At 43.9% G+C, this 72,089-nt stretch overlaps 1 protein-coding gene across 1 annotated transcript; it reads right to left on the bottom strand.

Annotated features, from left to right (window-relative positions):
- Window positions 1-12,395: 12,395 nt before the first annotated feature.
- Window positions 12,396-65,849, bottom strand: ADAMTS15 (ADAM metallopeptidase with thrombospondin type 1 motif 15). Its single transcript, XM_066607012.1, has 8 exons — window positions 64,287-65,849; window positions 28,182-28,314; window positions 25,141-25,308; window positions 22,557-22,840; window positions 19,838-20,015; window positions 17,781-17,956; window positions 16,727-16,902; window positions 12,396-16,114 (listed from the first exon to the last, which is right to left on the bottom strand). The coding sequence occupies exons 1-8, from the start codon at window positions 65,247-65,249 to the stop codon at window positions 15,373-15,375; spliced, it is 2,820 nt and encodes a 939-aa protein (XP_066463109.1). The 5' UTR covers window positions 65,250-65,849; the 3' UTR covers window positions 12,396-15,372.
- Between the last annotated feature and the right edge of the window lie 6,240 nt (window positions 65,850-72,089).

Genomic DNA, 72,089 nt, shown 5'->3' with positions numbered 1-72,089 from the left:
TAGGATGAATACACATGCCACAACCAACAAGGACAACTGGACAGGATAAGAAGACACACAGAGCCTAAATCACACCATACAGCAGCCAATACACAAATACTAGTAGCAGATGTTAATGCTATAAATGCCAAGTATTTGTTGACATTTTGGCCAAAATATGGAAGCTAGCGGGCCACGTCACGGCTCCTGGCTATGCCGCTAGTTCCTACACTAACCAGGAGTCCAGCAACATAACCAAACAAAACCACAAGACACAAACTTTTCTTTCAGCCACCACACATAGAACCTGCTCACACCACACACAGAGAGAGAATGAGAACAGAGAAAGAACCTGACCACACCCACACCTGGGAAGACAGCTTTATGTGTACTGACATAGAGTGATTGGCTGACTGGAGACACACACGCCCAGCCAGCACAATCCCCCACACCTGAGCAAGAAAGCTCCAGAAAACCTGTAGTAAAACAGATCTCAGGAGACAGACGTGACACACAAGCCCTTTAAGTGGTATGTGTGCCTGCCAGAGTCTGGGCAGATGCCAGCGCAGGGCATCTGCTGATGGGAAGAGGAGGAAGTGTGATGTGGCCACCAGGAGAGACAAGCTGGCAGCCACGGCCACAAGCTGTTACACATCTGTAAGAGTGGTTTTACACCTGGGTCTTGGGTTCTAGCTTTCTGCTCCATTCAGAGAGTAATTAACGGGGAATCCCTGTGATAAACAGCTCCATCTTAAGACGGAACCGAACAACGGCATTAAAAGGACCCCATTAACTATAACAGGGTCAGTCGCTTTCCGCTCGGCTGCCCGGCTTTTAGCCAGAAGAAAAAAAGTTGCATACAGTGCTTTTTCTTCTGGCATTTTCTGCCGCATCAGCAACAAGTTTTCAGCGCAGATGTGAAACCACCCTTAGTGCACCACAGGCATTGTAAGGCCAAGTCCATACAGGAACATTGAGTGCTGATAAAAGACCCCCAACTATGGCAAAACCCTCCAGAAGATCAGGTCCACATTTTGCTTTGTACTGCAGTTTTTGTGTTAAGTGTACATCAGATTGGTGAATAAAGTGATACAAGGCTGCCATGCCTGCTAGTGATTGGCTGTCACCATCAGCATTTTGTTTACAGTAATGTAATGAAATGTGTAGCGATGGTTCCAGGCTCATGAGCTGTGTTCTGACTCACACTCACATGGATCCGATCATAGGAGGTTTTGCTGATTCTCTTGATGTCCTCTGATCCGTGGCCCGGCCCCTGCACACTCAGCACTTACTATAAGTTATGAGGGAATCATCCTCCTTCTCTCATGTGACTGTAAACCAGATACATTGTAGCCCCAGGTTCACAAGATGAGGGCTGTTCCCAGTTCATCTGTTCTTTTACCTTAGGGCAGGGGCAGATTGGGAAATCAAAGTTTGTTGGTGGGCCAAAACCATCAGCAAGTGGGGCAAATACAAGTAGGCAGGAGTTAGCAAATTGCCTGGCACATCCATGATGATGTTAGGAGGTGAGAAGCCTATGCACAGTAAATTTATTATGAAGCACAGAACACATTAGAACTAGAGGTGTACATTAAGGTGCCGCCTATTTCTAACCCGTTAAGCCTCCATGATGTAAATGAACATCATAGACTGGCTTGTCTTCAGCTTTTATGACAGACAATTATGTCATATGCCCTGCGCCCACATGATCCCTGTGCTGACTGACAGCCGAGCTCTCGCTGTAGTGGCAAGGATAGGAGAGACTCTGATCCCTGTCATTTAACTCCCTAGATGCCACAGTTAATTGCGACCTTGGTATCTAGGTGATTAGACAGAGGAAGGGAGCTCCTTTGTCCCCATTGGCTCCAAAAAAATGCAATTGCAGGATGCCGATGGGCAACCATGGCAACCAGACGTGTAGGATGAGCCTTCAGCACAGCCTAAAAGATTCCTTTGCAGATTTAGTCTTCACATGGATAATTCTCTGCTAAACATCACGCTGTGGGTCTAAAGAAAAAAAGGAATAAATGTTAATAAAGCTTATTTATAAACTTTACACAGTATTTTGTAGAAGTGAAGAAAAATAATCTGCACGCAGTATCACTGTAATCATCATGGCCCATATAATTACCTCCATACTGTCTCTGAACAAAACCCACTGTTAGGTGGTGCTGCTGGGATCGGTTGTTCTTTGGGTTTCCAGTAGCACTCCTTCACAGGTGTGGTATGATTGAACTGACCAGGTGTTCTCTAGCCAGCCAATCACCACAGGTCTGATACATAAGTGCCATTTAGACACAACGATTATCACTCAAAATTGGCTAAATATCAGTTTGAGCGATAATCGTGTCCAAACACGGGGCCATCGTGTAGTTTTCGTTAACGATTCGCTCATCATTGTCTTTCAACTAGGAGAGCACAGCAGAAGTATGCAGAAGACAGCACTCCAGCTGTCTTCTGTATACCCTGCTCGGAGTGCTCAGCGGGATACCAGCTGAACGCTCTGAGAACACAGCAGCTGTATACAGAAGACAGCACTCCAGCTGCGTTCTGCATACCCTGCTCAGAGCGCTCAGCTGTATACCAGCTGAGCGCTCTGAGAACACAGCAGCTATATACAGAAAACAGCACTCCCACTGTCTTCTGTATACAGTGGGAGCCTTCATTTACACACTAATAAGCTATTAAGTAGCTAATTAGCTTATGCAAAGTGAACACTCAAAACTATCACTCAAAATGCCATTCGATCGAATTTTGAGCGATCATATTGCCGTGTAAATGCACACGATTATTGCTCAAAAGATTGCCTTAGGTTTGATTTTGAGCGATAATCATTGTGTCTAAATGGGCCTAAATAAATAACATCCCTCTGGCTAGAGGGAGCTGGCTTCCTCATTCCTCCTAGTGTTTGCATTCATGCATGTTGTTCTATAGGTGTGAACAGTGATGTATGGTGTGTGTATGCACAGGGTGCCAGACATGTAGTGTGATCAGTCCTGTTCTGTCTTGGATGCATTCCAGGATGTATTGGTGTGAACTATGTCCTGAATTGTTTACCATCTTTGGGCGAGCTAGGTCCTTAGGTCCCAGCATGGGACCGCCCCTATTGGGACGATCACCCCGCATGCAAGTAGGTGTCATGTGAAAGTTGTCTTCTCAGAATAGGGACCCGCGAGACAATGAGAACCCTTGAAGTGGGCTCGCACGCTTAAGTGACTTGGCCAATTTAAAAACTAATGCCTCGTACTTTTATAGCTATTACATCTGGCTATGCGTGCAGGCATGTATGGTGAGCATTTTGGTTGTCAGTTCTGTCCTTATGTTGTGTCTGCCGGTGAGTCCAGTTCGCAGTTCACTGTCCCTTGGTGTTCCGTGTCTGTGTTTGTGTAGTATCACAGGTTACGCAGCCAGCACGTCCCATGCGGACATGACACCCACCATACTAAGACCACCATTACGAGTGTTAACACTGTATAAGAAGCAAATAATCACCCCCTACGCCCCCACCCCACACATACAGTGATCATATAACTGTATTGACTAGATGTCTTCTGAGACTGCAGCTGTTCACTTTCCCTTTTTCTCTATCGGGCCCAGACTGTCATGATGACTTCTCCCAGTCAAAACTTGTGCAATGTTCCACGGAACGTACCGTATTCTAGGTGGCAGGAAGGCCTATTCCATGTCATGTGATGGCAACACTCCAATCTGGGCTCTAGTACACGGGCAGCGATTAAATAGTTGAGCTGATTCCAGCAATATTTGAGAAATCTAGGAGTGTGTAGATTTACTTATTTTTCAGTTGAGAAAGTGACAGAATTGACAGTTCATCTACAAGGCTTTTGTCAATAGTACACGTTGATGCAGCACTAGGCAGATAATGGAACACAATATAAAATACTGTAATACTGGTTTTGATTTAGGGACTGACTTAAACGCTCTCGTTTCTTTACTTAGAACTGGAACTTGTTAGACAATTTCCCCTTAGTATTCTGTTTTACGATTTGGTCTGAGTTGGGTGAAGTGTAGCTGAAATAACGTAGTAAGTGACTGTGTGGCTGATCCTGGCTTTGAATTCACCGGATAGTGATGAATCAGTGTTTGTAGAAGGGCGACCTCGGAAAGGCTCTGACTCCCTCTGCAGCAGGATGATAAGGGAACGAGTTTTCACCATGTTCAACCTTGACAGGAAAGTGTTGAATTTCTGACTCGGTTTCTGCACATGTACCTTCTCACTTTCCACACGCTGACTGCAGCTACTCCTCTCTGATGTCTGGCAGAGTCTGCCTAACTGCTCACTGACTCCTCCTTTTATCTCTTCTGTTCAGTCTCCTGCACTTTCAGGACTTCTCCCACTCTTGCATAGGGACTAGTGTGTTTGTTTCCCCACCCTTGGAACTCTGCTCCAGTGAAATTAAACCTGACTTTCAGCCAATAGAGCTGCAGCTAACATCTGGCTAAGGAGAGGGGGAGAAACAAGGTCTCTCCTACAGACGGCACCTTCTATGCCCATGGATGACACATAGACAGGTGAGACAGTACAAGTGTGTATGTGAATGTTCTGTAGGACCCGCAGGGCCACTACACTTGTCTCTGCAGAATTTGAGACAGACATCTTTGATTCCTCCACTTTCCAGGGATCTAGCTTCATTTTCCAAACTTCTATAGAATCTCTCCATCCATCGTGCACCAGATAGTAGTAATGCCATTTGAGGTGACCAACACAGTAATAGTATCCCTCTTTTTGTGCTCCCTGTAGGCCCCACATAGTGAGTGCCACTTTTCATGTCCCACGCACATTAAAATTGCCCTCACTCAATAATAATGCTTCTCTTATGCCCCCACTCAGTAATAATGCTCCAAATTGGCTCCAACTGAGTGTTCTATATAAGCCACCACACTGTAACAATACTCCTCTTATGTCCCCACTCAGTAATTATGCCCCATATAGGCTTCCATTCAGTAACAATCTCCATCAGAGGCTCCCACCCAGTAATAATACCCTTCAGACTTCTCCACCAAGTAATAATGCCCCATATAGGCCCTCACCCAGTAGTACCGCTCTATATAATAATGCCCCATTTAGGCCCATCACTCAGTAATAATGCCCCTCACAGGTTCACATTCAGTAACAATGCCCTACATATGCCTTACTCAGTAATCATACTCCACATAGCCACCCCTTCCTCTCAATAACGATGCACCTTGTAGGCTCCAGTGCATGTCACATGATCGCTCAACCCGGAGCTCACTGGACTGCAGAGACCAAGAATAGAAGGATCATCATGCACAGGTAAGTATAACTTTTTGTTTTTGACATTTCACCAAAATCTTCCTCCCCAGGACAAACCAGTCTACCAGAAATTTTACCATTAGGTTGAATGACCAGTCCACTCTTGCCTTTGGGTGATCTTCAGGTGTCTAATCTGCAAAATAGAAAACACCAAAGAAAATGCAACCTCTTCTTAGAAACCGAACACAAAGGTCAAAAAAGCCCGAAGTGTAGAGTTCTCAGAAGAAAAGAATTAGAGTTATGAGACCTGAATGACTGGAGAACCAAGCTATAGCATTCAGGGACTATGAAGATCAGCAGCTTAATATCAGAGGTGACACATCACCAGGAACTGGAGCTCTAAACCACTGGATAAGGTGCCACACTATGCCACTAAACAACTGAGCTGGGGATCAAACCATAGGACACCAGGATCCAGAGCAACAAACCACACAACACCAGGGTCAGGTGCAGCAAGCCACAGGACAGCTGTGTGAGAGTTGTTGTTAGCCATTTAGTCATTCACTGCCCTAAAGGTGAGCTGCCTCCATGTTTTTCGGTTTTGCACTGCTTCTTTCAGTTGTGTAATATCCATGCCAGTATCAGCTTTGACAGTATCATGTCCTTTGGAGCCAGGTCTTCTTTTGCCACTGATCTGTCCAAGTATTAGAGATTTTTCTAACGATTCTGCTCGTATTACATGGCCAAAATACATGTAAGAGTAGGAAACCACAGGAAAGCTGTTACACTGCTCACATGAATTGTGAATGCTAAAGTCTGAAGATCACTTGGCACTAGCTAGACTGAGATGTGAAGTCTAAGGATCTCTGTGGTCTTCACTCTAGTCACATGCAAGAAAGGATGGACTTGGCTACAGAGGATTTCCCAGGTTTCAGTTCCCAGAATAGTTATCAGCTGGTAGTGGTGATGCAGATGAGCAACAGGAAAAAATAAGCTACTAATCAGAGGTCATCACCAGAGAATCAGTTTGAAAAGTCCATATATATTATTCAAAGGTCAAACCACAGGACAGCGAAGATCAGAGCACCAAACCATAGGATACGAGAGACCGAGCACCAACCAAAGGACAGCAGAGACAGGAGCAGCAAAGTCAAAGGACAGGAGATTTGAGATAAGACCACAAAACCACAGGACAGCAGAGACAAGAGCAGCCAAGTCAAAGGACAGGAGACATGAAATAAGACCACTAAAGCACAGGACAACAGAGACCCGACGACTAAACCACAGGACAACAGCAACAGGACCACCAAACCGCTCGCCACCAGGGACGGACTGCAGCATTAAACCACTTCATAACTGCTGAAGAGGCAAAGGAAACTACAAACAAGGGCACGACCCGACATCAGAGGCAGAAAGACCAAACTATAGGAATTAGGGCAATTAACAACTGGATGCCAAAGGTTTGGGCTTAAAATCATTCTTTGGACTTTGTGTGAATAAATGTGTCTGTGACTGAGGGCTCTAAAGATCGGGATCATCTGGATAGCATAATAGTATTAATCATAAACTAAGCATTGGACAAACAACCGACCACCTGGATATGGTTATATTTAAGGGGAGGGCATGGTCCTGGATTCTGGAACTTGTCAGTCCATTACCTAATAACCTAAACTTCTACTCATGTGCTGCACGTGATAAAGTAGGTAGACCAGCCTTTAATTTAGCAGCATATCAGTTGTATGAGGTATTCTGCGAATTATCTGCTTTCTCTCCACCAGATGTGACCTCGTTCACACTGAAATCTTCATAGTCACTTGTATGATCGATAATCCCATCAGACAAAGTGAATGTGACACCATCTGCCAGATACTCCAGAGATATGAGATCTGTGGCCCTCACTGCCATACTGTGTGTGACCCAGGATATCTCACCTCATAACTGGTTCTTTTCTAGTAAAAATTGTAAATGACCCAGAAGCAGCAAGTCCAATGACTGCACTATGATTAATAGCAGAACATTTTGCAGAGCACAACACGGATTACAAAAAACTCAACACCACATGACTAGTCATAGTCTTATACATAGGGAGCAGGTTTACAATAGATATATTCTTGTACATACGTAGGTGGTGCTATTATAATAGCTACAGTACATTCTTTAAGACTGGGGAGAGTATTATAGTAGTTAAATTCTTGTACATAGGGGGCAGTATTATAGTAGTTATATTCTTGTATATAGGGGAGAGCATTATACCGCAGTAGTTATATTCTTGTACATAATGGGGCAGTATTATAGTAGTTATATTCTTGTACATAGTAGGCAGTATTATAGTAGTTATATTCTTGTACATAGGGGGCAGTATTATAGTAGTTATATTCTTGTACATAAGGGGGTAGTATTTTAGTAATTATATTCTTGTATATAGGGGACAGTATAATAGTAGTTATATTCTTGTACATAGGAGGCAGTATTATAGTAGTTATATTCTTGTACATAGGGGGCAGTATTATAGTAGTTATATTCTTGTACATAAGGGGGTAGTATTTTAGTAATTATATTCTTGTATATAGGGGACAGTATAATAGTAGTTATATTCTTGTACATAGGAGGCAGTATTATAGTAGTTATATTCTTGTACATAGGGGGCAGTATTATAGTAGTTATATTCTTGTACATAGGAGCAGTATTATACTAGGCATATTCTTGTACATAGGGGGCAGTATTATAGTAGTTATATTCTTGTACATAGGGGCAGTATTATAATAGTTATATTCTTGTACATAGGGGGCAGTATTATAGTAGTTATATTCTTGTACATAGGAGGTAGTATTATAGTAGTTATATTCTTGTATATAGGAGGTAGTATTATAGTAGTTATAGTCTTGTATATAGGGGGCAGTATTATAGTAGTTATATTCTTGTACATAGGAAGACAGTATTATAGTAGTTATATTCTTGTACATAGGGGGGCAGTATTATAGTAGTTATATTCTTGTACATAGGAGGACAGTATTATAGTAGTTATATTCTTGCACATAGGGGGCAGTATTATAGTAGTTATATTCTTGTATATAGGAGGTAGTATTATAGTAGTTATAGTCTTGTATATAGGGGGCAGTATTATAGTAGTTATATTCTTGTACATAGGAGGACAGTATTATAGTAGTTATATTCTTGTACATAGGGGAGGCAATATTATAGTAGTTATGTTCTTGTACATAGGAGGACAGTATTATAGTAGTTATATTCTTGCACATAGGGGGGCAGTATTATAGTAGTTATATTCTTGTACATAGGAGGCAGTATTATAGTAGTTATATTCTTGTACATAGGAGGCAGTATTATAGTAGTTATATTCTTATACATAGGAGGCAGTATTATAGTAGTTATATTCTTGTACATAGGAGGCAGTATTATAGTAGTTATATTCTTGTACATAAGAGGACAGTATTATAGTAGTTATATTCTTGTACATAGGGGGGGGCAGTATTATAGTAGTTATAGTCTTGTACATAGGAGGTAGTATTATAGCAGTTATATTCTTGTATATAGGAGGTAGTATTATAGTAGTTATAGTCTTGTATATAGGGGCAGTATTATAGTAGTTATGTTCTTGTACATAGGAGGACAGTATTATAGTAGTTATATTCTTGTACATAGGGGGGGCAGTATTATAGTAGTTATATTCTTGTACATAGGAGGACAGCATTATAGTAGTTATATTCTTGCACATAGGGGGGGGCAGTATTATAGTAGTTATATTCTTGTACATAGGAGGCAGTATTATAGTAGTTATATTCTTGTACATAGGAGGCAGTATTATAGTAGTTATATTCTTGTACATAGGAGGCAGTATTATAGTAGTTATATTCTTGTACATAGGAGGCAGTATTATAGTAGTTATATTCTTGTACATAAGAGGGTAGTATTCTAGTAGTTATATTCTTGTATATAGGGGACAGTATAATAGTAGTTATATTCTTGTACATAGGAGGTAGTATTATAGTAGTTATATTCTTGTACATAGGGGGCAGTATTATAGTAGTTATATTCTTGTATATTGGGGACAGTATAATAGCAGTTATATTCTTGTACATAGGAGGCAGTATTATAGTAGTTATATTCTTGTACATAGGGGGCAGTATTGTAGTACTTATATTCTTGTACATAGAAGCAGTATTTTGTCGTCATATTCTTGTACATAGGAGACAGTATTATAGTAGTTATATCCTTGTACATAGGAAGCACTATTATAGTAGTTATATTCTTGTACATAGGAGACAGTATTATAGTAGTTATATTCTTGTACATAGGAGGCAGTATTATATTAGTTATATTCTTGTACATAGGAGGACAGCATTATAGTAGTTATATTCTTGTAATTAGGAGGACAGTATTATAGCAGTTATATTATTGTACATAGGGGGCAGTGTTGTTGTAGTTATATTCTTGTACATAGGAGCAGTATTATAGTAGTTATAGTCTCAAATATATTTGGCAGTATTATAGAAGGTATATTCTTGTACATATGAAGCATTATGATAGTAGCTATAATGTGTGCATAAGTAGCAGTATTATACTAGTTCTATTCTTGTACATCGGGTGCAGCATTATAGAAGTTATATTCTTTTACATAGGGGGCAGTATTATAGTAGTTATTTTATTGTACATAGGAGGCAGTATTATAGTAGTTATATTCTTGTACATATGAAGCAGTATGATAGTAGCTATAATGTGTGCATATGTGGCAATATTATAGTAGTTCCATCCCTGTACATAGCTGTCAGAATTGCAGGTTTCCTATTATTGTCTACAAGTGAGGATAGCCATGTGCTTGTGAGCTCCTTTAGTACGCCTGAAGCTGATAAACGGTTGGTACTGACCCACCTGCTTACACACCTCAGTACAGGTGACTGTTCTCCAGCGTCACAGGATTGGTGACCTCTAAGGAATACTATCAACATAAGGTACACAGGACCAGAGGAGAACATTCCCTATAGAATCTACACTGGGCAAGTTCTGCTAAAAGTGTTTATGCAGTTTAAGGCATCTTACAGGAGATTTATCTGAAGGGCAGTGCTCAAGTGTTTGCAGCCAAGACAGACTGGAGGACTGGACTCTCCTTTTAGTCCTTTGGACTGAAAATACAATACAGGGTAGGAATTTTCTCTTGCGATATGGACCATTGAGTTGAGAGAGTCCTGGAGATCTGATGCTGAACTTTATACTGTACAGTATACTACTGTACATTGTAGAGTTCTTACTGTCTAAGGTCAGTAGAAAGGGTGAAGTCTGCTGCAGATCAGCACCAAAATCCACTTCAAAATCCACACCAATGGTGAAGATATGGGCACAGTTTTTGGCATGGATTTTGGTGCAGATTTTCAGCTGCAGAAAATTGCACCCTTTTCGCTACATGCAAATATACAGTATCCTTATGCTGATCTCACTTCTCTCGGGATCTTCTCTTGTTGCTAAACTTCCACATAAGATCAGTTGTGTCTAATGTATTGTTATGCTGCATTATTTCACATTGGTGCGTCTTATTCTCTTATCCTGTGTGATTTAGATTAGGAACTGCTGGAAGAAAGACAAACTGATTCCATCTAATGGATAAAGTTTTGTTCTGCGGAGGTTTCATGGAGAAGTTCACAGGACCTGCAGGCATACCACTATGTGAGGGTTATGTATGGCGGCAGAAGAAGAACGTTTGAGACTGGACCATCAGAGGTTTTGAAACAACATTTCCTGGATGGAGCAGGGCCATGAGGTCCAAAAGTTACCATTAACGCAAAAAAAGGAGGGCCACATGCGCACTATGCTCGCCACTATGGAACGTAGTTGCACATGAGACGGTTTTTCTTTTCTTATTGGACTTTTAAAATAAATAAATGAATCTTGTTATTTGTATAGCTTCAACATATTCCGCTGTGCTTTCAAGTAATTTATTTATTACCCCCCACCAAGCTTACCGACCTCGGAAGGATGGAAGGCTGAGTCAAACTTGAGACGGCTACCTGAACTAAGTGGAGATTAAACCCGCAACCTTCAGGTCGTGAGCGAGAGCTTAGGACTGTATTTCTGCTGCCTTAGAGTTAAATGTGCTGCTTTAATTAATTTGCGGACGCCCATGCTTTCCAATGGGTGGATTGATTTGCTGATCTCTTGTGTGGATTCCGCAAATTTAACACGCCCGTAAACATTGGGCCAAACTCAGCATCAGTACAAGACTAGTAACATGTGTAAACAATATGTACACCAGCAAAACAGTGAGTGCAGCTCATTTTATTTGTTATTACAATAAGTTCTGTGGATTTTATTCTGCTCTCCTGGATTCCAGCCCATTCGCCTACATTCACAGTAAACAGGCAGTTCATAGATGAATGACTGCCTGTTTACACAGGCTGATTCATCCTTCAAAGTAATTTATCGTTCATCTTTCATTTCAGTTCAGTCATTTCGCTTGGACGTTGAGGGTCCGTAGCGCCGATCTGTAATGACCACGACCGAGAGCATTGTTCGATTCAGTGTAGATGTTGGAGGAGGTACCATTGCCTATCTGTTGCACCCACGAGCACCATGGACGACCAGGAGGCCTCCGCCATCCGGCAGGAGGTTGTCTCTCGATCTTCATAGCAAATAAGTCATTTGATGCCTGCATTTACACTGGACGATATACCGGCCCGTGTTAAAGGGTCCTTAAGGACTGACCAGATAATTATTACAGTCTTTATATTAGAGAATGGTGAAATAATCAGTTGGCGTATGCGCGACCATGCTTGCCCCTACAGAGCGTAGTTGTGCATGAATCAAGTTTTTTTTCCTCAAACTTTTGAAACTTCGCGCTAGTGCATGTGAGTTTGAAAAAATAAAGCATGAAAACACGCGATAATCCTGATAGTGAGAATAAAACTACTGTAATCAATGGCTTTGTTTCATCCCATTATGCAGTCATGAGTATCATGGCCGCATAACAGTACATAACCACATCCATCCCTATTACTGGATGTAACTTAGAATCAGTACAGGGCAATGTATGTAGGTATTGACTGTTTATGAAGATTTAGTCTGCATTTGACCTGTATATGGAATCAGAGGTGTCAGATGCTTTGTTCTCTGTGTATAAGGAACATTCTTGCATGTATTGCCATCAGTCATTGACAGTTAAGAAAAGTAACAGTCGTCAGCTATGTAATTGTTTATTCTTAATCACTCATGCCTATACAGAGTATACACAGTATACAGATTTTTGCAGCCGCTACTTTGGCTTGTCTTCTGCTTTATCAAAAATATTGTAAAATAAATGTACAAAAACAAACATATAATACAGAACAGAGATCTCCCATGTGGGAATAATCACCCCTGATCATCAGTACATCTTAATAATCAGTCCTTTAGGGCACGTGATAGGTGGTGAGATCACCCGTGTCAGTGATACCACCTCCGGAGAGTAATTGATATGAACAGTTTTGTCCAACCTGGTTTTCTAGATAATCACCAGAGCCTCTACATCAGGGGGCTTTTAGATGGAGCAATCTGTTGGGCATATGTGCTTCTGCAAAGGAACCATCATTGCTAGTGAACGGAGGTTGAGCTGGTCGGGGATCATTCCAGCCCATCCGCCTACATTTCACAGTAAACAGGCAGTTCATAGATGGACTGCCTGTTTACACGGGCCGATTCATCCTTCTGTTTTTATGCAGCATAAACTGAATAACAAACTAATTTCTTGTTCATTATTCAGTCGATGCCTGCATTTACACTGAACGATATATTGACCTGTGTAAAAAAGGTCCTTAGGGACTGACAAGATAATTATCACAGTCTTTATAATGGAGAATGTGAGATAATCATTAGATCCTCTATTAAAGAATGACCTGATAATTACCAACCTCTAGATTTGGGACTGACCAAATAATCACCAGAGCCTCTATATCAGGCTGACCTTTTGCCGCACAGAGACTTCTACATGATTATTCTGGTCTTATAGAACAATTGCAGTGCCTGTAATTTGTTCATAAGAACATCTTAGGAAGAGCACCTAGAAGGTACGAGGAAACCTTTAGGCCATGCATGCTCCTCTGGGAAATTTATGCAAATGTAAGATGGAACAATGTCTCTACAGCACCACCTATTGGAAGGCAGCATTCTTGCAAGTCAATGTCAGACCTTTTAACAAGCCTTGTAACCATGACTGTGAATATAAGCCAAAGTCAGAGTCTTCTCCAGAAGGAAAAGATAAACCATATACAAATAGACTGTTTCAGGGTTTTTGCCCCTCTTCAGTGTGCAATAGGCTGGCTGATAGCCTATGATGTGCATCGGGAGGGGTAAAGTTTCTCTTTCGGTAGAGCACCATAAACAAATTACTGATAATGATAATCCCCACCTTTGCAATTTGGCTCCTGTTGGCTCCCATGAAACTAGAGTACTCAGGATGGACAACACAGTCTTAGCACCTGTTAAACAGAGCACCTCAATGTCAGAAAGACTTAGGGTAAGGCTACGGCACAGCTGGGTTGTGGCCGAGATGCAGCCAACAACTAGCTGTTACTTGTTAATGGCTGCAGTAGATGTTGTTTTAGGCAAAACCTGCAGCCATTAACAACTGACAACTAGTGAAAACCTAATTCATTAGCATGGACCCTCACTACTGGAAGGGTTGCCAGGCGCATCACTACCAAAACCCAGCCATGCGGCGACCGCTACATGTGGTCGTACCCTAAAAATCATTGCACAATTTGCAGTACTTGTAATTTCAATGAATGAACCGTGTCAGTGATGCGGGCTTATTGCTGCAGAATATGAATGACAAGGCATTTCAAGGTAGGAATTTACCAGTCTCTAAAGCCCCTCCCCCTCTCCATCATCCCGTACAGGTGATACATAGAGGTAGATTTATCTGGAGGTTTGTTAACCCCGTATTCGCCCTGTTGTTCACTACCACTGACGTGGATCTGGAGTCGTAAAGCACAATGCCATTCATGTACAACAGTCTTGAAGAACTTGGTTGAACTCAATTGTGCAATTTTAGTCCATGTGTGAAGGTCTCACAGTGACGAGAGATCCCCGGCATTCCCCTTGTGTAACATGTCACTACTTTTGAGGGCTTCCTGCTATTTCCTCCTTCCCCCTCTGCTTGAAGACCATTAACGTTTTGACCATGTATGACCCAACATTCAATGGGCAAACAAAGTAAATAGCTGCACTGGGCCTTACCCATCTACATAACTCTCCTTCATATAAAAGTGGACACTGCTGTGACAGTCACGTCTCTAAGAGATTCTGCTGCTGTTGCCAAATGCATACATAGAGAAGACCAAAAATAAAAAGTAACCTTTATCTTGATGCTGTTTACCCAATAACCATACCCGGTCCTGCAACAGATTCAGTTCTAGTTCAGCTTTTTGTAGCAGAAAGTTGGCGATGACCCTTGGGTTGGTTTCCCCCTTCCTTATGTGTTAATGTTGTAGTGGCTAGAGAAGAAGGGAATGTAGGACAGGATCACACAAGCCATGATGGCTGCACCTGAAGAACAGACCTGTAAGGGACTTACCCCCATGAGTGAAGGATATCAGGAACGGAAGAGGATGGGTTGCTCTACTCACAAACACATGTGCTGCCTCTATCGTATGGACACCCTTGTCTCTCACTACCTTCTTGGACTTCACTTTTGTATCCACTGATCTCACTTCTTGAGGAAGGAGAAGAACATGGTGAAATGCCATGGTTTTACGTTTAAGGCTGTCTGAGATATATGGCTGCCTCCTTTTCAAGCACTTGTTCAGATTCTAGATACTGAACGGTAAATACATAGAGACGTGACTGACCATACAGTGACAAAACTTCTTCACAAACTCATTCATTGACTCCACAACAAGCGTTGTAAGTTGGAAGCCAACGGTGGCGAGTATTCTAGGATTATCCAGAAACACAATAAACACAAGACGCAGCTAAAAAAAAAAGTGCAAAGCGTTAACCTTCAAATATCTGCAACGTTCTTCCATCTGACATCACAATGTAAAAGTAGTCCCTTTGGTCATGAAGCGTGGGTCACCGCCACCTGGGTCCTGAGCTTAGCACATCACCGAAACTTCTGCGCTGTGCATGGCTCTACATTTCTCAGAGTTATTTGCCTGCTCTTTGCTCACTTCTTTGGGCTAGCACAGGCGCAGGATACAAAAGTCTAGTTCCTGAGGTTTTCGTTTCAATGTGCAGTGCTCTCTTGGTAAGGTTACTCCACCTCCAGCACTGCACCGCAATTGGCGTCTTTTAAATCCCCGGCCGCAGGTCTTTGAGCACATTGTCCATTCTCCAGCCTCCCATACTGGACATGGGTCACCACAGGTCCTTATTTCAGACGGGCGGAGAGAAGCTGGGCAATCTGATGCCAACTGTTCCCAAGGGTCACGGCATTCTACTATTCGAGTCTGTTGGCCATCACCACAAGAGACTGAGCATAACCCCCAACTACCTGCGTTCCACTGAGACTGGGGTCTAGGTCGGGGAGGTGGAGGTGCAAGAGCAGCAAGACTATTGCTTATTATTTGTACAGTTTTACTATCTTTCTTTTCCCTTGGGATGTAGAACGAATATCTCAGCCGTGGAGGTGTCATCTTCCCAACACACAAAACCTCTATAGTCAGCGATTCCTGAATCACGCCGACAGCTTGTAAGGCTTCGACTGCCGTACCGGTACCTGTGTACTTCAGGAGGCTCCCACGTACTAGGATGTCCTTCTCTACTGCAGACACAATGTAATTCCCATTCAGCAGGTAACGACCTTGTCCATTTTTCACTGCAAGGTAATTATCGTCATTGATGAGTCCTTTATACCCGCGTTGTCTCACATCTACGTTACTGGCACCGGCAGGAACCGTGACCACAAAATTATAGCCGTGTCTATAGAGAAAAGAGAATAAATGCATTAGAGAGAACAAGCCCATGCTGTGAAATACACAATTATGAGAAATACAAAAAGTGAAAAGAACTACAGACATGGATGGCAAGAAAATACAAAATAAATAGATCCTTGACCAAATCATCCAAGAAGTTGTGGAACACAACATTTAACCAGTGAGACGTGAGCACTGCAGCCAACCACCGGCTTACATCGTATATGCCTATTGGCTGTACATCAATGCTGCTGCAGCAAGACCCACAGCAGCAAAGCACTGCTATAACTGCAGTGTCAGGGGGTGAGGTGATTATACCTTGTTTTATGTTTTTACGTCAGGATTAGCAAATTGGAATCTTTTTACATATCGACTCCCCACATATGTCCAACAACATCTACAACAACACTATATAGCCCCTGGAGCCCAAATAGGAGGTGCGGAATAGGGATATGTGAACAGCACACTGTGAGATGGGGATGGGATGTTGGTGTAGCTCATTTTGGTTTTGCTATGGTGCTCTCCCGTCACATTGCACACCCCTGAGAAATACTATGCAGGTGCCGGAGATGCAGCCGCATGGAGATTATAACATCTGTGCACATCTCTGGATACTCACATGGGTTTAGTAAAAAGACCGGATATCTTCTTGCAACTTTTATTGTCTCCACCACATACTCTGCATTTATCGAATTTCTTCTTGGACCCCAGCTGGCCATCACATCCAGCTTTGATGCACTTGCCTTGCACACAGACAGAGGTGGAGTCGGGGGCACACGGGGTCCCATCGACGACCTGTGTGGTGGATGAATCATAGTGTTATAAACTCATCCAAGATCCTAATGTGGTTACATTGTAGCTGGCAGCTCTGTGTGCCACGAGACGCAGGCAAATAAATGATACATCTGTAGAGGATGCCAAAAATATGCAAAATATTTATGTAAAATACGGTACATTGAGAGAAGAGTGGGCACGGGAACAATGTGCTAATATGACGGAGTGTTCCTTCGACACAGGAGCATCCCTTTTGTGAGCCACATGTCTGACCTAACCTGGTCTGATATAGGGGTACAGTATATAGAGATAGTGTTCCCTGGATATTGGGTGACAGACTAGTTGGCATTGTTCATGTACAGCACTGGCTTCTGGGTTTACACCTAACCAGGACAATATGGGCACGGAGTTTGGCTATAAAGAAGAACATTGAAACTTGTTGCCTTTGGCATGTGTTGCGTGGCTGCAATAAGGACATTAAACTGTAAGCTCCTCTGCTCATTCTTTCTCTGTAAGCTACTCAATAGTTAGAAGCATCGAGAGCGCTCATGCGTTGCCATTAAATCTGCCAGATTCCTGCCCTGAGCCTGTAGGACTCCTGGAGCTTCTGACCATAATGCAACAACCGTTTGGCAGGTGCTCATCTGTATTAAACTAACCATATAAGGGAAGAATATTGGGAGGTCCAGTCCTGATGGATTTTCTGGATGCCTTGAAGGGGAATTAAGACGAGAAAATACTTTGCGGCTCCCCAAACATCAGGGACAAGACCCTCCATGGGCAGCTACTATCAAGGGTGACATTTCCCACTGCTCTACTACTTCCCCCAGTGTTGTATGGACATTACTAATTCGCCATGCACCCAGTGCTGTACCGAGGTCATCTTCATCTGCACTAACCTTTGGTGCCAGCACATAGAAGTAGCCAGTGCCGTTGGCTCTGCAGATCAGCTTGCATTTATCCCTTGGTGACACTCCGGAGTATTTGGGGACCCACCCCACTGTGGATGTCAGGCGATTTGTGCTTTGATTGAAGCCGTTGAAAGCCTCGCACTGCTCTTCACGGAAGCTTTTACCTGCGACACAGAATATATCCATGTTTCCAGCCAATCAAATATTACACAGGGCTGACGGAGCAAAAATCACTGGGTTGTTTCAGTTTCACTGTTAATTGCTCATTATTCACGCAGCCAAAGATCGAAGGGTGAACAATATTCGTTCATTCATTTCATGCAAGTATGAAAATTATCGTTGGCTTGTTTGCTAATCGTTCAGTTTAAATACCGATCATTCAATCATTCTCATTCACAAACACAGTAAATGTGAACAACTGAACGATTTGCTAATGAATGAAGTATCTGCCTGTATAAGCAGGCTGCATGAGCGAGCTCTGACATAAATCACTCAATGTAAAAGTATCCGAAGACCTCATATCCATGAGAGGGTCAGATCCCGTGTGGGGAATCCCGCACAGAATCCAGCCCTGCCGGCGGCCAATGAGCCCTATTTACCTGCTTTATTCCAATGTCGGTGTCCACGCAGGTCTCTTCATATCTTGATTCGCTGTACTGCGCATGTCCACGGCTGACCGTCGGACATGCACAGTGCAGTTTTTTTTAAATCTCCTGCTTTCCCACGGATCAGTGGCACGTGTGCAGTGTTAGCTTGTGGGTGTGCTGTGGATTGGACGGCTTCCATTGACTTCAATAGAAGCCGTCTGTGCGGGACCCGTAGTGAAATGGAGCATGCTGCGATATGTTTTCCGGACCAAAAGATCCACAAAACATTCACAGGCTTTAATTCCAGAGCGGACGCCAATGCTTCCCTATGGGCGGCTTGATCTGCAGATCTCCCACGGGATTCCACAAACCAGATCCGCCCGTGGACATGAGGCCTAAGAGCGGCCATATTAACAACTACGCTCTCTGCTACAAACCGTCGTCGTGCATTACTGGGGTTTCTTTCTATGGCCGCTCAAACTTCGCGCCACAGCGCAGGAGTTTGAAAAAAACTGCACGAAGATAGTATTAACCTATGTGTGGGAAATATAGGGCAAGTCAGGGGCGTAACTATAGAGGGTGCAGGGGATGCGGTTGCACCCGGGCCCAGGAGCCTTATGGGAACCATAAGGCCTCTCTTCTCCATATAGGGAGCCCAGTACTATGAATAAAGCATTATAGTTGGGGGCCCCGTTCCAGGTTTTGCATTGGGGCCCAGGAGCTTCAAGTTACGCCTCTGGGGCAAGTCATATCTTTTCACGCCCGTACTATTAATGGGCGAGAGTATGAAAATGAAACCATTGTGTTGTCTTCGTCCCATTATGCAGCCGTGATTATCACAGCCATAATGGGACAAAATCATGCTCACCTGTTTAAGCCCTAGACACTACATGCTGCTCTGATTGGCCAGTTCTGCGCACATGGGCAGCGCTGTCCAATCAAAACAACGTGCAGTATCTTAGACTACAGATGCAACTAATGGACAGTGTACAACAGGTAGTCAGAGTAGCGGTGCGGCTATCTTGTTTGCCCAGGACCGGAGGGTCATTTTGATATTCATAGTGCTGTATACCAGTATTATCACTCACCAGTACTGGGATAGACATGCAAGTAAGGGTGTATGCGTTTTTGCACACGCCTCAGCGCAACATATTTATGCCACGTACAGGGCTTTTTGCACGCGTATCAACGTATTTTACTGTACTTTTTGTGCGTACAGGGAATGTTCATTTGTGTGCAGCCGACGAACAGTCAAATTTAAATAGCTATTTAGCCTAATGAGTTCCAGATATGTTCTTTTTTCACGGATTGACGCAGCATATTGCACTTCCATTTGTGCACCCCCCATAGACATGCATGTAACATGCACAATGCTGTATACTAGTGTGATCACTCCCCAGTATTAGGACAGACATGCATGTATTGTACACGATGCGGTATACTAGTGTGATCACTCACCATTGTCGGGGCAGGGGTTGAGAGTACATGATCTGTATTTCACGCGTAGACCCTCACAATACTGTCCTCCATGGGACGGCTCTGGGTTGTTGCACTCTCGTTTGGCCAGCTGCACCCCCCCACCACAGGTCCGGGAGCAGTGCCCATATGGGCTCCACTTGCCCCATGATCCATCCACCTTGGGAGAGAGAAAGAAAACCATGTAAAAGATGAAACAATGAAATTCATGTTCCTATTGCATCCTATATACATACATAACGCTCTGTGCCCACTTCCAGTGCAATGCTAATGTATGCTCTATAAATTATCAGCACCATGTTGTTTCCTATATATTATCAGCACCATGCTATGTGTGGTATATACTACCTGTGCCATGCTACTGTGTATGTGGTATTAATTACCAGTGCTATGCCATGTTATAAGTCGTATATACTACCGGTAGCACAGAAGGACTGGTATTTAATGTTGGCAATATATCACATTATTAGAATTATACAGGATTTCCGTAGCAAATCTCTGGGAATGAGCTGCAGGATCGTACCCAGGTATGTACCTGAGGTTGCCAAGGTACAGAACATGCTGATCCAAGATGTGATGAAACCTGTACATGGAGCTCTGCCCATACACGGGGCTCTATATACCATATCAGGAAGAGATCTGTGCTGTATGCGCTACAATATCTGTTCTGGGGTATCTATCCTGCATGTCTGCTTACAGTGTCTCTATTCAGTATCAGTCCGTCTATACTAGGGCTTATTCACACTTCCGTTTTTTCCTGTGTGCAGTCCTCATTTGCAACAAGCTGCTCACAAATAGCATAACTACTGACTTCAATTGGTCATTTCAGACATGCAATATTTTTCAAGGACCCATTGTTGGGCTTACGGCATGAAAATCACGGCTGCATAATGGGACGAAGCAAAAGTATTGATTTCAATGGCTTAGTTTTCACTAGTGGGAGTCTCTATGTGTTGGAGAACACAGGTCACTCTGCTCTACCCTTCCATTACATGATCTCAGTATCCAGCACTTTGTATGTGCACCCTGACACGCATGTAACGCAGCATGAGCACGGCAGCAGTGAACATGTTTGATGTAATAGGTAGGTAGGATGAGTGTCATGGAAGTTACACAACTCTAATCATCTTCATGACCCTTGGAGCAAACACTAACAGATGTGTAGGTGCAACGTCATAACTTTTAGGGTACTTTCACACTGCATCTTCACTTTACGTTTACCACATGCGCTGGGAAAGCTTCTCGTGCATTACGTAAACTGAACCATAGACCTGATGGAGGCTAACTTCTCCTCCGGTCAGGTGGCTTCTATCAGTTTCCTTTTTTATTGCATGCAATAGACTGCACTACTGTATGCAGGGGCATCCAGTAAAAAACATATACCAGGCAGTTTACGTTTTTTACAACTGTAGCCTATGAGAGACAGATGCCACTAAGTGACAAGTGTTAAACACATATCTGCAAGGTGTTCGTCAGAAATCCTCACGCCAGAAATCTCGGACATACAGAAAATATTCCCAACCAATGTTAATCATCTGATGTTTGTGGGGCAACTGTGTGGTCCTCATTGCCTCCAGCTGGGATAAACAAGGATCGGATAGCTTTTTTGCCCATTCGTTTCTTTTTTTTTTACCCCAAGATTAGCAGCTGTTTTTGTCTCTCCTATATAGAAATAATAAACCGAAATAACAAGAGGGGCGATATCTCAGCATGTACTGATTACTGTGTGCAGGTGCCTCTCCAGACAAGAGATTACTATGATGCATGCAGTCAAGACACGGTGGAAAAGTCACATTTATCTCCATGCTATTTTCTGCAGGACGTTCTCACAGTATATCACTCAGTTTGACCAGAGTTGGCACAGTTTATACCTTGCTGTATCCAACCTTATCAATCAGAATGTCACCAGGAGAACACAACGCTCATGGTTTTAATTGGAAACAGTGTAGCATAGTCTCCTGACCAAGGGAGTTACAAGGACAGAATGAGAGCTGCGACCTCCGAATGTAACAGCCTGCTTGCCACATTACTAAAGGAAAGTATAAGTTATGCAATACATATGCACATTGTACTGTATATGGCCTCCTCATGGGTAATAGGTAGTCATGATCGAACTTTTTAAAAGTTCGGTTCAATAAATTCACCAAATTTTGACAAAAAGTTTGGTACGAATTAGTTCAAACCAAACCAGAATTTCACAAAAATCGCTAAAACAGGTGTATAACACTGTTTAAGAGCCATAAAAGCCCTGTATAACAGTCTTTGGTCACCTAGGAGTCTATTTTAGTGCTTTTCAGCTGTTTTTAAAGCTAAGTTAATAGAGAAAAAAATAATAACAAAACAAAATTGAAGATAAAGGAAAAATAATAAGAAGGGATAAGAAGTAAAATGAAGAAGGAAAATAAAGGAGAAGAAGAACAAAAAGAAATAAGGAAAATTATGGGAAATGAAGGAAAAAGTAGGAAAAAGAAAAGGAAGAGGAAGAAGAAGGAAAAGGAGGAGAAAGAAAAAAATAAATTTTCCTTCTCCTTTTCCCTTATTTTTATTTGCCTGCTTTTTAAAAGAAGGTGGGAAAAGAAGAAGAATTTTAGTGGGTTCGGCCAAGGCGAACTTTTTGCAAAATTCATCCCAAAACAGGGCTGTACTGTTTCGGTTTGCTCAACACTAATGTGCTGGTGCTCTTTTGTATGTCATGCCTCACCTTGTATCGCTTGCTGCTGTGTTTTTCTACACATGCTCCATTCAGACAGAATTTCCCCTCACCACAGCTGGTACCATCCGCCCAAGGAAAATGTCGAGTTTGGCACACCAGCTGCCCTCGGGCTCTCCCGGTACACCACAGCTTGGTGCAGTACTGCATATAAGGACATGGTTTGGATCCTAGACCAAAGGCGAGCTCGCACTGCCGGTTTAGGCTGTAGCTGGCCCCCGGTAGCTCATCAGGCAATGATATTGGCTTTGCTGGCTCATCCAGGAGACACTCACCTAAAAGAATGAAGGAAGGAGCAAGAAGAAGAATGTAATGTATGGAATTTTAATTGTGCAATAAAGAACAAAAATGCTACGTGTATGGCTCACAAATGACATTCCTCATGTTCAGTATAAAGATGCCCAATACCTAGTGTTGAGCATTTTAGCCAAATACAAATATATTCACTCTATGATTCATAAGTAGCAGGATTATAGAGCGGGTATATCATACTCGGGCAGAGTTTATTGCTTTTATCACTTGCAGTATCAGTTACTACTACTCTGACTTCTTTTCCTTCCATACCCACTAGAGATGAGCGAGCATGCTCGGATAAGGCAGTTACTCGAGCAAGCATCGCTCTTCTCGAGTAACTGCATTCTCGTCCAAGCAGGCTCGCGGGGGCGACGGGGGGGAGAGTGAAAGAGATCTCTCTCTCTCCCCCCCCCCCCCCCCCCCTGCTACTGCCTTACTCGAGCGTGCTCGCTCATCTCTAATACCCACCAATGAAGCAGCGCCAATAGCAGCGCAATGTACTGATATATTTCACTAGTCAGTGATCTGAACTTTCTGATTTACATTATAAGGAGAATAAGTGCTTCTACCCCTATAAGGTAGGACAATGGCTTCCAAATCTGGTAACACATTATTTGTACATATGTACATTATATTATAATTGCAAACACAGCAATTACTTTCCTAATAGCTGCACAAGGACATCTGGCATGGCTAAATAAATCATGGAAGGGATAATGGATTGATCTCACCTTGACATCTCATGAACCCTAAAATGTAAGCGCAAACACCCCAGGGTCCTGTCCCCTCCGCTGCCGCCTCCCCGTCAGTGCATAAATTCAGATCTTGTGTTAAGTTTACAAATGCAACTGGATGCCAAGAATAAACTGTTTAAAGAGGCGTTAGAGCTGAGCCAGAGAAGGGACTAAACCGTTCAGCTGTGGAAATCATTACAGACTGGACCCAGCTGTCAGTGTACTCCTCACTTCTCCGCCACGCTCCTCAGCTGGACAGCTGTATGTATACTGCTATTACTGGAAATATGCTGCACCATTAAGTCCAGGCTACACGGGCCTCAGCCAAATCAGGCATCATCAGATCAGCCTGCATTTGTCATGGCTGCACCCCAACAATTCTGCATGGAGTTCCTCCCTTCAGAATGGAGTGCTATACACAATTATATATAACAGAGCTAAGGCCTCGTACAAACTTCTCTATAGTAATGGACGGCTTTGAGTAGAAACATCTTTTTGACAGCTGCTTTTGCCCTATACATGTGTTTTTGTATTACTAAATGACTAGAAACAGTGTATTAACACAAAGGATTTCCTATCCTGGGACCCCATGAAAATGTGTAAGGGCTCCTGGTAGCCTATGTAACATGATGGTTTAATGGCTGCTGTGCAATAGCCGAAGACTGACAAGGATGCCCCTAGTGACCCCGTATCATCGCCAACAATGCCTCGCATGGGCCTAGGAAAGGCATCATGGACCTTGGACAAATGTCAGAAGGTTCTCTGGAGTGACGAGTTCCTTTACTGCTGAACCATATGAAAGGCTGGGTCTTTATCTGGCATAAACAGCATGAAGCCATACCCTATGGACCATTGGAGTTGAACAGGCCAGTGGTGGCAGTTCCATGATCTGGAGAGTGTTTTCCTAGCATTGCCTAGGATTGTTAGTCATTATACCACAATCCTTGAATGGTGAACACTACAGGGACCTGTTAGCTAAACATCAGCACCCATATCTTCAGGAAGTTTTCCTCAATCATAGTGCCATCTCGAACAGGACTACGCTTTGTGTAATGGAGCTCGGATCATTATGGAGTGGTTGGAGGAACACAAGGAATTCCACACTGCCTTGGACTCAAACTCACCAGACTGAAACACCATTGAACATGTTTAGGATATGCTAGAAAGGCCTGTGAGATCTGCTCCTACTTAACCTTAAAATGTGCACCAACCAACTGATGGAGCTACTGCAACACACATGGGTTGAGTTGAGTATGCAAGACATTTGCCACCTTGTGTAATCTGTTCCCTGATGTCTGAAAGACAAAATGGTGGGCTAACCCATTACTGAGTAGGTGTTCCTATTGTAGTGAGGTTATTATGTTTGCTTTTTCATTTTATGGATGATACAGTGCAGAAGACCTGGGAGTGGAGTAGAACCACCCTTCCTTAGGTGAGTTGGGTGAGCACACTAGGTACAGTGAAATCGTGAATCCTGGTCCTGGGGCTTAGAATAGTGTCCAGCCAGTGCTGGATTACTTATTTATGAAGGTCTATGTAATCCTCACCATGACCGTTGTCCAGGAAATCAGTAATGATGGCAGCACTGCACCCAGACCATGGATTGACTCGGTCGATCTGTATCAGCGTTGGCGACATCATGTGGTTCTCCTTTAGCTTCCCGAACACTTCCTCGCAGGCCTTGACGTTGTCATGTGGCATGTTGAATACGTGACCTACGGCAGAGGAGAATGCAGTTAGAGAAGGAGACAGTGAGAGCTTTACTGCTGTCTAATTTACAACACTGGAAATCTGACAAGATGGAATATTGAGCAATTGTAATTTATTTCCTGCATCCCGGGGATATTTTGTTTCTTAGACTGAACAACCATCTGTAATGAATTTTGATGAGGAGGGATCCAAATCTCTGGAAGGTAGGAGGAATTCTTTACATTATTAGTAAATAAAAGAATGAGCAACCATTTAGCCTCTGCTATACCCGGCTGCCTAAGCCAATCACCCTGCAGCATGGAGTATGGGGATAAATCCAAAAACACAGAAGAAACTCACTCAAGCAATGGCAGAATATACAAACAGTGCAGGAGTCAGCACTGAATCCATAACATCTTGCCAATCACGGAGCCATATAATAACCCAATCAGGTCACATGTACCATGGAGGAATATTTTTTAGCTATTCTTGCTTCACGACAGTAGGAACTAAAGGCCATTTTGGCTCTTCTAGAGACTGTCACTTCCCTTGGCTCCTGAAGGACTAATATGTCAATGTTACAATACTGGGCAAAAAAGTATTAACCAGTTATACTGTGTTTCCCCCAAAATAAGACACTGTCTTATATTAATTTTGTGTCTAATTTTTGCGGGTGTCTTAATACACACCTAGCAGGTGCCGTTCGGGTCCCACTCACTGGTCTCGGTCACTCCGGCAGTCTTCTGTGTAGTCCTCAGCACTGAGAGAGCATTTTCTTCCTGGTAACGGGGCTTGAATACCCCATTTCCAGCAAGAGATTGCGGTGATTGGTTCAGGAACACTACCTTAGCCAATCAGAGCCGGCGCTCGATGAACCAATCACAGCCATTCATTGAATGACATCATTGAATGAAATACCTAACCTCCCCCATATAAAATCATAATACCTCTTATTCTTGGTTCATGTAAGGAGTCTACAGTTTAGCACCTAATTTATAAACTATGACTACTATTATCCTGCTGATGAAATAGGTAGTCATAGCCACACCTCCTGGGATACCCAGCAACATACTGTAGCATTTAAGGCTGAAAAAGATGTATGTCCATCCAGTTCAGCCTATTATTCTATTATCCTACATTGATCAAGAGGAAGGCAAAAAAATCCCAATGAGGTATAAGCCAATTTTCCTCATTTTAGGGAAGCAAAATCCTTCCCGACTCCAAGTCTGGCAATCAGAATGATCCCTGGGTCAACAACCCTTTGCAAGTAATCTAGTGAGTATAACTTGTAAAATTGTTTCACTCAGGAAGGCGGAACCCTATGTTTTGCCTTGTAAACTAAGAATCATACACCAGGGGCTTGACTGGACCCCATGGCAGGACCACATAATCTGTAGTGCAGGCCCACTGTGCACAACCATACAGCACATGGCCTTCTATCAGATGTTCTGTGAATGAGAGACAGGAAGAACAATCACTGCTCTTATGGATCCTCCAGGGACTGGTAGCCAAATGCTAAGATCACGCAGTTATACTGACCTCTATGGCCACCATGGTTGTGCTGCACTGCTCTGTAATGAGCAATATTAGATATTTGATGGAGAGCTCAATGACATATTTTCTTTGGCTTTTACAGAGATTTACACATTTCAATGATGTGTTTACAAAGGTTAAATTCCTGCATATCAGGATCCAAGTACTAAAAGGAGGCACGACGGCTGCAGACGAAGAAACATGGAGGTGTCTCTGTATTTGTGAGGTGTTACAGAGTTTCTTCACTGTGTTAAAATACAAAACCTTCAGCTACAAATCCGTGTTATTTGCTATTTTCCATGTGCTCATTTTTATGTGTGTCAGACATGGTCGCATCACTCCAAAAGCTGCGGATAATGGCAGGAAGGCTCTACTTACACCACAAATGCATAAATGATGGCATTGCCGTATTCAGGTGTGAAATACATTCGCCATAAAGAATAATGGGACTCTACATTATTTTCTTTGTGCTTTTATTTTGTGCCGGAAGACTGATGCAATTAACATTTATTATACACAAGCCAACTGAATGCATAGCTATTCGCCCCATTCAAGTCATTATGTAGTAGAGGCACCTTATGTGGATATAACATTTGTACTTGTGGACGCTGCCATTTGTTTCCAGCCTTCTTTGCAAAACTGTTGCAGATCTGTCAAGAAAGCAGCTATCTCGAAAACCAGACAGACATTCTCAATGGGATTCTGAGCACTATCCATCCATAACAATTGAATACAAAATAACCAAGTGCATAATTATTCACCCACGCTATTATGTCATACGCAAGTCGGCTCTGGCTTTAGCAGTGACGTAATCCATGCGCTTCTACTAAACAGCGAGAGCAACAATAGTCATTTTTTACTAGGGGCTGAATATTTTATTTTTAGGCTCTGTACACTCTGTGCTGGAGACAGGATCATTGATTTACAGTCACAGTTTCCAGAATTCTTATGGTCCAGACTGAGATTAAACTGCATTGACCCTGTTACAAGTTTTAGACTTGAGCAGTGAAGTATAAACATTCAGGAAAATGTCCTCCCTAACTGTATCATTTACTGGAAATAATACTACGAACCTCGCCCATCAGGGGGAGGTACTGATCAGGAGCCAAACTACCATGTCAGCTGCTGCGGAACCTCTTATGAGGGGATCACAGAGCGTCTGACTACTTTTCGGCAGCAGATGACATTTACTCCTTGTTCATAATCCACAGGATTCTCAGCAAAATCCTAAAGCAGAGCCTTGAATTTCTGCCAAGGTTCTACTCATTGTACAACCCAACTGCATCCATGGTGAAGAAAAAGCACAACTATGTACCTGTTCCTGTGCCCTCCCCTGTCTACGGTACCTTGTTTCTGGAAGACTTACCAAGCTCATGAGCCGTAGTGAAGGCTGAAGGAAGCCCGTCATCCTCTATCACTGAGCAGCTGCGCTTAGGATCACACATGGTACCCACGTCTGCCATTCCCAGAGTGTCACAGGTGGAGGCGCCACACAGGTCCTGCAAGAAGGTAAAGAAATGAAAATGTTGCTGAGTCTGCACACTCTGATACCAGAGATCAGAAACACATCCACTACTTCTCTCACTCCAGCTCTGTATTGAAGAAGGCCACTTTATTTAATGTTCCTGCTAAAGGTCCATTTATACGCAATGATTATAGCTCAAAATTCATTAAAACGATGGCAAATTGTTGCGTGTAAATGCACTATTAGTCTGAACGATGATTTTTAGGTGAGCTTAAAAACCATCGTTCAGACTGCACACTGTGTTCTCCACGGGAGCAGGAGATAATATTGTATTCTCTCTGCAGCCCGTGCCAGAACAATGAAGCTAGTTGCAGAGCTCAGACCTCCTTCTGAGTTTTGGAAGCAGCTCTGGGAGGCTCATTTACACGCAAATGAAGACGATCCCTAAAACTTTCAATTGTTTGAAAGATTATCTTTGCGTGTAAATGGGCCACAAGAATGTGTTTTTTTACTCTAACTTTACTGTTGTGGATTAACAGAACGTGAGCTGTACGTTGATTGGCTGACGGGATGGGGAAAAAAACATTTCCCAGACTCTGGTGCGATTTTGCAGTTTTTGCAGAGAGCCTTGTGAAGAGTGAGCTTACCCAATGATGCTGGAGAGCTAGGTTTTCCTATACTAGAGAGAAAGAGAGCACAACTCGGATTCTTGTAATGCCGCTTTTATGACTTGTTATTTGTATAGTGCCAACTTATTACACCCCAGTAAGCTGGGTACTCATTTTACCGACCTTGGAAAGATGGAAGACTGAGTCAACCTTGAGCCGGCTAACTGTACTATGCAGGGATTGAACCTGCAACCTTCAGGTCATGAATGAGAGCTTAGGACTGCATACTGCTGTCTTACTCTGTGCCACACGAGGCGCCACATGAGTGGCAGAGGGAGGTATGCCGATCATCCAAGAAAATATCAGCTGCAATTTTTGACTGCAAGCGACGAGCCATCCCTGGGAAAGAGAGCACCAGCAAGAGCAGATAGGCCAACATCCAATATCTGTCTGTTTCAGTAGTGCAGTCTCCCCAAAGGTACTGTGCTATTATTTTTTTTCAGGGGCAGTGACTAAATATTTCAGGTAGGGGATTAAGTCATTTGGTTAACCAAAGTTCCTGCAAGACTAATGATTAGTTGTTGGGCCAACAAAACATTCAGATTCCTGCAACCAGCGAGAATCTGAACAATTGTGGTTCAGTGTGAAAGCATGCACAGGCTGTACGACTAACAATTATTTGTTTGTCATTCAGTTCACGCAGGCCTATAAACCGAACGGTCCCGTGTAAACAGGCAGCTGTTCATCTATGAACGACTACCTGTATACTGTGAATGGAGGCGGGCGGGCAGAAACAATCCCCGGCCCGCTCTGTATCCATTCACTGAGCAAGGCACAGAAACTATCATTGCTGGGAGGACCTGTCGGGCATCTGCGCCAGAGAAGTCATCCCATGTCAAAGGACTCTTAGTTGATTTAAAAAAGAATTCTATTTTCAACCAGCATCTGTGGAGCTATTTACCCCTGGCCAGGGCAAACCATTGATTGACTGTGATAATTCTACACTGCATGCAGAATATTAAGAGCGCCCTATTCATAGGATATGGATTGAGTTATAGGGTTAAAGGGGTTGTCCAGGGTTAACACAACAGCTGCTTTCTTCCGAAAACAGTGCCACCTTTAGGTTGTGTCTGGTATTGCAGCTCAGCTCCCATTCACTTCAATGGAGCTGAGCTGTAATACCACACACAACCTTATAGACAAGGGTGGCACTGTGTTTGGAAGAAAGCAGTCATGTTTTTCTAAACCCAAACAACCCTTTTAATTGAACAATACTAAACTGTTTGCAACGTATCCAGTTCATACTTTTGTATGTTTATGCCAAATTATTCTTTATCGTACATTCAGTAAACTATTGCTTGAACTGATGTAAAGCCTCTCCATCACCGGCGTCATATTCCGCACCTGCAACCTGTTTCATGTGTGCCCAGTACTCTACATCACAAGTCTATCACTGACCACTACAGTCGTGTTACTTGCACCCTGTCATGTATGTCATGTTAGAGACATCTTCTTCCAGCGTCTCTGCCTATGACACAACATAATGGTGTTTGTCTGCAGCTCGCTATGGAATTATACACTTTATGCCAGGTTAATTGTTTGAATTCCTTTTTTCCTTGGCAGAATCTCTGTTATTTGTGGCCAGAGTCCAGTTTTGAGAAGAGAATCTATTAAAGAGCATGTCTGAGCCTTGCCTACGGGGAGCTGCCACATTCTAGCTCCATAATGTTAACTCAAAATCTGGGCTCAGTTACCAGATGCAAAGCAGCAGTAAGACCACGTTCCCACATACAGGTACTGACTACTGGCTGAGACCTATAGCCATATCATCTTGTCAACCTTATCAGCAAGATCACATTAACATTGGCTGCCACAGCTGGGTGCGGTCTCAGCCGCAAACTGGTATTTGTACATGGGAACGCAGTCTGAATGGTTGCCCCTTTGCCCATTAGTAAATGCTGACCATTTGGAAGAACAGTAAATGCTGACCACTTGTAACAATAGTAAATGCTGACAACCTGGACCAATAGTCAATGCTGACCACCTGGACCAATAGGCAATGCTCACCACCGGGACCAATAGTCCATGCTGACCACCTGGACCAATAGGCAATGCTGACCACCGGGACCAATAGTCAATGCTGACCACCTGGACCAATAGTCAATGCTGACCACCGGGACCAATAGTCAATGCTGACCACCTGGAACAATAGTAAATGCGGACCACCTTAACCATATAGTAAATGCTGACCATTTGGAAGAACAGTAAATGCTGATCACCTGTAACAATAGTAAATGCTGATAACCTGGACCAAAAGTAAACATGGACCACTTGGACCAAAAGTTAATGCTGACCACTTGTACCAATAGTCAATGCTGACCACCGAGATCAATAGTCACTGCTGACCACCAGGACCAATAGTCAGTGCTGACCACCTGGACCAATAGTGAATGCTGACCACCTGGACGAATAGTAAATGCTGACCACCTGGACCAATAGTCAATGCTGAGCACCTGGACCAATAGTCACTGCTGACCACCTGGACCAATAGTAAATGCTGATCTCCTAGAACAATAGTTAATGCTGATCACTTGGAAGAACAGTAAATGCTGACCACCTGGACCAATAGTAAATGCTGACCGCCTGTAACAATAGCAAATGCTGACCACTTGGAAGAACAGTCATTGCTGATCACCTGGACCCATAGTCAATGCTGACCAGCTGTGACAATAGCAAATGCTGACCACCTGGACCAACACTTAATGAAGATCAACAGAAACAGCTATACCAGGATATTAGAAGGATTAGTTTATTGTCTTACTAGACGTCCCCTCCTCATTCATAATATTTAGTGGTAATTCACACAGCTATTTTATTCCTGAGTTCTGTCCGAGTTTTTAGCTGAGTAAACTTGGACAGAACTTGGACTCATTATAATAAATGGGGCTTTTCAGACATGTGATTTTTTTTCCACTGACCAATGGTCCATGTAACAAAAAAAATACAGCTTGTCCTATCCTGGTCCAGTTCATGGATGAGAGTGGGATAGGCAATGTCCACTCTCCCACACATTGGACAGCACATAGACCGCGAGTCAATGTTCTGTCCGATGTTGTAGTAGATAACCAACAGCATTAAAATGGGAAAAATACCCTCTCAAGGGGAGGCTTTGGGGCTGCACAGTCACGAACAGAAGATGGACCACTATCTTCCTAGATGCAATGTGATATCCAGATATAGTGACAGCAGCTCAAATCCAGGTGCAATAAAAGAATTTTCTTTATTCCATCAGTAAAATCTGCAACGTTTCGGCCATTGCAATGGCCTTTCTCAAGCATGATATCTGGATATCACAATGTTCTGTCCGATTTGAGCTGTGCCCAGAATCCCAGATGCAACTCACACTCAGCCGTCTGAATACGGCCTTAGGTTTGCAATGTCCCGTTAGATAAATGTCATATCAGAAGCCATTTACTCATCTTGCGCTGATCCTTAGCTACTATACTTCATGCATTACACACCAGTCTCATTCAGAGCTGTACTCACAACTCTGCAGTTTACAAACTATACTGAAAGCTGCAGTGCTGCAACCTAAAAATTAGCAGGTAACCACTAGGGGCGCTATTACTCCTCACATGGTGCAGAAATTTCCGCAATGTTTTTCGAAAAATGCTGAGGATCCTCAATCTACACCATACCTATTTATGCTGCAGATTTCTTTGGCGGACTTCAATCCTTGAAATACAAGGATTGAATTCCGCATCTGTTCTGCATTTAGGTGTGTATTTGGCCACTCCATAATTGCTGCGGGTTTTCTGTTACGGAATTCCCTGCAGAAATCTTACCATGCGAGAAAACAGTCTAAAACATGATGGAACAGCAGAATTGGGGTTTTAGCTCTGGATACGAGTAAAGTTTTAACCAAAACCTAACAACAGAATGGTGAATGCAGCTCTGGATGTGTCTGGAGTATAAATCATCATGTGATGGCAGAACTATGAGCACAAGGTAAGTACAGTAAATGATTTAACAAGTGTTGATGGAAGTAAAAGGGGCTGTCCCATAAGACAGATTTGTTTCTTCACTTTTCCTTAAGTTCCTGTCTTGTCTGTGTTTAACTCTTTTATCACACAATTTCCTAATTCTCTTCCCTTTAGTGGCAGCCCCCAGGCAGTATAATCTACCTGCACTCTCCCCACCCTTTCAATATATATAACCGTCCTCTGGCTGACCTTCCCAACTTGCTCTACCGCACCCGTCACCCATCTACAGGTAACACATTCCTGCGTGGCAGCAAGTCCTGGCACTCCCCCCCCCCCCCCCCCCCTCCGTGTATACAGGATAGGACATGGCCAACTCTCCCACCTACATGAGCCGAGCGCCATTGTTTTATACCAGAGGCTGTTCTGCTGTGCAGCACAAGGAGGGGGATTATTAAGGTATATGGACTTTTATTGAACATGCAGGAATATGAGGGCAAATAAATGGAAGCATTAAAAAAAACGGGAAGATAGATCCTTGAATCTACTATTGTAATCCAGGACCACCGCTGCACCATTGAAAGTCTTCAGTTTTGCCTGGAACTTTGTGTGTGTGTCCTGATAAATGCATCGCTGTTTGAAATATTCCTGCCATATGTAAATGATGCAGAGCATCTTCGATGTAGAGCATGGGAATATTTCACACTTTACACAACAAGTCTACATTCCCCAACAATGGATCCCCCAGATCCCACGCTAGGGGATCACACACTACATCCCACAGGCCAAATTGGCTCAGATCAAACACGAATTTGTGTATTACTGTATACTTGGCCTATTATATTATACGGATTCATGAACTGCCGAGCTACAGTAACTGCACTCCTTTTACTGTGTAATGGAGGATGCAACAAGCTGTATCAAGAGAAAGGTGGCATCATTGTTTGATAGCTCATGAATGAGTGTGCCTTATCTCTGCTGATTTGCATATGGCACAGAATAACTTTGGGACCTAGCATTGGAAGGGATTAATTCTTCATCTCCTGATGGCCAGTGAAGCACGGGTGAGATGGTGGTGACAAGTTCCCTTTAAAGGGGTTGTGTGGTTTCAATGTAAAAACCTTTATTGGCTGGGCATGGGTTAAAATAAAAAAATAACACATGCTCACCCATCGGGAACAGCTAACCTGCTCCCTTTGCTCCACCCTATCCTCCACCGCTGAAGTCAGGTGACCGCTGTGGCAAATCAGAGGCCAACGCTTCACTATTCGAGCTCCTACTATCAGTGCTTACATCCTGGGTGCCATGATGCCAGGAGTTCACTGTGGCCACTTGACTTCTGGCAGTAGAGGACAGGTACAGGGCAGTGGGAGCCAGTTAGCTGTTCCCCTAGAGGGCAAAGACAGGTTAGTATGAGTTATTTTTTTTATTTTAACTCATGCCCAATCCATAAAAGTTTTTATATTGAAACCCCACAACCCCTTTAACCCATTAAGTGGCGGGTTTCCTACCACCCTGTCGTGCCCACCAGGGCAGGTTTTTAAAATGGTCTAATCATTGAATTTCAACTAATTTTGCAGTTGCGTCTCAAGAGCCATAACTTTTTCATTTTTCCATTGACATGGCCATATGAGGGCTTGTTTTTTGTGGGACAAGTTGTGATTTTTTAAACAGGGGGGGAGGAAAAAAGAAATGGGGAAAAAAGAAACAAAGGGGCCATGTCATTAAGGGGTTAAATAATGCATTAACTTCCTTCTCTGGGTCATTACGACGCATGGATACCACATGTGTGATTGTATTTTTTAAAGGGAGACAAGTGTTTTTATAATTTTTTTTTATAATTTTTTTACTTTTTTTTTTTTTGTACCTTTAGGCGACTTCCACAGGGACCCATCAGGACCCCTGATCACATTCCGGGGGTCCAATGGTGACAGCCCTTTACATGCTGCAGTGACAGCCCTTTACATGCTGCAGTCACATAGACTGCAGCATGTAAAGGGTTAACACAGCAGAGATCAGAGGTTTTCTCTGATCTCTGCTGTAAGAGCTGGTACCTAGCTGTCCTCTCACAGCCAAGCACCAAGCTCTCCCTGCCACAGAGACCATCGGCTTGCTTCTGACAAGCCGATGGTCTCTATGGCAACCTGTAAACAAAGCAGGAGATTGCCGGCATATCGGCAAAAACTTCTGCTGGTTTTTCAAAGCCCTTGCTTTGTTCTCTGTGGGACTGTGCAGGCAGAGCACACTGTCACAGCTTGTGGCATTGTGCTCTGCAGCTCCCATAGTGATACATAGCCCGGAAATCTTCCGGGCTATATCGCTATGAGCAGTGGAGCTCGTCCCGGAAAATTTCCGGGCGTGCCACTCAAGGGGTTAATCAGTACCTTTGCAGTACATTTACCAAAACCTTTCTGTCTGTACTGAAAAGCAATATATGATACAATTCTTCTCAGTAGAATATGGGTGCATACCCTCTGACAGGATTACCAGGGGTAACCTCCTCATTGATGTCAACAGACACTTAATACATTTCTCAGTGAAGAAGATAATAAATACACCCTAAAGTTCTTAGCCATCTTAGATGTTAAGCCATCTGGACCTGGCGATTATTTCCAGGCTATGTGGTTTCATATGTGTGTTAGAACCTCTGATCGGGACTTCTGTTGCAGATCCACTACAAAATACTGAAAGAAAAAGGGCCTCTTTCTTGATCATCTTTCCAAAATATCCAAGGAAGAGTCTACTACTCCTTAGTTCAGTTTTAGCCAGGAAAGCTCATAACATTCTGAAAAGACTCTCTTCTCCAAGAGATGTGAGCAGAAGGATCTGACACCTTTCATGCTCCCTGTTCTGGACCTTTTTAGGGGCGCTGTACTATCAACCAACTTTACTACTCACTGACATTTTACAGTTTCTATTAGTGTTAGGTGAGTGGTACAGTACTTACCGTAATCCCTCTCAAAAGATAAAAATGCTTGTCTACTATACTAACTCTTTATAAGCAAATATTTCACTCTGGAGATATTCTCGTGGTTTCCTCCAGCTGAGACACGATGCTTGAGTTTCTTATTTAGGCCCTAATAATGGCGGTACCTGTTCAGGCTTCTGAGACTTAAAAGCTGATGGAAGAATTTCACACATCAGGCCTGGCTTGGACCCAATGCAGTCCTCCTCAGAGCCTCCTGGCCATTTTAATCACAAATGTGGCTCATGACCCTAAGTGAAACTAAACTCCCAGGCCCTCTGCAGCCCCCAATCTTTCTTGCTGAGGTCACCTTAAAGGGGTTGTCTCGCGGCAGCAAGTGGGGTCATACACTTCTGTATGGCCATATTAATGCACTTTGTAATGTACATCGTGCATTAATTATGAGCCATACAGAAGTTATTCACTTACCTGCTCTGTTGCTAGCGTCCCCGTCGCCATGGATCCGTCTAAATTCGCTGTCTTCTGGCGTTTTTAGACACGCTTGCGCAGTCCGGTCTTCTGCCTGGTGAATGCCGCCACTCGTGTCGGAGAGCTGGTCCCACGTCGTCATCGTAGCTCCGCCCCATCACGTGTGCCGATTCCAGCCAATCAGGAGGCTGGAATCGGCAATGGACCACACAGAGCCCACCGTGCACCATGGGAGAAGACCCGCGGTGCATCGTGGGTGAAGATCCCAGCGGCCATCTTGGAGAAGGAAGAAAGAAGTCGTCGCAGAGCGGGGATTCGGGTAAGTAATATATATATATATATATATATATATACATTTTTTTTTTTTTACCCATCCCTTGGGTTTGTCTCACGCCGAACGGGGGGCCTATTGAAAAAAAAAAAAAAAACATTTCGGCGCGAGACAACCCCTTTAATCTCTGCTTTCCTTTGGTAGTACCCAGTGTAATGGCCCGAAGCTGTAGTGTGTGTGTGTGTGTGTGTACGGATGGCTGCTGTGAGTTCTGTCTGTGTATCCCTTTAACTGCGTGAGTGACATGGTTGAGAGTAGTTGAAAGGCGGAGTTTTAGGGGAAAAGAGTTGAGAAAATGTAGTCGGAGGAGGTGATGTGCCTGTGCTAAGCTGAGCGAGGAGTAACGGTCCTCCTGCCAGGAAAAGAGAAGGAAAGTCATCTAAGAAGGCTGAGAATAAGAGCAAGAAACTTGAGGAAATGCTGCTAATAAGTTGGGAGTGCATAACTCACAGACGGTCTATCAGATAACTGGGACTGTGCATTACCCCAGCTTTTCTCTTGCAGTTCTCAGGTTTTTGCTGGCAGCACTCAGTTTTACTCATGCAGTCCTGGAAGGACCACTATAGTCTATGCTAAGAGGTCTTTGCTGGAAGCCTCTTTGTTACAAGCTTTGCAGCTTCTCTGGGCTCCTATAGGTTTGGGGAGAATAAAAGCTACATTGTTGTAACTCCTACTGAAATGTCTCATCCCTGAGTCTTCCAGTGTGCAGGTGAATTGTTGCTTTTTCCTGGCCACCGTTGGCCTGGATTAGAAAACAAATGTTTCGGATTCTCTCACTTTACTCTTGCCCAGAGAACCTCTCTGACGTGTAGAGAGCAGACCCCAAGTAAATGGCTTTCTCCCAGGGAGATCATGAGCAGACTGTGCAGTGATCAACACCCTAAGTTGATTAAAGCTTGATTACCAGAGCTGCACTCAGTATTCTACTACTGGAGTCATTGTGTACATACATGCTATTACTTATCCTGTACTAATCCCGAATTATAGTCTGCATTATACTCCAGAGCTGCACTCATTATTCGGTCACTGTCACACTCTTCTGCTGAATAGGACTTCTGCTCCTCTAATGTCCCCTGCATATTCCTGGTACATGGCGGAGCTGCTCTCCAATAGGGTGTCCTCAGCCGCGAGGGATAGGGCAGGCCCCTGTCATCTTGTTTACACGTCTATGATGAAAATAATCTCATTTTCCTGCAGTAAACTGTCATTATGCTGTCAGCACAATGGGATAATAACATCCTAACTCAGTCTGCTTCGTTTCCTTTCTGGTAGCTTTTTAGAGGTTGCACGTCTCAGTAATAGGTGAGGACACAAATATGATTTATCACCGGGAAGGTGAAGGAAGCAGAATTATGGTCCTTGAAGGACATGATCAGCTGCCTGTCAATGCCGTCGTTTACCTGGGTGACAGGTTCATTTAAAAAAGATCAATGTCACTGGATGTTTTATGGACTGCAATGATGTGTGCATTAGGGCTCTCACACAAATGTGTTCAGATTTCCATTGTTTGCCTCTGGCATAGGAAATAAATAATGGAAGAGTTGGATCCGACACATACAAAAAGCACACAAAGGCTCCCATTGAGTATAATGGGATCCTTCTAGAGATGAGCGAGCATGCTCGGTAAGGTCAGGTACTCAAGCGAGCCTCGCTTATCTCGAGTAACTGCCTTCTCCTCCGTGCTCGAGGAGAGAGATCTCTCTCCCCCACGCTACCCCCTGCCGCTCAACCCCGCCGCCTCCCCCCCCCGAGCACTCTCAGAGGCGAAGGCAGTTACTCGAGATGAGCGAGGCTCGCTCGAGTAACTGACCTTACCGAGCATGCTCGCTCATCTCTTGATCCTTCACATTTCTGTAATTTTACTGGGCAAACTAGAATAGCATTTTGTACCGGATCTCCAAATGGAGCCTCTGAAACAGATGTGAACAAGCCTTACATGACAGACTTTGTTGTGGCCAAGTGTCAGATAGGGGCATATTATGCCCTTCCTAGGAGAGGTTGTCTTCTGCTGGATCTCTGGTGTACAGTTGTAACAAGAGCCTTATATTGTGTCAAGACCTGGATCCATCTGGGGCTCCTCTGGATCTGGGCTCCAAGTAAGGATGGGTCGACTCTTGGGCCATACTGCTCCAGTATGGCCTAGGGTGGAATAGCAAGTAACAGATGGGGGCTTCATTCCTGCTATGCATGCTCTATACTCTGCACATAACCCCTAACCCCTACTTACATACAGTACTGTGCAAAAGTTTTAGGCAGGTGTGGAAAAAATGCTGAAAGTAAGAAAGCTTTCAAAAATAGGCAGCGTCTGACTCAGAATTTTTTTCTCCAGCACAACAATGACCCCAAAATACAGCCAATGTCATTAAGAACTATTTTCAGCATAAAGAAAAACAGGGTGTCCTGGAAGCGATAATATGGTCCCTACAGAGCCCTAATCTCATCATCATTCAGTCTGTCTGGGATAACAGAGAGACAGAGGGATTTGAGCAAACCTACATCCACAGATTTGTGGTTAATTCTCCGAAATCTTTGAATTAAACTCTCTGCCGAGTTCCTTCGAAATCTGTGTGCAAGTGTACCTAAAAGAACTGATGCTATTTTGGAGGCAAAGGGCGGTCACACCAAATATTGATGTGATTTAGATTTCTTTTGTTCATTAACTTTGCATTCAAGCTTGCATTTATTTTCCTGAAAACTTAATTTGACATCTCTAGAAGTTAAATTAAAGGAAACTCACCTGAAAAAAAGAGAATATCTAACCATTTTAAAACGAACAACTTGTTGGACCCTAAACAGCACACCTTTACTGAGGGCAGATCATGTCACACTAATCTCATTGACTTCTCTAGGTCACAAACGTGGTGGATGAAGGTGATGCTGTGGATATCACCTATCTGGATTTCAGTAAAGTCTTTGATAAGAGTTCCACATAAAGAGCTCATAAATAAGTTATTGAGAATTGGATTTAAGCCTTTGATAGTCAGTGGATTCACAGTTGGATAAAAGACAGATATAAGAGTGTTATTACCATCGTTTTCTGACCAGGGATGAGTTACAAGTGGTAACCACAAGGGTTAAGTGATATAGAAGTTGAGGTCTGTCTGTTTGCTAATGATGACATAAAAGTATGCAATAGGGTTGATACTCCTGGTGGTGTCTGTAACATGGAAAATGATTTAGCGTTACTGGATAAATGCTAAAAATAATGGAAACGGTAGTTCAATGTTTCCAAATGTAAAGTAAAGCACTTGGGAAGAAGAAATCCTCAGACTGAGTATTGTATCGGCTGTTCTGTGCTATCCAGGACCTCAGAAGGGAAGGATTTAGTGAGTCTTACAGCTTCAAAATGAGTCAATAGCGCAATCAGGCAGCAAAGAACGTAAGTAGGATGCTCGGCTGTATAGCTAGAAGTATTACCAGTAGAAAGAGGGAGATTGTGATCCCACTGTATAGAACTCTGGTCAGACCACATCTGGAATACTGTATTCAGTTCTGAAAACTTCATCTACATTGATAAGACAGAACAAGTCCAAAGATGGGCTACAAAAATGGTGGAAAGTCTAAAGAAGTCACCTTAAAATCAATATTCAAGTGAAAATTGCACGATGTCCACGTTAACATGTAACGATTATAGCTAATTAGCTAATTAGCTTATAGCTAATTTTCAGTCGTTTGAACGAATTTTGAGTGATAATCATTACATTTATATGTCTCAATGTGACATAATTGCCAGCAATAGTGTCATTCATCATGTACACAATGCAGCCTATTCTGAAAAGTCATCTACGTTTTAAACAAAGTCGTGCTGCTCTTTCCAGCTACAATAGACGACGGGTGCTTCAGTGCTAGAATAAGGGCGGTGGTGAAACATTCTGTTTCTGCCCCTGGGTGAGGCCCAGATAAAAAGTATCTGGATGAAGTCTGGATGATTAAGAGAGGTATCGTCACCGCTTAATAGGACTATGGACAGTTCATATACAGATGTCTGATCGCTCAATGTTGAACATGCTTAGCAGTTTGAGTTTCCAGAATTCCAGGAATTACTGTAATAAATGGGATGTCAGCACTAAATCACAACCAAGTGACTGGATGTTGGGAGTAGTTCTGAAACCAGGGAAAGTTCATCATTGTTGGGTCTTATCAGAAAACGGATGAGGCTACGCTCCAATGTTATTTCAAATACAGCCAAGTCCGGAAGACAGTGGAGTCTACTGGTTGAGGCGGTGGCAGCGATCGCGCTTGTGTTAGAAGGGTGTCATTAGAATTCTACAAGTTTATCTACGTCATATAAATGGCCTCTCAGGAGGGCTACAAATTTGTGGACTTGTTACAATGTATCAGTGACAGTAAAAGCTATCAGGCCAGAGTAGAGGGCAGGAGACAGATCAGCACTTTTGTGTTTCATTCACAACAACAAGTCATTAGTAGATTGAGCAGGGCAAGGTCAGGATGGGGTGGCAACTAGAGATGAGTGAGCACGCTCGTTTAAGGCTGATTGATGATCCAACTGCTGGGAACCCAAGTATTGACACATTTACAGGTGTAAGAAAAGGCAAATGAACCCTTTGGAATCAACTGGATTTATGCAGTGATTACTAATAAAAAGTGGTCTGATTGCTATCCAAACACAATCTAACTAAACTAATAATACACAAATAATTGTAGTGTATATGTCTTTTATTCAGCACATTAAGTACACATTCAAAGTGCACTGAAAAAGTAAGTGAACCTCTGTGTTTATGACATCTATAAAAGCTAATTGACAAAAGGTATGAAATGAGATGAGAAGTGAGGATTTTACTGATGTTTTATCCATTATTTAAAGGCACACAATGCCTGGTTACTGATAAATCTGCTCTTCTAAAGAATGATTGGTTAAAGGGGTTGTCTGAGATAAAAAAAAAGTTTTTTTACAGAAACGATTTTTCTAGGGTGTAACCATAATAAAGAGACCATAGAGCTTATACTCACCGCTCCCTGCTCGTTCCTCGCTAGCAGCTCTAGGTCGCCCTCCCAGAAACAGGCTGGTGCAGCCAATGGTAAAGTTTAGTGACAATTGCTGAGCTCTGTCATTGGCTGCAGCAGCCTATTTCTGGGACATCATAGGCAGACTGTAGTCAGCAAATATGTCAGCAGGCAGACCCAGAGCCTCCAGTGGGAAATGAGCAGGGAGTGGTAACTATGATTTTTTTAATTATGTTTACACCCTAAGGGACCCCTTTTTAAAAAATTTAATGTCAGACAACCCCTTTAATTTGAACCATGTCTCTATGGAAACAACTTTTGTAAGACTTCAGAAAATGTACGATAGAGATGCCATGTTGTGCTCCTGGGACCTGTGGTTCTGTTGGGTTTCCAGAGCACACTGCTGCAGGTATGGTTGATTTAGCTGATGGATGGTGTGGAGTTCTCCAGCCAGCCAATCATCACCAGTCTGTGCACATATCTACCAGCTCCTCTTACTAGACGGTGCAGGTATTTTATACCTTTTCATCTTCTAACTTACCTGGGTGTTAGGATGAATGCTGTGCAGATCTTTGTTCTGCGTGTCTTGTTCTCTCAGTCTCCTCCGTGGTCTGCATGCATGCTTTTTAGTTTGGTTTCTGTCTGTATTTCTCTTGTCTGAATTCTGATGTTCTTTTTTGGTGTATGTCTGAACTATGTCCAATTTCTGTTCCACCTATCCGTTGGTTGTCAGGCTCCCGATTCATGTTTGTTTGTCCTACCCATTGGTTGGTGGACTGTCTCCCAAGCCTTGTCCTGCCCCCTTCGTCCATTGGTAGGTGGACGCTAGGGTCTTGTTTTTTCTGTCTGTAGGTGTGCAAACGCCTTGTGTGAACTAGGTCCTAGTTGTTGGTTTGCTGCCTTGCTTGTATTTGCTCTGTTCTTGCCAGTTCCCATCTACGGCAAGCCAGGCCCCTAGGTTCCTGCATGGTGTTGTCCCCTTTGGCACGATCACCCTGCCTGTTGGCAGGACTCTTGGGCTTAAGTTGTCTTGTTAGAGTAAGGACTCATGAAACAACGAGGACCCCTGGCACGGGCTTGTGAGCTTTCGTCCTTAGGCCATGCACTAACTAATATCTCAGATTTATTAGCTGTTCCATCTGCTTATGCATGTTGGTATTATGTGTGTTTTGGAGTTTATCAGTCGTTGTTTGTATGTCTGCTCTTAAGTCTCGTTTACTGTTGAGCTTGTATGCACATTCTGGTTTATGTTTCCGTGTCCGTTCGTGTGCATACCCCTTCTAGTTTCCCTCCAAAACTTACTTGACAAGAGCTATATGAAGCTGGAAATAGCTACAAAAGGATTACTAAAGACCTGTGTGTACATCAATCCATGATTATCAAAATTATATACAAATGGAGAAAATTTAGCACTTTTGTTACTCTCCCTAGAAGCAGGCATCCTATTAAAATCATTACAAATGCACAACAGGTAATCTTGTAAGAGATGAAAAAGAACACAAGGGTAAGAAGAGCCAAAGACTTACAGAAGACTCTACAAACTGCAAAAACCTCTGTTCATGTATCCACTATTAGAGAAACATGGAACAAGAATGGTGTTCATAAAAGGTTGTAACGAAGGAAGAAACTACTGTCCAAAAACATTGTGGCCCATCTCCACTTTGCGTCATACCACCTGGATGCTACACAATGCTTCTGGTGAAATGTTTTATGGCAGGTGAGACAAAAGTTGGATTTTTTTTTTTTTACACAAATACACAATGCTATGCTCAGAGGAAAAAGAACCCTGCACACCAACACCAAAACCTCATCCCAAATGTGAAGTATGGTAGAGGGTAGCCAAAGTTTGGGGACTACTTTGCTACCTTATGGTTTGGGTGCCTCGCGATCAATGAGGAAACAATGAATTCTAAAGTGTGTCAAAAAGATTTTGCCAAGATTATACCAAGACCGCAGTCTATGACCTCAGACTGAAGAGATGTGGCACAAAGCACACACGTTGACCTTAACCCTGTCAAGATACTATGGCATTACCTTAAAAGGTCTGTGCAAGCAAGGCATCCCAGAAATATTGATGAACTAAAACATAATTGCTGGAAGGAATGGTTCAAAGGTTCTCCTCAACATTGTGTAAATATTATTTACAGCTGGATGAAAAACTTGGTGGAGGTGATTACTGCTAAAGGGGATCTACTGGTTATTAAATGCAATGGTTCATTGCTTTTTCTTCTTTCACTGTGGATGCTTTCCCGATGTGTTCAATAAAAGGCAAGAAGAGTACAACTGTTTGTGTGTTATTAGTTTTGTTGTATTTCTATAATTGAGGCCGCCTGCAGACGGGCGGGTGGAATCCGGCGGCGAGAATTCTCGCTGCGGGACCCGACCCGAGCACCTGCAGGGACCAGCGCGTACTCACCCTTGCCCGCCGGCTCCGGCTGTTTGATGTGCCGGGCAGCCGACGCACGCGCAGACCGGAGCCGGCGGCAGGTGAGTGACATTTCTGTGCGGGGCTCTGCGAGCTCCGCACAAAAATAAAGCATGCCGCGATTTGTTTGCCGCATGATATTTCGCGCGGCCAAATCGCCGCTGTCTGCGTAGGATTGCATTTGTTAACGCAATCCTATGCAGGCTTCCAGCAGCGGAAATTCCACGGGAAATCCCGCCGCAGAATTTCCGCTCGTGTGCAGGGGGCCTAAGACTTAGATAACAATCATACTACATTTTTAGTAATCAATGCAGAAAGCTAGATGGTTCCAAAAGCTTCACATACTTTCCTTTCAGCTATAACTGAACGTACTCTGATGTGACATAACACTTTATAGGAATTAGCATTGTTTGAAAAAAAAAAAAAAATTTAAGAGTCTGCAGGCTCTTCATTGAAGTCATTGATCGGGTCACATTGGTCAGACCCCCAAACAATCGCTCATTATCTGATTGATAAACCATCAATGCTTATTGTAGTAAATCCCTTTAAGACATGCAGGCTGGCTGTCCCTCACTGACAGCAGGAAGCCAGGAAAGAGCTTTGTCCAGGGTGGTCCGACCACATCAAGCTGTTTACGCAGGAATGATTTTAGCATAAAAGCAGAATTCTGGACGCTCCCTCATCTATATTTACTGGCTGATTCATACAGATGAGGCCGCAGCATTTCAGTGAAGCCATGTCCAGCAAATGACCACCCTCTAGGTGCCATCCCTTTGTCTGTAGGACATATATGAGAGATGCAGTAACTATATAGATATATTAGTATCCTAAACAGCGCCCATGCATCTCCAATCTGTAAAGGGTTAAAATGCTATTCACTCCAGTACTCTTGGGAGGAGTGTCAGAATGAGGGGGGCTGCTTGTGACTCTTGACTAACTTGAGGGGCTCTTGTATGAAGTTGAAGGTGGGCAGGTTGCGGCATTGTTCACTGTCACTCAGCGCCCATCAGGTCTGTCAGCACTTCTTCTCCATCTCATCATCTGCCGCAGCTTTTCCTACAGGTTCTGCAGCTTTCATTGGGCAGGATGTTTGTAGAAGCACGTTTTACATTGTAGAAATTAAACTCCCATAATTATAAGATAGGGTTTCCTTCCATGCCATTACATGACGGTACAACAATGTCTTACTGATAAAAGCTGCATTCGAACTCAGATGGAATTTGCAGGCTTCAATAAGTCGGCTGGATGTGGTCCCTCTAGCTGTTATTCGCCTGTGTCAAAGGGTGCCCTGGCTCCGGTTGTATCAACCTCAATGTTAGCAAACATGTAGGGAGCAGCAATAAGTGCCAGGCCCTTCTGTTCCTCTGCAGCAACGAGACCCCATTAGGGTTTTTTGCTATAGGATCCCTCTTTCTCTATGAACACTCGCATCCCAGGTGAGATGGCATATGTGCATTATTAACATTGCACCCTCTCTCCTACAGCTCAGCCTGGCACCATCAGTTTTCCCTGTAGGTCTGCTATTCATGAACCAGGAAGCTCAGGATGAACATAGTTCTATATGTTCCCTCTAGATTCATGTATTGAAAAGTAAGCCTTGAAATCAGGGCCCATGTCATTGGGACATGTACAGATAGAGCCATCCGGACAAACGTTGACATACTATTCTGCTCTCAATCTACACGCCTTGTTAACGTGCTCAGCTGTAACACGCCGCCCGCTTCTTGACCCCTTCTTCTCAGCGTCCAACTGACCCTATGACACAACACTCAGCACCAATCTTTGATGTGCAGAAATGAAAGAGACAAATCCTATTGTAACTGTAATAAGCCCAAACATCCAATTTGCAAGTCTCCCGTCGTCCCCAACAGAGCAGCCATCATAAAGATCTTCTGTCCATGATGACAGGACGATGGCTAGGTGCCCAAAACCTGCCTTGGCACACTGACTTCGATGAGGGCTAGTACCAGGTCCTTGGGTAGCGGGTGACAAGACTTTGAGGGCTGAGCTATGGAACATCCTAAACTTATACGACAGAATTAGTGGCATGAAATGGAGGAGTTCTTAGAATAATGTTGGCATCCATCATGTTTTCCCAGCAAAGACCTCACCGTCCGTTACCTCATAGAGTGAGGCATCATTGGCTGCCAGTTATAAAAAGCAACTCAAGTGGCTGGAAAGAGTCGTAAAATAGCAGCGCGGATCACGCCATTATGTGTCACCGCCTCCGGCATGCATTCGGCTCCCTCCTCCACACAATACTCAACTATCCATAGTGTTCTTTATGGAGAAATCAAGACACTTGCACCACGGAGAGGACAGTGTCACAACAGATCACTCAGTAAGTCTGCTGGTGCATTGTACCAGCTTAGAGCAGGGGGGTCAATTTAATTTTCACCTAGGGCCACATCAGCCATAGTGGCACCAGTAGTAATAGTAACACCCACAGTGGCCCCAGTAGTAATAGCGACCTCCATAGTGGCACCAGTAGTAATAGTAACACCCACAGTGTCCCCAGTAGTAATAGCGACCTCCATAGTGGCCCAAGTAGTAATAGTGACCCCCATACTGGTGCCAGTAGTAAGTGACCCCCATAGTAGTCCGAGTAGTTATAGCAATCCACTATTGGCCTCTGACAGAGCAGAAGTCCCTATAGGCATGAGCCTTGGGAAAGGGAGACTCTCTGGGTGGGGGGGGGGGGGGGGGTTGCACAATATATTTCTATAGAATGTGTTTATAATAGAAGAGTGTTAACCCCTAAAGAGCAACTGCATATTATATTACACAAGCTGTGTTTGGGTATAGTCGGACCCATCTTCGCAAAGAGTTATTGTTCTGTTGGTACTGCTGTTACTTCACATTGCACATAAAGTTTTATTCTTCCTAGGACCTAATTAACCATAACTAGCAACAATTTATTCAGAAAGTAAAAATTTGGTTGCTTAAATCGTCCTTATTCGATTTTCACTTTTTTTGCCTTCTTGTATAAATAGTGTATATGTTGATTATTCTAATTAACCATACTCTAATACTGCATCGTATTCTGAATTCTGTGTCGCTGCAAGACCACCTGTGAACTATATTCAAATCTAACGTATCGGACTGCAAGGAACCTGAGGATAAGGTGCATGGAGAAGAGGTTTCATCACACTGCAGAGATGCTGTACTGTCCTTCAAACAACCCCCAAGTTCTGATTAGGGGGGCACAAAGTAATCATGCCACAATCTATCACTTGACCCATAAGGCCACAAGTGCCAATCCAATTCTCACGATTTCCCCAGACTTATTTTGGGGCCCCAAGGAATGAGGGTCTTATGTTTAGAAGTTTGTTCTTCCTGCCCACAGTGACAGTTTCAGCCATTGAATCTATAGGGGTCCATCAGACCAGGCTATGTGAATGAGTAGTAGTGGGGGGCACAGCACACATGTAGAAGGGTCATTGCTGGATTTATCCTCCAGTGCACATTCACTGTTTATAACAGTAATCTGGCCTCTTATGTTTTGGCTGCCACATTTAATCCTGGATGTATGTCATGACACTTTATGACAAGGTGAAAACCCAACCAGCTGTATGATGAGGAGTCGGGGGGTACTGAGCAGCCTAGTAACTGACAGCGCAGAGACGGGGTGAAAACTGCATCAAGATAATGAGACGAGGAATCATTTTTGTGCAATGGTAGCTGGCAGGAAGAACAACCATTCTTCAACCATAGTTCTATCTGTTTCTGGGAATACTGTGTGACAACAAATTTGACAGATATTACCGAGATACATGAATCACAAATCCATCTACTATGCAGCAGCGTACCCTTCTCACCATTACTGCACATCTAGGTAGTTTTGCTTTTTCGGGATAAACTGGGTGACACAGCGCTTCAGGACAGAACAAGTTGGAGTCGTCCTATAGGTTTACGGGTTCAGGGCCACCAAAGTACATCAAAAGGTTCGTCATTCCCAGTACAGTTCAATGGACACCTAAAGCCTTGTAAGTGAGGTCGGACCTTGGAAAAAACCATATGTGTGCACACCAATAGGGACTATACAGACCTAATAGACACCATACTTTATTCAGTTGCACTCAAGTAAACTCGTTGGTTCGTGCACATACTGAAAGTATAAGGACATTTCCGGGGCTGAGACAACGTTTTGCAGGACCTCTTCTTTAGATGTATACTTCCATCCATTGCAAACAAGCTTTCAGACACTTAATTTGTTAACTTGGACTGAGTGCGGTAAACCACTATTGAGAATTGTTACTGTGATAGCACTTTGGGAAGAAAACGTTCAAATTAGGTACTTTTGCTGGTTACTAATTGTACCTAATCATATTTCATTGCCGTTAATAGTTGTAATAAACATTTATATTTTTGCAAGTCCGGTGTCCGACTTGTATCCTGATACTTGTGTTGGGCACTACCTCTCATGACATCTACACACACACTCAAACGGCTGGCATGACACTTGCACAGGCAGAACTGGCACCTTTCTGCCAGGCGGCAGGATCATCATGGTGCTCTTACGCAGATTCCTAACATTCCTGATTCACAGTGATCCTGCCGCCTGCAGCTATTTGAAGAACACAATCACTTGTTTTCTTTCCCATAAGTCTGACAAAAGTCTCTGACTAACACTCATTGTACAGAGAGAAGGGAGAGCGCAGGAAGCTCCTGGACAAGGTGCAGACTCCAATCAAAAGATTCACTACTGCCCCATGCTCAGACTCTGTAATGGAACTGCAAGGTCCTGACAGCAAACAAAATCTATAGGCACCTGCACCAACTAACAAATTACAGAGGACAATTTCCTCTGCAAGATGGTAGATCTGTGCCTGTGACATACAGTACGCAATCAACAGAAGACTTCAATGTAGATCAAATACTTACCATTATACAGATTAAGGGCCCATTTACACAGAAAGATGATCGCTTAAAAATCGTCCAAATGGCAGTTTGAGTGACAGTTTTGAGCGACCACTTTGCATAAGCTCTTAAGTAGCTAATTAGCTACTTAAGAGTTTATTAGCATGTAAATGAAGGCGGCCACTGTATGCAGAAGACAGCGGGAGTGCTGTCACCTGCATACAGCTGCTTTGTTCTCGCAGCTACCAGCTGGTATCCCGCTAAGCTGATAGCTCCGAAAAGAGCAGGAGCACTGACAGCTGCTTTGTTCTCGGAGCTATCGCTGAGAGCTCCGATGGGAATACCAGCTGAAAGAATAGTATCAACTTTATCCCGTGCTGATAAGAGTCATCAGTGACTTTTAACTCGCTAAAAGTTAGCAATGAATGAATAGTGCACGAAAAGTGTACAATGGGCGTGCATTTAGACACAACGATTATCGCTCAAAAGGTGGCTTTTGAGCAATAATCATTGTGTCTAAATGGGCCTTAAGAGAAGTGGTACTATACAGTATCCGCATATGCAGATTAAGACTAGGCACGGTTTCTAACATGCAGCATGAAGAACAGAAGTAGTACTGTGCGGGGCAGAGATCAGCTGATTACCTGCAAGTCCCGAGCAGGAGACTTGCACCAATACACTATTGATGACCTATCCTGGGACTAAAAATTAAATATTAAAAAAAATGTAAAAAGGGGCAAAAAAAACTTTTTCCAGTAGTCTCATGAAAAAAATAAGAAAAAAAAAATTTGGTATCACTGTGTCCTCAAAAGTCCAAAATATTAAAATATCACATTATGAATCCCACAGTGAACACGGCCAGAAAAAAATACATATGCAGTACCAAAGTTGCACTTTTTGAGATTCAAAAGTCACATGTACCCCCAAAATGGTAGTAATAAAAACTACAGGTCATCTCGCAAAAAACAAGTCCTCACTCATCCCGATCATTCTACATATATATAAATTTGTTATCACCGTAATCGTGCTAACCAGCAGAATAAAGATCTGCACTCATTCTGCACTCAATACCCCATAGTGACAAAATGAAAACAGAATGTTAGAATTCTCACAACTCACAATTCATATCAGAGGCAAAACTAAAGGCCCATTTAGACCCAATGATTCTCATTCAAAAAATCGCTCAAAGCCGTCTTTTGAGCGAGAATCATTGGGTCTAAACGCACGGACATCATGCAGTTTTCTTTAACAAGTCGTTCAGTGTTGTCTTTTATCAAGCTGAGAGAGAACGATGAGCCTAAACAGTGCTACGCGCTGAGATCTCAGCGGGATACCACTGATACTATTGTTTCAGATAGTATCCCGCTCGAAGAACACAGCAGGAGTATGAAGAAGACAAGCGGTCCAGCTGTGTTCTGCATACCCCACTCAGAGCACTGAGCTGTATACCAGCTGAACGTTGCGAGAAGACAACAGCTGTCTACAGAAGACAAGTGGCCCTGCTTGTCTTCTGCATACCCCGCTCAGAGCGCTCAGCTGTATACCAGCTGTGCACTCCGTGAACACAGCAGGAGTATGAAGAAGACAAGCAGTCCAGCTGTGTTTTGCATACCCCACTCAGAGCACTCAGCTGTATACCAGCTGAACGTTGCGAGAAGACAACAGCTGTCTACAGAAGACAAGTGGCCCTGCTTGTCTTCTGCATACCCCGCTCAGAGCGCTCAGCTGTATACCAGCTGTGCACTCCGTGAACACAGCAGGAGTATGAAGAAGACAAGCAGTCCAGCTGTGTTTTGCATACCCCACTCAGAGCACTCAGCTGTATACCAGCTGAACGCTGCGAGAAGACAACAGCTTTATGCAGAAGATAGCGGCCCCTCTTGTCTTCTGCATACAGCGTGAGCCTTCATTTACACACTTACGCAAAGTGAATGCTCAAAACTGTCACTCAAACTGTCATTTGAGCGAATTTTTAGCAATCATCTTGTGATGTGTTGTGTCTTAATGGGCCTTAAACAATGAGCAGGAAAGAACTGCCTGTAGAGCTCAGAGACAGGACTGTGTGGTGACACAGATCTGCAGAATGCTATAAAAAGTTTCTGCTGCGCTGATAGTTCCCAAGAGCACAGCGGCCTCCATGATTATTACATGGAAGAGGTTTGGAACTACCAGAACTCTTCTAGCGCTGGCCGACCCACTAAGCTAAGTAAATCGGGGGGGGGGGGAGAAAGTCCATGGTAAGAGAGGTGACCAAGAACCCAATGGTCACTCTGGCTGGACTCCAAAGATCCTGTGTGCAGAAGGGAGAAACTTCCATAAGGTCAACCATCAGTGCAGCACTCCACCAATCTAGGCTATATGGCAGAGTGACTAGAAAGAAGCCTCCTCAGTAAAAGATGCATAAAAGCCCACATAAAGTTTGCCAAAAAGCACCTAAAGGACTCTAAGGCCGCTCTCCCACAAGCGCTAGGCAAAGCGCTGCAATTTCAATCATGGAGTTTTCTGCGATTTTACTTACATTTTCGGCCGCTTCTGCAGCTAACAGTGGGATTTAGCGCACCCCACCATTGTGATGAGTGATGAGGTTTGCCAAACGTGGAAAAACAGAGCAGACTAGGCTCAAAAATTGCAGCATTAGAAAGCGCAGCATTCAAGCATGTCTGCAAGGCCCCATTGAAACAATGGGAGTGTTATACTGCGATTACCACGATGTTCAAAATGCCGTGGTAATCACGATTAAAAGCGCTTGTGTGAGAGTGACCTACGACCACGAGGAAAAAAGATTTCTTGGTTTGAGGAAACCAAGATTAAACTTTTTGGTTTCAGTTCTAAGTGTTATCTCTGGAGGATTATGTCTGCGTTTAGACACAGCGATTATCGCTCAAAGCGTAAGCAACTCGAGTAACTAAACTTATATCCAGCAATGCACGACATCAGTCCCTCCTTCACAAACATATATTTATATTTGTGTGCACTGCCATTAGTGGTTGGCACAGTGACTGGCATGGCAGGGTGCTAAAACGGAGTATCTATTGTTTCACCTGCCTGACTGATCCTGCACTTGAGAGAAGGCCAAGAACATGTACAGCTACTCAATGCTGCACCACGATCTAGGTGCCGTCATGTCTAAGCGCATTTACCTGGTCTAACCCCTCATCATGATCCCCACTCAGTACAGAGGTTTTATGATAGCAGGCTACAAAGGACAGGACTCTTAATAGGATAGTTGGTTGTATTCCCACTGTAATTCCAGCTCTGCACCATTCTCTGATCAGTGGCATGTCGGCACAACAATCATACATGTAATAACAGGAGAGATGCTATAATTGGATATGCCCTGTAATGCACAGATGTGGCAATCACCCTCTTGCACAGTAGAAAACTAGCTCTACTGTGCCAGTAAACGCCTGCATTGTAAGTCCATGAGGAGTGCTGAGCAAACTTTATAAAAGTTCGGTTGGGCTGCTTCAATGAATTTCGGCAAAAAGTTCAGTTTGGTCCTAATTAGTTCGAACTGAACAGAAACTTCACCAATACCCCTGAAACTGGTGTATAACACTGTCTAAGGCCTCATGTTCACAGGGAAAATCAGGCCCCCATGGAGAATCCGTAGCGTGTCCCTCCTGCCCCGCGGACATGAGGGCTGAAAATAACAATTACTCACCTCTCCGCACGCTCTGGATCTTCCTTTCTTCGCAGCTTGATCTTCTCTCCGTCGCGGTCAGATCTTCTTTCTTCGGCCCGGCAGATGTGTTTGGCACGCCGGCTGCGTGCCGTGCACATGCGCCGGGCACATCCACCAGCCCGAAGAAAGAAGATCCGGCCACGACGGAGAGAAGATCAAGCCGCGAAGAAGGGAAGATCCAGAGCTTCCGGAGCAGATGAATTTATTCTGATTTTAGATTTCCCGCAGATCCGGACGGCTTCCATATGCCGTAATAGAAGCCTGCGGGAGCCGTCCGCGCGGGAGACACGCACCTAAATGGAGCATGTCCATTTTTTTTCATGCTCCAGATTTTTTTTTATTCACTTTTATTGACCATCCGCGGGTATTTATCTACCCGCTGGTGCTCAATGCATCCCTATGGGATGCGGATCCGCGTGCGGGTGATCTGCTGCGGATTATAATTGTTATTTTGCCCGTGGACATGAGGCCTAAGGCCTCCTTCTCACAACCATATGCCTTTTTACGCTCAGCTGACTGTGGCTAAATATCTAATAAATGAAGAATAGCAGTGATTACGTCCTGATCTAAATTAGCGTTTTTTTCATCAATTCTTCATGGTGGCTGGGGTGTATCGGCGGAAAAAAATATGCAGCTGCGCAGAAATCCCTTGGTCAGCAGTAATCTTCAGAATGACTGCTAATGCTTAAATAGAGCCATCTGTCTTCCTTTCCCTGCAATGGACACAGATAAATGCCTTACTCCTCCCTTTTTTTCAGCTTCCATAGAAGTCTATGGGAGCTTTCAGCGTATGTTAGCAAAAGATATGGCAACACCTATCTTTTCACGTACTGCATAAAGTCATTCGCCGTTTTTGGTCGCTGACGTGCTAAAAATCACTCATCTGAATGAATACATTGCAAACATATTTAACGCGGCTACAATAGCTGCGTACCTTCGTATGAATAGGGCCGAAGAGGCGTAAAAGCCCTGTATGCCACTTTTAGGTCCCCTAGCAGTGTATCTAAATACGTTTTAGCTGTTTTTAAGGCAAAGTTAATGAAAAAAATTAAAAAGGAAAAAGTTTTCCTTTTTTTTCCCTTCTTATTTTTTCATCTTTTTCCTTCTCTTTTTTCCATCTTCATTTTCCCTCTTCTTCTTTTTCCTTCTTCTTTTAGCAGATTCAGCTGAGTTGAACCACTTGAGGTTCGGGTTCATGCCAAACCAAACTTAGCAAAGTTTGACCCAAAATAGGTTTGATTGTTTTGGTCTACTCAACACTATGCCCAGCTGCAGCTACTGCAGAGATTCAAGAAGAGGGTGTCTTGACTAGATAAAACCCTGCAGGCACTACAGTGGTAGTGCGTCTGTGACTGTTTCCTGTATAAAAGACCCATACATTCAGAACAGAAAACACTGGTGCCTTGGGTTAAGAGTTTAATTCATTCCGTGGCTGAGTTCTTAACCCAAAACACTTGTAAGTCAAATCAATTTTCCCCATTGAAATTAATAGAAAATCCATTAATCCGTTCCGTATCATGAAGCTCTCCCACTGATTTCAATGGGGATGGCGTTGCCCCATTGAAAGCAATAGGACGCCGACACCCCTGCAGTGATTTTTGGGGAAGGGCTTTAAATATAAGCTATATATAGCTGTAGTAAAATAATTAAAAAAATATATACTCACCTGTCTGCCGGGGCTCAGGCGCGTCTAGCCGCCGCTTGTTCTCCCAGCACTGCTCTGAAGCTTTTCAGCAGGCGGGGATTAAAAATGCATGAAAAACAAGTGGTGGCTAGACACACCTGAGCCCCGGTGGACAGGTGAGTATATATTTTTTACTACAGCTGGGGAACATTTTCAGGGAAGCCCTTCCCCGAAAATCACTGCAGGGGTTGCCGGCAGGCCATTGCTTTCAATGAAGCTACCGGCAGCAGCAGCGGCCCCATTGAGAGCAAGGCTCTTAACCCAAGTTTTTGCTCTTAAATCAGAGCAAAAATTCGGGAGAGAGCCTGCTCGCAAGTCAGGTTTCACTGTATTTCTACTTTCTGGTGATTTTTTTTGTGGTAAATTGCCAATTCTCAGGACAACGACATCACATCCCACAATAGAAAATGGACTCAAGTTCAGTAGTGTTTGGGAAATGCTCATTGTCCTGGAATCCGTATATTCCTGGAGAATGTAACATGATAAAAACTTGTTGTTCTAAGGAGCAGATAAACAAATGTCTAACCCCATAGAAGCAGCGTGCGAGATGTGGCCGGGTCAGTGGACAGTGTTATCAATGCTATATGGGCTTAGGATGGCACCACTGAAGATAGAACTGTCCCTGCCACATACAGGGTGATTCAAAGAGAATGGTGCAGAAACATTTTAATCTAATTTATTAATACATCAATTGACATACAGAGGAGAGAATGACATAAAAAGATAGAAGAGCTTTTCAAGTTTTAAATGCACCTCCCAGACGTTTGATGTGGATGACATTGGTGACACAGAAGATGTCAAGTCAATAGTCCAGTTCTGCCCAGATGCATCCCTGCACATCCTCGATTATCGATTCTACTGCAGACGAGATATGTTGTTTTAGGTTATCTATTGTTCCTCACATCAAATCCATCTGCTCCAATCACCCTTTTTCTTAGCTGACATTTTACTTTTGCAAGACACTAGGCTGCCAGATTTGGCAGCCATGTATGTAAGGCAAAACAGGAGTGGAAGTAGAAGATGTTCTATTGGTTGTTTGCAGCTAAGCCGTATAGCAGGGTGGAACTCCATTATCAGACTGCGTAAGTTGAATACAGATGAGTGATTAAATTAGAAATGGGAAGATGCCTGGTCTTAGGCGTTCTCATAAAGGGACAACAGCTCTGACTCATTAACTTCTCCTGACCCCAAACCAAATGGGACTGTAAAGCTTTCTATATAAGGATTTGGAGATGTCATTATGATAGGCACACACCTTTGATCTTTGAGAGGAACTTCAGGAACCACTGCTCGCCTGACCCCTGCAGAAACTGTAAAGGCCCATTTACACTGAAAGATAATTGCTCAAAAATTGCTCAAATGACAGTTTCATTGACAGTTTTGAGCGATCATCTTTGCATAACTCTAAGTAGCTAATTAAAGAATACTATCAGCCCCGCCCACTGAGAAAATCAGTGTGCGGCGCTGATAACAATCATCGGTGATTTCTAGCTTGCTAGAACCATCGGCGTTTATTGGCCAAAACATAGTTACAGAATTATGTTTTGGCTGAGCGTATACGCGCCGGACGCATATATGTTTTATTTTTCATGCTGCCGGCATATTTACACGCCGTTTATTTGCCTGTGTGAACAGCTGTATTGGAAACCAATGCTTCACAAAGGTACCGTATATGCGCCTGGGCGTGAAAATGCGGTGTATATACGCTCATGGGAATAAAGTCTTAAGATGACAGTGGATTGTAAGATTGTAACAAGATACAGGTGGATAGTATAGGATCATTAAAAAGATCCAGATCAGGGATCTTGGAGACAGTCAAATTCTTCTACTCACATCTCTTGGGGAGGAAGGAACTAAATTGTAACAAGACTGTTCGTAAGCTAGGAGATCCCCCTTCTTAAAGTTTTGGCGGGGACTGTTATAATAGAGAAAGTAAGACTGGTGATCAATGGGCTTCAGCTCAAGAAGTCACAAGGTCTGGATGGCTTAACTTAACTTTTACAAGACCTTTATCCCATCAGGCCACTCTCACACATGCAAACAGAGAACGTCATTTAAAATCGCAGCATTCTACAGCGATTTCGAGCACCATTTTTAAAAGCATGTCATAGCGTGTTTGACAAGGCTTTTTAACACACCTTATCATCGTGATGGGGTGCGTTAAAAAAAACACTAAAACGTGCAAAAACAGAACAGACAGCACTTGAAATTCGCAGCGTTCGAACGCAGATCCACAAGGCCCCATTGAAATCAATGGGAGCATTGTACTGCGATTAGTGCGGCGCTGCCTACGGCCGTCTGAGCCAGCCTTATGGTTATTATTCGCTCGTTTTGATATTTCTTTCTGTTGGTTTATTTTTCCTCTTTAGGCCGTTTTCACGTGGCCAAGAAACCTGCGCAAGATTTGTGCATTGCAAGACGCACGAATATGAACCCCATTCTTTTGAATGGAGTCATATTCACGAGCCATGTTTTCCCACGCCTGATCACAGTGCGGGAAAAGAAGAAATCGCTGCATGCTCTATCTTTTCGTGTTCCTCATAACTAGAGATGAGTGAGCGTACTCGCTAAGGGCGCATTCAGACGACCATATAGTGGCTGGGTTTTCACGCCCAGCCGATATAGGGCATCTCTCTCTGCAGGGGGAGGAGGCTGGAAGAGCCGGGAGCAGTGCTCTGAGCTCCCCCCCCCCCCCCCTCTCTGCCTCCTCTCCACCCCCCCTGCACTATTTTCAATGAGGAGAGGCAGGACGGGGCAGCACTAATTCCCAGAACTTAGCCCCGCCCCTGTTCCACCTCCTCTCATTGCAAATAGTGCAGAGGGGCAGAGAGGGGGTGGAGAGGAGGCAGAGAGGGGGCGGGAGCTCAGAGCACTGCTCCCGGCTCTTCCAGCCTCCTCCCCCTGCAGAGAGAGACGCCGTATATAGGCTAGCCATGAAAACCCAGCCACTATATGGTCGTCTGAATGCGCCCTAAGGCAAATAACTCGAGCAAGTATTGCCATTTTCGAGTATATGCCCGCTCGCCCAAAAGATTCGGGGGCCAGCGGGGGTGAGCGGTGAGTTGCGGGAGTGAGCATGGGAGAGAGGGAGGGAGAGAGAGAGAAAATGGCAATACTCGCTCGAATAATTTGCCTTAGCGTGTACGCTCGCTCATCTCTACTCGTAACGCGTCATCCATTGTATTTAATGGGACCTGTAATGCAACGTATTGCTTTTGAATGTAGTGCGATGCAAGGTATCCCATTGAAATCATTCAGGATTAGTACAGAATAAGTGAAGCAATGTATATACTCACAGACTCAATGAATAATGAATGGAGCTGTACAGTTTAAGGCTGCACTCCCACGAACGTATATCGGCTCGGATTTCACGCCGAGCCGATATACGTCGTCCTAATCTGCAGGGGGGGGGGAGGATGGAAGAGCCAGGAGCAGGAACTGAGCTCCCGCCCCCGCCCCGCCCCGTCCCGCCTCTCCCCATTGCAAATAGTGCAGAGGGGCGGAGAGGAGGCAGAGAGGGGGCGGAAGCTCAGTTCCTGCTCCTGGCTCTTCCATCCCCCCCCCCCCGCAGATGAGGAGGACGTATATTGGCTCGGCGTGAAAACCAAGCCGATATACGTTCGTGTGAATGCGCCCTAATACAGGCTGTAATTTAGTCACTGAATGGAGATTAATTCCGGATAAAAACTGTGAATTAGTGATTAATACTTGAATACACACTGGTAATGTTTCCTTTTCCGTACAGAATATGAACAATTACAGGAGTGGCCACCTAACTTGGTGATAGCATATTGTCTGGGTTTCAAATAGTAGGAAACCCCCATTTCATCTCATTATCTTGGAACCTAATAGGTGAAATGAGATTATCCACACCAGTCAATTCAGAACTACTTGCTCTGAGCTGAACATTTCCCTTTAGGACATTGTTGCAATCATAGACCTCAGCTAGACACCTGCATTGCTGCACACAGGACATTACTGAATGCCTGTTGATAAACACTACAACAGGAGCCACAAGAATGAGCAGTCAATAAAACATCACATCCGATACATTGTTGCAGATTTCAATCAGTTTAGACTAAATAGTAAATTATCACCATGGCTTCAATATAACAAGAATTACAAAGTCCAGCAGTGCACGTGGCTTCCACCTACTAATGATTGCTGGCGTATGGAAATCTCAGGGAAGCAGGAGGACTGCAAAATAAGCTGCTCTCTGTAAGGAGAATGTAAAGAAAGAGAGGAAATGAGCTGACTTGTCCTTATTCCTCAGTGCAAAGATTTATCTGGACAGGAGGGCAAACAAGGACAAGAGAAAAGAAAGGTAACAAGAACTACGCTGCCTGAACTCCTTGAACTCTGGAACTGTTCTCTGGGAAACATTACATCCAGCAGGACGCAGATGATAGGGCTGGAGGCGAGGCACCCAGATTTAATCCAGTATTTAAGGCTGGACTCCGCCAGCTGTGAGAAACCATCACAGCCAATGCTACTTTTTAATGAAAAATCCATTATATTGTAGATGTTTTGATCCTCTGGTATTTGGAATTTTACAGCTGTTCTGAGAGATACACAATAACTGCTATTTCACTGGAACACATTTAAGGTTGATCATTGTGGTTTTGCACCCCCAGCCACCCCTGGGAATCACAGCCACAGATGTGACAGATAATCACAGGAGTTTGTTAAATATCACATATCACCTAATAATGTTGATTCACTTTCTTCTGTGTTTTCCTGTGATGAATGGAAGAACAAACCCTTCTGGTGTGGTACAACTAGTTAAAATTACCGATCCTGAAATATTCTGCATCGGAACACAGTCAAACTGCTGGGAATGTAACACAGTCAAACTTGTGGGAATGTAACCTAAATCTTTATGGTCGAAGATGGCTTTAGCAAATTGCAGCAAAGAACTGTGAAAATGTCAACCCAAATTTCCAAAACCAGCTGAACTGGAACGGCTCCTCAAGTGGAGCACCCAACTAGAAAAGGGTGACCCCACTCTGGGAGAGAAGCCAAGAACCATTCCAAGGTGTACCGGAGACACCTAGCACTAAATATTAATCCACTGAATTCTAACAGAACTACTGCCCTCTGAGTACGATAGCACAGAACACACTGGCATAACGTGATGGCCAGGGTACACAGGACGTATAACCAGCATCCCTTGCATCAAGGGGCTGGTTTAAATACCCTCACATTGAAACTAATTGGTCAACTTCGCTGAAAGACAACCCAGCCAGCCTATCACTGCTTTAACAAGAAAAGGTTATTCCCTTGGTGTCCAGTGGAGAATGACACTGCGCATATGCTACCCGATGCATCATATTGCTAACGTAGTGACATCACCCTGGACTTGTACCAGCAATCGTTTGGCGCCATGACAAAACCACGGTGACGTCTGACACACATGCAATAGATAGGAGATGGCTAAGGGGATATAATGCTACATATAGTAACACTTTACATGCGACTGAGGCTTTCTAGAACTCTGGATGTTAAGCCCTGCGGGCGTAGTACACGGTGAGTAAAACCCATTGATTTTAACGGGTTCCTCCACATAAGCATACTTTTTCACGCGATGTGCGATCGTGTGAAGCAATAAGTAGCGTGACCTACCTTGGTGTGCATTTGCGCACCATAAGAGGGCATTCACATCAATGGACGTGTGTAAATGCGCACAACATACACTGAAAATCTGCGTATATACACAAAGAATGTGATTTTATGTGTATTTTTATGCGGCTTATTTGCGTGGCCAAAATGTGCTTACGCCCATGTGGGCATTGCTCAGTGTCAGTTACCCGAGTAGGAGGACTAAATAACTCATAAGCAGGTGAGTAGTTAAAAAAATGTAATACACAAGAGGACAACTTGGGAAGATCAGTTCCTTGAGGGTTTTGATTTTTGGTGTTCACCCCATTGGACAGATGGATAATTAGAGCAGTGCTTATGGGTGAGGACGCCAGTATTCCAGCGCTGAATCAGTATTACATGCTGTGGTTACATCACAGATCTGAGGATGGCTATAAGTTGGGTCTTGTCTCTGAAGTATTGTAAAGTTCCCAGTTTCCGCACACTTGACTAGATAGCAGCAGTTTCCAGCAGAATCTACATCATATTTGGGTCCACGTTCTGATCTGACCCTTCAGTCATGAGTTTTCTGTAGCACGTTTCACCACAGGCCATTCTTATCTCGGTTTTATGAGGAGTTTATATATCTCAGGACCGGCCAAGATAAACAATTTGCTAAATCCGCGATGGAAACTTTCTCCAACATCTCAGCAAAGAACAGCCATTTTAGCGGATCCCAACGGCTCAGTCGCACGGGTGTATGTGGCCCGTGTATTTCTCATGTACATTATATGCAGTGCTAAAAGCTCATTGATTTCTATTGGGCCACTCACACCTGGGTTGCTTTCACATGTGCATTGTGCATATAAAAAAATGCAGCATGTCCTATTTTGGCGCACAATATATACCAATATGAGCTATGGGGATTTAATAAACGCAGCAAATACACATTTTACATGCAGATTTGGTGTGTTCTGCATAATACACAGACACATACTCCCACATGAGTGAGCCTTAAATCAACTAATAGCTGCAGACTTACGATGCATCTATAGGCATTAAACGACCAATCCTGTAGCTTATTCCATCAGTTGGGTTATATTTGGTCGCTGGTTGTACCCAATTTTATCTTAACTTTCCAACCTGAGAATTTCTCATTTGTAAATGTTTACTCACCGTGGAGAATACAAATGTCTGCATATTAGAGCCATCTATGAGCCTTAAAGGAGACCCATCACAGATTTTGCTGCTTTATTTTATGATCTTGCAATGTTTCTGTAGATCTCATGTTGGTGGGGAATCCCTTATAGTTACAGCACTGAGATATATACGTACCTGTCTCTGTTCTGCTTAGGGCTCTTTCCCATGAGTGTAAACATTTTTACGTGTGCCCACCGGCACTGTAAAAACGCGTGAATGGGCGCACAAATCTAACATTTCAGAGGGCACAGGCCTTGCGCATATACGCCGAGGCCTCAATGCCGTTGCCTCCCCTTCCCTCCCTGTTGCCGGCTTACCTACTCTCTCCTTCCCTCTGGCTGTTTGCAATGGAAGTGGGTGGGATGGGCACAGAGCTAAGCACCTGCCCCCTCCCCACCCCTTTTCCGCACCCCCATTCCCTCCCATTGCAAACAGCCGTAGGGGAAGAGAGAGGAGGAGAGAAGGGGGAGGGAGTTAAGTAGTCACGCTGCTAAACTCCCTCCCACCTCCCTTCTCCGGCTGCTGTCATTGGCGCCCATAGGAGTGGTCGATGTATTCTAGACACAAAGATAGTTCCATTGGAATCCAATGCATCAGATTGTAGGGTATATCGACCAGCTGTAAAAACGGCGGCCAATATACGCTTATGTGAATAAGCCATTAAGGTAGCATTGTATTTGAATCCCCAGCTCCTCCACAATTTACACATGCAATTCACATAGAATAAAAGAAATTAATTTCAATGGGTCCATTCACAAGCACGGATTTTTCCTGTGCATTTTAGTCGTGCAGCATGCTCTATTTTCCTGCGCAAAATCCCATAGAAGTCAATAAGGGATGTGCAAATGTGCGCACAATACGCTAGGGGATGTGTTTCTTTTTCCTGCACAATTACGTAGTGTTTCATACATCTGGAACTCCTTAGACTAATTAGCCATTTCAATCAGTGCATATTTTTTTGGTTCACGCAAATAAACATGCCTTGTGGGTGCAAAAAGTACAGCAAAATAAGCAGATGCACACAAAAAAGCCTTGTTCATTCCACAAATACGCAGCGCTCAGGCACGCACAAATACGCATACACTGATGTTAAGGGGGCCTAAGGCCTTTTTCACACAAGTGTTTTATGGCGGCGATTTTGCCGCGATAAAACACTGGCTGAAAATCGCAACCATCTGAAGCATCGGATTCCATTGCATTCATTCAGATGGGCGATATTGCGGCATGTAAAATCGTCTGTAAAAAAATAGCACATACGGTGCCGATTCCGGCGGTCGCGTTTATGAGGTGGAAAAGGTAGGACTTGACCTATCTTTTACCTGCAATTAGCCAATGGGAGCTGCTGGTAGCAGAGGGGGTGTAAAGGGAGTTTAGCAGAGGTGAACTATTTCCCCCCGGGATTCCGGCTGCGGCATACACACGCCGCAGCCCGGGCGTCTGGATGGGCAAGAAAATGGGAGATGCAGTCGTGACTTGGTCGAGCTGCCTCTCATTCATGCAATTTTGGCCGCAATGCGAGTGGCCGAAATGTCGCAGTACCCAAGATAGCAATTAGTGTAAATTACTTGATCAATAACTCATTTCCATTATCAAAATTACATTTGTTCAATTGACTAATCAGTCTAACCCACAGAACTAAGTGTGGTCTGACAATTTATGTAGAAGTAAGACTATCATTCTCATTGTGCACATCTAGAGAGGTTTGGATGCATCCCGTGATATTATTTGCCCTTACAGCAGCTTCCTGACACTGTGTGCTGCAGTTCAGTTAAAAGGGTTGTACCAAAATCAAATTGTATCACCTATCCATTGGATAGCTGATAAAAGTCTGATTTATGGAGGTCTCATCGCTGAGACTCCACAGATCTTGAGAACTGAGGTCCTGTGTCCACCACACCTGCTCACTGTGGGCTCGTTGCACTTCAAGCAGTGAGGAGAAGATTGAATGGAATGAGTGTCATACATGTGCGCTGCAGCTCCATTCATTTTCAGTGGGACTATTAGAGATAGTTTAAAGCTTCAACTTTGATATTTCCGTCAGCCCCATTGAAAGGAATGGAGCAGCACTAAATGTGTGACCACCACTCCATTCAATCTCCACGTCCCTGTGAGGGTGCAGCATGCCGGCAGTGATGAGAAGGATCGGTGGAGTCTCAGAGATAAGATCCCAACTGATCACTTATCTTATAGATAGGTGATAACAGTCAATTTTGGCAAACCCTTTAAAAAAAAAATAGTAACACCCAATATTGTTTTCACCACCAGTTTTTTCCAATGTTTTACCATTTAATATATAATAATGACAATTATTCTCATAAGTGCTAAATCCCGAGTTAAGATTTTTACATTGTTCAGTCCAGTTCTTTAGTTCTTGCCAGCTCTTAACTCAGACTTCAAACTTCTGCAAATCCCTGTGCTACTCTGCAAACTAATGTCTTGTGTAGAAGTGAAGCTCTGACTTGGAGAACCATAAAATGATGAGTAATCGTCCAATGAAATGTTATCCTCAGCCTGATATGACAACTGTAGCAGTGCCTATGAACATGTTGTAACATCTACAGAATAGAGGCTGCTGTACCTGGCTCCTGTATACTGCTGACGGGGAAGAATTGTAAGACCGTTGCATGTGGATCCAATTATAATGAGATTTTTATCTAACTGCAGCAAGACAACAAGATGAAATATCAACAAGAGAGTAACATCAGGGGTGGGGAGGTGGCAAGTTGTGCAAGAAGTAGCTGAAGTCATACAATAGGACAGTTACTAATGAAGCTGATACAGAAGAAAAGACTGATTGTGGTACCAGCCAAGATATATGATCAGAATAATTCCTACCTGTACAGGGAGAGAACTACTCATAATTCTCTTGTAGAGTCTTCAAAGTAGCTGAAAACTGGGGCTTCACTTTTCAATGCAATGTGTTGGGATTAAAGCAACCATCCGGTCAAAGACAAAGATGGCTTTTCTGACTACCTGATGAACATTGTTCATTAGTATGTATCAATAGTCTAGGACACTACTTACTGGTCTGACCGGTTTCGTCAGCACTGGCCAATCAAAGCAGCATGTAGAGTCTTAGACTAATGATACATACTAGTGCACAGTGTTCATCAGGTGGTCAAAGAAGCAATGCAGCCATTTTTGTTTGTTCAGAACCAGAGGATCACTTTAAGTCTGCAAAAGGCCTAACTTCTGATAGTTGCACACATCCACATGGTACCATATCCCATCCTGCACACAATGCACCCACAGGTACTCATGGTGCATACATTACATTCACACCTCATCAGCACTCACCTGCTTGGTGAAGAGAATGGCCGTATCCCAATACTCAGGGTGCTTGTCACTCACTTTGTTCCATTTCCTCTGCCAGGCACAGAAGCTCCTCAGAGTCATGGCTGCATTGGTGGTCACTTTTGGACCCTTTCCATCATCAGTCAGAACCATGAACTTTACCACTGCGATGTGGATGGGGTTCTGGATGCTGGGGTGACGGTATAACCGGGCTGCTGTGGCCATTAAGGTGAGTAGATAGTGCTGTAAGTCATCTCCATGGAACTTGAGCATGGACTCATCAGCCACAATCAATGTCTCCACGTATCTGCTGATAGAAGCAAAGCGTCTTGAGCGGTGGCCACCCCTAGTCCGGGTGCCATTGACATTGTTTTTATGGTGCTTGGAACCCTTGTATCTCTGTAGTGCTTCCATAATGCCAGAGTTCAATGCGGAGCTGACCCCACACCTGGATGTGATGTCCGATGACCGAAAAAGTGCTCTCCTTCTCTGCAGCAGGTGCAGCTCCTGCTGACCATCTAACAACTGGTTCAAAGTGCTGTTTTTCAAAGGCCTGATGAAATATTCCACACCTTGGTAGCCAAAAGCCCCCTGAAGTCCTCCACAGAGGCTCAACGCTGCAAAGGAATCCCGGTCAGAATTGACATCTCCGGAGTAGAAACAGTGTCTGATGCTTGGTGAAGGTTTGGGGAGAGCGCCAGGCAAATGCATGGAAAAAGCCGGTGCAATAAACTGAGAATCAGGGCTCAGATTCAGATAGAAATCCTCTTGGAAAGCAGAGATCTGGAAAATGACTCCCGTGTCTTTAGTCTGTATATTGCCTTCCTTAAAATAGTGTCTTCCATTTATATCAGGATCCAGCCTTTTAGGGGTGACGAGGACCCCGTCCATTGAGGAGCACAGAGAAGTGCCTATAAAAAGCAAATCCAGAGCAAGCAGCGAGGTGACAGCCAGATGTGTGTGCATGGTGACCGTGACTCATTCACCAAGAGCCCAAAAGCCGGAATAAAATCTACTTAAAGGGGAAAGAGCAGATCAGGAATCCATGGATCCAGAGCTGCCAAAATCCGAAACCCAATGAGTGTAAAAGAGCATTAATTGAAGTTCAGCCAGTGGTGCACGTCCACCAGGACCTGAGGCAGGGGTGCAGATGTTCAGGCTGCTCTTTGTCCTTGCCTCTCTCTGCTGTGCTACCTGTCAGCTCACATGCAGCATCAACTTCTTGGATTGCTTTATATACATCCCTGTCCCATACTTTTTTTTTCTTTTCTGGGAGGTGCTGGGAAGACTCATTGGACTTGCCTTCACTTATTATAACACATATACTCTGCCTCCCTCTCTCCATAGCCGGCAGGGTTTAAAGAGCCAGCAAACTACATCATCTGTTGAGGAGCAGCTGTTCTCTCCCTCCCTCTCCATGCTCAATGTTCTTGCACTGGCAGAATTTCGAGGCTTTTTCTTCCTCTGCAGCGATTAGACCTGACACTGAAGTTAGAGAGTCGCAGGACATTTCCCAGCAATGGAATCTGCATTGTGTAAGAGGATGAGTGCCGGATGTCCCCCCGGGGTATGTGATAGCTGAGCCAGTGTCATGTCCTGTCCCAGTCGTTGCCTTTCTGGAGATGGTTGGGTCAGGAGTGGGCAGCACTCTTTAGAGTCTAACTAAAGTGTCCAGCGTTGCAGCAGTGACTCATTATTATATGCATTGGCACGCTGATATCATTGTGCCCTTATCACAAGCGTTATAATCAGAGGAAAGAGAACTCTGGCCACAGCTCAGCCCATTGAAGAATTGGCGGTTAAATCCTTAGCACCAGAATCAGATGTAGCAGAGCTAAATTTGCCATTCAACTTTTTGCAGTTGCATCACTCTTGTAATAACCAACTCCCATGTCGGAATCCTGTGTATCACTACAGTAATAACTCCCTGAATACAGATAGTCTAATGGGTGTTCAGGGTCTTAAAGACGTGGCAATGATTGTGAACGATAGGGTAGTGATCAGCCAACAAATGAGCAGATGCTTCTTTGTCAGTTGATCGAATAGTTTGTGGCGCTGCAAAAATCCTGATTGTGGGCAGCACTCCTTCCGGAATATAAACGCTCATCATAAGAGATGAGCGAGCACGCTCAGATAAGTCAGTTACTCGAGCAAGCCTCACTCTTCATTCTTGTCTGAGCATGCTCGGGGGTGGCGGGGGTGAGCAGGGGGCGGCGGAGGGTAGCGGGGGGGGGAGAGAGAGATCTCTCTCACTCTCTCCCCCGCTATCCCCCGCCGCCCCCCCCCCCCCCCCCCGAGCACGCTCGGACAAGAATGCATTTACTCGAGAAGAGCGAGGCTCACTCGAGTAACTGACTTATCCGAGCGTGCTCGCTCATCTCTACTCATCATCTGTGTATATACAAGCATCCTCAGGCTTTATTCACACGGGCGTATATACGTGGCTAATGTAGCCACGTCAAAAAATTACAACTATCTGAAACATTGGATTCCAATGTATCCATTCAGATGAGCGATTTTTAGGTGCTTAAAAACATCGCGCCAAGAATAATAGGACATCGGTGACCGAAAACGGCGACTGATTTTATACGGTGCTTGAAAAGATAGGTCTTGCCCTATCTTTTGCTGACATACACTTCTATGGGAGGGGGAGGGAGTTTAGCTGCGTCCAACGCTGGGAAATGAAGACAGATGCCTCTATTAAAGCATTAATAGTAATTCCGAGGACTTCTGCTGGCCGAGGCATTTCCGCGCAGCAGCATATATTTTTGCCGATATGCCGCAGCTGCCTGTGTGAATGGACGAGAAAACACTCATTTAGATCGGGACTGTATTGTGGCTATTCTTCATTCACGCAATTTTTGCCAATGATGCGTCGAGGATAAAAACGCATATGGTGGTGGGAAAGAGGTCTAACCTGCAGTCCCATGTAAAAGCACAGATAACACAGTGAAATCTCTAAGTACAGTAAATGTAGCAGATGTTACCTTCAGTCTTATGTAACATCATGGATAACACAGAGTGATAATGGAGTACAGATGATGAACTTGCTGGTAAGGTGAGTTTACAAGTATTGTCAGAATAGTCGCTGGAAATAGTCGCTATAGCGAGTCATTAGTGTACGAACGACTATTGTTTGTGCGCATCTAAAAGAACTAATGGTTCCTTATGGGTTCTGTTAGATGAGCAATAGGCACGTTTTTTTGACGCCGATATTTCACTCTGTCAAAAGATAGTACCTGTCCTATCTTTGGATGGCAAAACGCCAGCAGCTCCGATAGACTCCTATGGAAGTCTATGCAAGCCGGCGAGCAAAGGGAGGGGGAGGGGCATACTTGTGAATGCTATCGTTCATACGATTTAACGCTCAGATAGCCACAATATTTTGGCGCAGCTATCTAAATGTTAAAACTATGCCCATGTGAAACAAGCCTAAGAGCTCCTGCACACAAACGTATTTACATGTGTATTTGCGCGCACAATATGCGGTGAATATAACCCATTGATTCCAATGGGTTTGTTCACATGTCCGTATTTTGTGTGCGCATTTTCCACCATGCAAAAAAAAAAAATAGATCATGCTCTATTTTTCTGCATATTTGTGCAGCAAAGGTTCCCATAGAAGTCAATGGGGTGGGGGTGGGGGTGACCAAATGCGCATGCAATATGCAAGGAGATGCGTGAAACACTGTGTAATTTCATTGGAGAAATTACACATCTGGAACTAATTAACAATTTCAATTGATGCATTTGTTTGCTGGATGCAAATGAACATCCGCTGCGGGTAGAAAAAGTGCAGTAAAATACGCTGATATGTGTGCAAAAAAGACTCGTTCATAGTGCAAAAAAGTTGTGCTAAGGTGATTGCAGTTGCGATTATGCTTGTCTGAAAATGGCCTACCTTGCAGTCCTATGTAAGGTCACAGATAACACAGTGATCGCTCTCTGAGTAGCGGTAGTGCAGTACATGTTACCTGCAGTCTTATGTACAGTTAGTACATTCAGTAATAAAGCCCTTATTACACAGGATGACCATCTGGCACTTCAGTGCCCAACAGCCGTCCCAGCGATGATCGCTCCTGTGCTTTTACAGTGAATGGATGCAGCGGGTGGGTTGGGGGGGGGGGGGGATTGTTCGAGCCCGCGCGCCTCCATGTAAAAGGGGCTTTCTCAGTGCAGATAATGTACAACAAAGAGACTGTGACTGCAGATAATGTAGTAGGTGTTTCCGGCTTTCCTATGTAAACCTACAGATAACAGTGAGAACTCCCCAAGTGCAAATAATTACCTGCAGTCCTATGTAATGCAAGTAACAAGGTGCTACTGTCCGACTTTAGATAATGCAGTAGGCATTTCCGACAGTCCTATGTAAACCTATAGGTAGATAGCAGTGCTCACCGTCTGACAGCAGATAATGCAGTAGGTGTTACCTGCAATCTTATGTAAACTACAGATATCACACAGGGATAAAGATCCCTTTAGGGTACTTCACACCTTGCAAAAATTCAGCGGATTTGGATTTTCTGCAGCATAAAATCCTGCAGCAAAATCCGCAGCATCGATGCAGAGTTTGACTAGAATTTACTTGCGTTTCCACCTCTGGTTTCAGCAGCCGCAGCGCTCCCCCTCACCTCCAAATTCTTTGCGTTGTCAGCACGGATTTTTGACTCTTTGTAGAAATGCTGTGGATTTTGCTGCAGAAAATCCGCAGCATTTCCGCAATGTGTGAACATACCCTAACAGGCATGGGAGCACAGAAGTGCCCAACAGCCATCCCACCGACTATCGCACCTGTGTTTACACGTAAGAGCAATCGACATGAAGAGAATGGAGGCAGAGCGCGCTGGAGATCTCTTCTGACTGCCTCCATTCACTGCAAACAGGTAGCATGCCTGCATGTTTCCGCCTGCATGGGGCGTCAGTCGGTTGATTTTTAGGTAAGGTAAAAAAAAACAAGTCTCTGACAAGTGTTTAAGAAATGGCTCAGTGCCCTGCTAAACCCAATACTGCATGAGGTGACACGTTGGATAGGCTCTGACAGCAGAGAGGCTGGCAATATACAGTAAGAGAACCCCGACGGATGTCCTCCAACATCGGAGCTGTACAGCCTTAAGTCATAATGTCTTCAGAGGTCAGACAGTGGATTGGAAAGGGTTAACTCTCCAACTACAAATAATGCCCTTTAAGGTCATTTTAGATGAGCCAAGTTCTTGGTCCAATGCAGCGAGCGCAGATCGAAGCACAATGGGCAAGATTCGGAATTACGAGGACAATCAATAGCTTGTACATCTCCCTGTTCACATGAGGGGTCGATCATTTGTCAGCTGATACTTGGTCTCTTTACATGGCTCAATTGTCGGGTGAACAAGCATATGAAGGAACGTCTTGGCCCAATCATCTGCCCGTGTAGAAGGACCTTTACCTATAGTCCTATGCAGACATACAGATAACACACGATCACACAGCTATTAAGGATGACCCCCGCTCTTCTGCATCTGTCATGTATTACATGTTTATCATGTAGTAGGGTGCACTCTACAGGATCTCCATCTATGTAGCTGCATCTAAACTCAGGAATATATAACCTGCTAAAGAAGATTCTCATAGGAAACGACGAACCCGACAGCCCTCAATGTAAAGCAATGATCCCCGGACGTACTGTCCACGTAGTGACAGGTCTGCAGAAGACAAGGGTCCTGGGGAGCAGAGGAGAGTATGAGTGGTCCTGATTACACACATGCCCACTGTATGCCCACCCTATTACTTTGGATTTAGTTCGGTCCCCATATGGTCTGTACTCACCCACCATGTCTGACCTGGATCTCCATTTTCTGATTGTTCATGATTCCTGTGAAGGTCGCCATCTTGTTGACGCTCATCCTCCTCTTACTTCTAATTTGTCTTCACCAGTGATCTGGTTCTTCTTATCTTATAGTCAATATAAGGGCTAAAACACATAAGCGCATGTGCAAATATGCTCGCCGCTACAGTGCGTATTTACGCATGAACCAGTGTTTGTTTTTTTTTTGACCATTCAAACTATGTGCTATTGGGCATTAGCTTTAATAAAAAGCAGGAAGATAGGTCCTGTCCTATCTTTTCTCGCACTTAGCATTAACACGCGAGAATCCCGCAAGTCAAAATGAAACCATTAAAATCAATGGTTTTGTTTCCTGATGATTTGGGCCACGATTTTCACAGCTGCAAAACATGACAAAATCATGTTCATCTGAAGCCGCCAGAAGGTGACGCCTCCAATATACCTAACTTTCCTTTCTGTAGGCTCCATCTCTAATTGTCAGTTTTCACTGAGCTGCTGGGTGCAGACTAGCTGCTGTGATGTATCCCATACGCAGCACACAGAGAGAAGAGGAGATCCTATTCTTCTATCTCTATCTTACACACACAGAAGCAGCAGCATAGAGGACATTATACAGCATTACAGAGCAGTGTAGCTGTGAATCCAGCACTGGGGAGAGAAAAACTATTCTGAAGACTTCTACCTGCAGCATGAGACAGCAGCAAGCAAAGTCCCACTCCACGACAACAAGCAGTAGACAGCAAGCGAGAAGGCAGTGAGATTCCTAGTGGCCAGCAGTTTATAGTGCAAATGTGGCATTAGGTTTTGTTAAAGGGGTTGTAACACAACAGATTTAACATGCCATGCATAGAATCCAGAAGTAGCAGTAGCCGGGCATGCACATCACAGCTCCATTCATTTCAGCGGGACCACTAGACGTAGCTGACTTGGCATGTCTGGTGGTCCTACTAAAGTGAATGGAGCATTTGGGTGAGATTTCTGTAGGCTAAATGGGCGCATGAGCGGGGGACATCACTGCTAGTTGTACGCTCTCATGCAGAATGTTTAGACAGGCAGATCACTGCTGACCATCGCTCACTTCTTGCTGACTTCTCGCTCAGCTCTTCACATTCCATGTGAATCACTGAGTAGGGAGCGTTGAGGTGCAGCAAAACGTCTGCGAACTGGCATTGATTTTTTATGTTGGCTGAAACTGAACGAAAAGTAAACACATAAAGCGCACGATGGCTTTGCATTTATTATCGCGTATTTCCATTCGACTTTTGCATGACGATGGTTACGTGTAAATGGGCCTGTACTTCTGTAAGTCTGCATCAGGTGTGCAAGAAACACACAAGTTTCTTTGAGGCTGACGGATATGAATCAAGCGTGAAGGTCAGTCCTCCCATTGCATCGGCTATAACTCTGGAACGTGTCATCTCTACTCTACAGACATGGGAACAGCCGGGAGTGGGAAGAGTATGTTAATTACTGAAAATCCAGGAACATTCCATGAATAGCACACATTTCACAGATGTGAAAAATATACGGCTTCACATGTATGAAGGCACAGATACAACATGTAATAACTATCAGGGTGCGTTCCCAAGTGGCGGATTTGCAGCAAATTTGCACCAAAATCTGCATCAAAATTCACACCATTTGGTGAGGACTTTGACACGGATTTTGATGCGAGTCTGCAGCAGATCTCACCCCTTCAATTGAACTGAATGGGTTAAAGCTGCTGTGGACCTGAACCAAAAGCTGCATCAAAAGCCTCACCAAACAGTGCAAATTTTAACACAGATTTTTGCGCTGATTTTTCTGCAAGTCCGCCACGTGGGAAGAGACCCTAAGGCTTATTCACATGACTGTATTTACGCAGGTACTTCACCGTGTAAAACAAATCGCCCAAAAAGCGCGACCATCCAAAGCATTGGATTCCAATATATTCATTCAGAGTTGCACATACGCAACTGTTTTCGGTCATCGATTTCATACGCCGC

Source organism: Eleutherodactylus coqui, chromosome 6, assembly GCF_035609145.1.
Source record: "Eleutherodactylus coqui strain aEleCoq1 chromosome 6, aEleCoq1.hap1, whole genome shotgun sequence".
Taxonomy (NCBI): Eukaryota; Metazoa; Chordata; class Amphibia; order Anura; family Eleutherodactylidae; genus Eleutherodactylus; species Eleutherodactylus coqui.
This window is presented reverse-complemented; position numbering and strand designations above follow the sequence as displayed.

Coding starts and splice junctions, on each gene's coding strand:
- ADAMTS15 (XM_066607012.1), bottom strand. CDS start 65,249: ATGCACACACATCTGGCTGTCACCTCGCTGCTTGCTCTGGATTTGCTT. Junction 17,957..19,837: donor CAACCCCTGCCCCGACAATG/GTGAGTGATCAC, acceptor TCTGTGTCGCAG/GTAAAAGCTTCCGTGAAGAG. Junction 16,115..16,726: donor GGTCTTTTTACTAAACCCAT/GTGAGTATCCAG, acceptor TTTTCTCTATAG/ACACGGCTATAATTTTGTGG.